The 72,089-nt window shown below is 32.2% G+C and overlaps 1 protein-coding gene across 10 annotated transcripts; it reads left to right on the top strand.

The window, feature by feature from the left end:
- Positions 1–28,202: 28,202 nt before the first annotated feature.
- On the top strand, positions 28,203–58,464 carry EMF2 (polycomb group protein EMBRYONIC FLOWER 2). Of its 10 annotated transcripts, none has more exons than XM_010319842.4 (22): positions 28,203–28,475; positions 30,627–30,709; positions 30,836–31,004; positions 31,433–31,488; positions 33,696–33,813; positions 33,899–34,058; positions 34,137–34,178; positions 35,308–35,447; positions 36,529–36,591; positions 36,706–36,827; positions 37,588–37,652; positions 38,403–38,455; positions 38,601–38,654; positions 38,736–38,795; positions 39,258–39,304; positions 39,407–39,525; positions 43,829–44,012; positions 45,104–45,152; positions 52,870–52,953; positions 56,062–56,141; positions 57,471–57,560; positions 58,076–58,464. In XM_010319842.4, exons 2-22 carry the CDS (start codon positions 30,675–30,677, stop codon positions 58,197–58,199), a joined length of 1,914 nt encoding a protein of 637 aa, XP_010318144.1. In that variant the 5' UTR covers positions 28,203–28,475; positions 30,627–30,674; the 3' UTR covers positions 58,200–58,464.
- The last annotated feature ends 13,625 nt before the right edge of the window (positions 58,465–72,089 follow it).

Genomic DNA, 72,089 nt, shown 5'->3' with positions numbered 1-72,089 from the left:
TTCACTGGAGTTATTTATTCCTCCTCTTTTTTTAAAAAAAAAAATTCTTGTTCTTTTTTTTGAACTTTTTATCTAAATAATTATATTCCTCAAATCAATTTTTTTCATGTCACTATTTTTATTCAAAAACAAGATGAAAAGAGGAACAAAAAGACTGCAAATTTGTATAAAATTACGTTTTTAAGCAGAAATTTAAAATATTTAAAATTACAGAAGTAAGAGTTCACTATTGATAGTCATTATAATGCTTCAAATTTTGAATTCATTATTTGAATTTTATAAATTTGTGATAAGTTTGAATATGTAGTTCCTACAAATGATTAAAAATGTCGTTTGGAGTTTATATCTCAATTTTAAGAGGGTTTGGTTAAGTTTAAAATTGATTTTAGGAGAAATATTAGATTGAAATGAATTATATATAACATTGAAATGGTCTTGCAACTGTAATAAAGTTGAATTACATAATACAATTTTAATGCAAATTTAATTGATTTTGAAGTTTTTTGATTGATTTGTCACTATTGGATACTTGTTTAATCCATTATTAATATAACTTATCAATTTATTGATCATGGTCATATCTTTCGTTAGTTACGTTTTCCATTCATTCTTAATTCTCTTTTCTAATTCAACTTTAAATACTGTGTAATACTATTTTAATGCAAACTTAATTCATTTCACGGCCTTTTGATTTATTTGTTACTAGTGGATACTTGTTTAATTCATTATTGATACAAGTTTAATTCATTCTACAAATCATTGTCTTGTCCGTCATAGTTACATTTTTCATTCATTCTTAATTCTCTCTTCTTATTCAAATTTAATACCGTTTAATACAATTTTAATACAAATTTAATTCATTTTACAGTTTTTTATTCATTTATTTGTTCCTATTGGATACTTGTTTAATTCATTATAAATATAAGTTTAATTCACTCTATAAACATTGTCTAATATTTTATTTATTATATTTTTTTATTCATGCTTAATTCTCTCTTCTACCTTAACTTTAATACTTGTGTAATACACTTTTGTATTTTTAATTCACTTTGCGATTAATCAATTGATTTGTTACGATTATTGATACAAGTTTTATTCAGTTTACATGCAGATCAAAGAATGCTCTTTTGTTTTCTACATTTTGCATTCAAATTTAATAATTCTCTTCTAATAATTCAACTTTAATTTGTCTGTAATACATTTTTAATTCAAGTTTAATTCATTTTGCAGTTTCTTATGTCTCTTCATTTGTTACGATTATATTACTTCTCTTCTAATAATTCAACTTTAATATGTTTGTAATACATTTTAATTAAAGTTTAATTCATTTTGCAGTTTTTATTCATCTTCATTTGTTACGATTATATTACTTATTTAATTATCTATTGAATCAAGTTTTACTCAATTTAGAATTATTGACTATTCTAAAAAAAAAAGGGAAAAAGCAATAGCAGGAGAGGAAGAAAGAGAAAAAAAAAAGCAAGAAAGAAAGGACCAGAGAAAGAAAAAAAGAAAGAAAAAAAGAAAGAAACAATAAAGAAAAAAGAAAGAAAGCGAGACACAGTAAAGGAGAAAGAAAGAAAAAGCGAGACATAGAAAGAAAGAAAGAGCGAGACAGAGAAAAGGAAAAAATTAAAAAAATTGGTATAAATAGTAATGATTAAAAAGTATATTTAAAATAAGTAATTATTTTTTAAAAGGAATTCATCCACGTAATTAATCCTAACTATAATGACAAAAGTACCTTTTTTTGCAATAAAATATAAATATTCAAACTACAAAATTGGACCTACCTCGCTCGTCAATGTACCTCCAAATTTAAACCTTAAATTCATAAAATTAGTAGTCGTATGTCAATCTTTAATCACAATAGTAATTAGTCAAAATTATAGAATAATCATGCATGACAGACAAACTTAGTAGCTAATGACTGTTAAATCTCACAAGCACACAAAAACATTATTGTAAAAGACGATTAGACAAGAGCAAAGAATTCTATCGACAGGCAAAAACATTATTGTATAATTACAACCACAAAATAAAGATTTTACCTTTAAAAAAAGAAGAAAAAAAAACTTATTCTTCAAAGAAATTACGATAAACCATAATATTTATGCATGCATAAGATGAATAATTTTAAAAGAGTACATTCAATAGTGAAACATAGTCATTAGCATAATAACTATATGTACCTCAAATCAAAACTCTAATAAGAACCGTAAAAGAAATACTATATAAACAAGAAAAACAGGCAAAAAGCTCATTATAAAGTATATAATCACTTACTTGGAAAGAATATCAGTCTTAGTGGAAGAAAACTCACTGACTGTTATTGATCAGAGCTTCGATGAAAAGAGAAAAGTAAAAAATATTCACACAAAGCTTCGAGAAGAGAAGTTCAAAATATTCACCCAAAGTTGATTGACCACTCATTAAAATTTATTATAACATGTAATGTAACGACTCACAAGGTCATTTTGTTTTTTTAGATTCATTTATCCAGTTTGAACCTCTATGTAACTTCTTTGTTAATGACCAGCAATAACAAGAGACGTGATTTTCGAGGTGATCGAATAAAGTTTGGTTGAGATTTTCAATTTTGAAGATTTGAAATTTAAAAAATTTGATTAAAATCAATATTTTGTGTTAACGAAATCTGTTATGAGTAGGGATGTTCATAGGTTGGTTTGGGTCGGTTATTGATCAATATCAAAATCAAACCAATTTAATCGGTTTTAGAATTATCAAAACCAAACCAAACCAAATATAATGCACATTAATCGATTCTTAACAATCTAAAATAAAACATGTAAAATGTAATAACAGATAGTATTAAATAAATAGTATTAAATAATACTAGTATTTACTGTGTACTAATCCTAGTCCTATTAGGATTAGTACTCCTTCCATATCTCCTATATATATCTCCCATGTATTCCCTTATTAGGTTAACACTTCAATACAATCAATATTCCTTTATGGTATCAGAGCAGGGCCCGTCTCACCCGATGTTGGGGTCCCCAAAATTAAAAATTGCCCACGCACCAGATGCTAAGCACTGGGCGTGAGGTGGGGTGTTAAATAATGACAAAAGTCCCACATCGGTGATTAATGAGATGGTGGACTCCTTATAAGGCTTGGGCAATCCTCCTCCCTTTGAGCTAACTTTTGGGGTGTGAGTTAGGCCTAAGACCTAATTTCACAGTGCGGCGGTCGGCAGGGCAGTCGTCCGCCATACGACGGTCAGCAGCACGGCAGCAACAACAACCTGCACTTCTTCGGCAGCGGCGGGCAGTGATCTTCCAGCGGCGGGCAGGGCACTTACGAGCGGGATCGTCCAACTTGTCAAATCTGTCAGAAAATAGGACACACCGCTGTTCGTTGCTGGTTTCGGTATGAGGAGAGCCGAAATAGTGATAACCGTGCCATTTATGCATCTCAAGCCGGCCCTTCCTCTGAATGACTGTTGGATACTGGGGCCAACATGCATGTTACTTCTGATCTATCCAAGCTTAACGCTCCAAATCCATATCATGGCTCCAATGGTATTACTGTTGGCAACGGTGAGTCCCTTAATATTTCTCACACTGGCACGGGTACCATTAAAACCCCCACCGCTATCTTTCACCTAGGTAACCTTACCCACGTCCTTCTATTAAAACCAATCTCCTTTCAGTTCACCAATTCACAAAAGACAATAATTGCTCACTCTTGTTCACCTCTAATGATTTTCAGATCCTAGACAATACTACCAAGAAGGTGATTTTTCAGGGCCCCTGTGAGCATGGTCTGTACGTTCTTCCTAGCACAAGTTCGTCTGCCTACCCAGTTTCAGAAAGCATTCCGGTGGCTCTTTCGGCTGATGGTCACAGTCTATTGTGGCACAGTCATCTGGGTCACCCGTCTACTCAAATAATAAATTCTTTAATGTCTCAATTAGGTTTTTCTTCCATTCATGTAAACAATTGTTACTCCTGTTCAATTGCTAAATCTCATAAATTACCTTTTACTTTATCTGAGAAGCGTACAACTGCACCTTTTCAACTTATTCATTCTGACCTATGGGGTCCTACTGCTGTTCCTTCATTTACTGGTTTTCGCTATTATATTTGTTTTGTGGATGATTTTACAAAATACACTTGGTTGTACCCACTAAAACACAAATCACCGGCATACACCACCTTTGTCACTTTTGAAAAAATGGTCAAAACACAATTCAATTCTCATGTTAAACTTTTTCGAAGTGACAATGGAAAGGAATATGTAAATAACAACTTTGGCCAGTTTTTGCAATCTCTAAGAATTATACATCAAACCTCCTGTCCATACACTTCCGAATAGAATGGGGTGGCTGAGCGTAAGCATCGCCATCTCATTGAAACGGTGGTTACTCTTCTACATCAATCTCATCTCCCTATCTCCTTTTTGGTAGAAGCTCTAGCCACCGCAAAGTACCTCATTAACAGAATGCCCAGTCACACCCACTCCAACAAATCACCCTATCAACTCCTTTACCAAGAACTTCCCAATTATACCAACCTCCGCGTCTTTGGGTGTCTTGCCTAACCTTGGCTACGCCCTCATATTACTCACAAATTACAACCCCGATCCCGTCCTTGTATTTTTTTGGCCTATCATCCTACCACCAAGGGTTGTCGCTGTCTTGACCCACAAACTCATAAAGTCTACATTTCTCGTCATGTCAAATTTGTCGAAAATGAGTTTCCCTACGAGTTTATTTCCTCCTACACAAATACATCATTCATTGGCGTCCTTCCCCTTTTTCCAACATACTCACTGGGTCCCTCACCACCTCTACCCACTACCCAACCACCCCTCATCACCCCTTCGACCGTCACCCACAATACACCCGCAACCACCACCCATACTCACAACCAACCCGAACCACCCCATACCCACAACATCTCCAGCCCGATCCGTTTTGGGTCCTTCCCGGCCACCCCCGAATCACCACCGCCCGTGCCACCCCCCAATACTCATCCCATGTTAACCCGTGGAAAAGCCGGTATCTTTAAACCCAAAACCTTTCAGGCTACCATACTACCAAGTACACCCTTTCCCGATAGTGAACCAACAACCTACTCTGTTGCCTCAAAAAATGCTTATTGGTGTCATGCTATGGATGACGAGTTTAAGGCTTTGACTGATCACAAAACTTGGGTTCTTGTACCTAAGCCCCATGGGCGGCACCCAGTGGGCTGTAAATGGGTGTACAAAATTAAACACAATGCAGATGGCAGTATTTCCAGGTACAAGGCTCGTTTGGTTGCTAAAGGCTACAATCAGGAGTATGGGCTTGATTACTCCGAGACATTCTGTCCTGTTATTTGGCAGGAAACCATTCGTCTGGTACTATCACTCGCCGTGCGCAACAATTGGTTCATCAATCAGTTGGATGTTTCCAATGCTTTTCTTCATGGCATGCTTGATGAAACTATCTACATGACGCAACCACCGGGCTATGTTGATCCCCGCTTCCCTTAACATGTTTGCAAACTCCAAAAGTCTCTGTATGGGCTCAAGCAAGCCCCCTGTTCTTGGTACACACGTCTGAAAACGTTCCTCCAGGGACTCGGCTTCACGTGTTGCGTACACAACACGAGTCTGTTTACTCGACATTCAGCACACGATACAGTCATTCTTCTTATCTATGTAGATGATATCATTATTACAGGCTCTACTGCAGCTCTCATTCAGGATGTCACTCGATTTATGCATACTACCTTCAAAATGAAGGACCTTGGCCCATTACATTATTTTCTGGGAATGGAGGTTTCTCGGACAGGCAGCGGCTTGTTTCTTCATCAGTCAAAATATGCTCAAGATCTGTTGCAGAAAGCTGGACTGGAAAAATGCACCAGTCAACCAACACCGATGGCAGTCTCTTCGTCTACGAATGGAGCCGACACCCCATTTGTTGATATCACCCACTTCCGCAGCCTCATTGGGGCTCTACAGTATCTGGCCATTACCCGTCTTGACATGCAGTTTGCTGTCAACCGAGTTGCTCAGCGCATGCATTAACCAAGTGAACATGATTACCATTGTCTAAAATGCATTCTCAGGTACATTTTTGGCACTCTTGGTCGTGGTTTACTCATTCGACCCGGGGACTTGGAGCTTCGGGGTTTCTCAGATTCAGATTGGGCGAATGACAAAAATGACAGAAAATCTACATCGGGGTTTCTCATTTTTTTGGGGCCGAACCTGATCTCCTGGTGTACAAAAAAACAACCCAAGGTCTCTCGGTCCTCGACTGAAGCTGAATATCGCGCCCTTGCTCTTCTTGCTACTGAGACCATGTGGGTCACATATATTCTTCGCGAACTCCGCGCCACTCACACTGTTCCTTCTCTCTATTGTCACAACAAATCAATCATCTGTGTGGCCAAGTATTCCGTCCTACACACCAGAATGAAGCATGTTGATACCGATTGTCCCTTTGTTCGCGATGAAGTTCAGGCCGGCACCATGACTGTGCAGTATGTACCCACTGAAGAACAACCGGCTGATATTCTCACCAAGCCTCTCCCGAGCCGACAACACGATTACCTCAGTTCCAAGCTTCCGTTCGTTTCCGCTCAGCTCAGCTTGAGGGGGGATAATAACAGATAGTATTAAATAAATAGTATTAAATAATATTAGTATTTACTGTGTACTAATCCTAGTCCTATTAGGATTAGTACTCCTTAATCCTAGTCCTATTAGGATTAGTACTCCTTCATATATCTCCTATATATATCTCCCATATATTCCCTTATTAGGTTAACACTTCGATACAATCAATATTCCTTCAAAATGTTTAGTTAGTTGGCAGTCAATGATTGACTCACTAATACACGTGGAAGCGTTTGCATTTCACGCACTTTGGCTCAAAAAACGCGTGTTTATTTATTGAAAGATAGGATAGTTAAAGTGCTTATTTGTGCACTATGAAAGTTTGAGGTCAAAGTTAAAATCTGAATAAGTTTAGGGTCCAATATATGTATTATGCCTAAATATTATGTATGTATAGTAATAAAATTTATGTATATAACTTGTTGGTTCGGTTCGGTTATTTCTTTATTTTTTTCGAACAAAACCATAACCAAACCAAATATTATCAGTTCTTAACATCTAAAACAAAATCAAATCAAAATTCAAATGAAACCGATTTATTTAATCAATTTGATTTGATTTTTCTATTTGGATTGTTTTTTATCCAAACCATGAACACACCTAATTATGAGCCGCTTTCCCTCATTCCACTCGTCCAGCCCTCTTCACGAACTTGTACAATCGATGCCACAAAGATAGCCAATTCTATTATCAAAGAAATAAGGAAAGGGGCGACAATTTGTCTCACAGTACTATTAAAATGGAGAGCTGATCTTAGACTTGATAGAATTGTTTGTATGGGTGTTCAAGAGGGATGTGTCAATCCACATAGAAATGGATGTGTATGTCAATTCCCCCTAAAAAGAAATGAATTTGTTTTGAGTTTATAATTAAGTCTTCTCTGAGGAGAGGAGTTGAATTAGTTTATCCTTTGAAGTCAAACTAAATAAATTAATCCACTAGAAATTAAACTTTACGGCAATATGTTTAATTAAATTTAAACAATTAATCTAATCATATTAACACATATAGTTGATGTGATAACATGTTTGAGTTTAGGGCATTATAAAAAAAATTATGAACATAAATCCAACAAAAAAAATTTACATTATGAAAAATTATCTTCGACCAGTCTTTTTTTAGTTTTTTATTGAATTTCAAGATACCATTCGATTCTTGAAATTGGACCGCAAAATTTGAACCTACCATAAGTTTCAACAATAACATTTTTTCCATATATGACTTAATATTGGTCAAAATAAGAAATATATTTAATTTTAATTACAAATATAAATTATTTTCCTAACATAACTTCTAATTAAATTAAAGAATTGCATATTTTAAAATTCTTATTTTGAATCAATCATAAATTTTAATAGTATTATTTCCATATATAGCTTAATTTGGTCAAAATAATACACGTATCCAATTTAATATAAACTTCTATTATTTTCCTAAGATAAGTACTAAAAACCTTTTGAATTCTCCTATAAAACCTCAGGAGAAATCACTACTTTATTCATTGCTTTGCACCTTACATCTTCAATATAATGGAAAACTTGAAAGCTTCATTTAGCAATACGTTCTCCCTCATAGCTTACATTTGTGGTATGTATACACTACTTTTCTATTATTATTATTTTTGTGCTATTACCACACCAAACACAATTTTTAGCTGCTGTAAATATTCACATTAATAAAAAGTGTTAAAATCTTCATCAACATTAGTCAATTGTCATTGAACTCAATGTTTGCAATTAAACTTTTACAATTAATTAATTATCGCTAAAGATTATTTTTTATATAGTGTAAAGGAGATGATAAGAAACATGACTGTAAACCCTACTATAAATTTGCCTATGGAAAAACATTGTTGGTTCTGTGTGTGTAGTGAAAAACACAGGTCAAAATCCCATTTGTATGTGTTTATAAATTATACTACATGATTGTAAACCCTACTATAAATTTGCCTATGGAAAAACATTTGTTGGTTCTGAGTGTAGTGAAAAAAACAGATCAAAATCCCATTTGTATGTGCTTATAAATTATACTACATTAACAAATATCCTTGTTATAATCACACATTTATTATAACATGTATTAGTACTCTTCTTATTTAAATTTTTGTTGATGTTTATTTATATAAAAAGTTACAATATCTTTTCTATTCTCACTATCGAAGAATATGATATAGTAAATGAGGTTGATTCTTCCTTAATCAAAGGTTTTAAGTTAGAATGCCCTATGCGGCACATATCTGAATTAGTTAAGCTTTAATAATGTGGATATCAGTAAATAAAATAACAATAGCATCTCCAAGTTATACTCATGTGATAGAATATATGTCTTCACTTAACAAAGTAATGGACCAGGTCCCTTACTACACTAATGAATAAAATCAGAAAGTTAAATGCAGTAAAATCAACACAATGATTTACGTGGAAACCTCCTTGCTTAAGGGAGTAAAACCACGACCTGTCTCACAGGATTTTCAATCGCTTTCACTAATCTTCAAAAGCAAAAGTAAAACACGATTACAACAAATGTGAGAAGAAGTTTTTAATCTCACGTTTAAGCAATAGTCTTTATTGCTTAACAAGCCTAAGTAGAAATGAATCTACCCACTAAGCTATCCCACTTAGATAACTTAAAATTTCAACACTACCCACTGATTCCTTTATAGTTTCAGGAATAGTTTACAATATAAGAACAAGAGAATATATTCCTAAACAGCTACACTAAAAGCTCCAGAGATTTCTATTGTTCTTGGAATGATTCTGCGTTTGCTTGGTAGTAGCCTTTGCAAGAGTTCTTGAAAAGTTTCTTCTCAAGTTGGAAAAAACTGCCAAAGATGTTTAGGAAAGTCCCTTTTATATGGACCAGTCACTTTCCCTAAACTCTTTGCCATTGGTTGGAGAAGTCTCACTTTCTGACGCCATCGGGAAGTGTGCACCTACTTTCTATACCGTCCCCAGCTGGCAGTCAACAGGCTCATCACCATGACAGTATGGTACCTCTACAAGGTCCCTGGTTTTATTTCATCTTCAACACTCAAGTAAGAAACCTGATACCTTTACAAGGTCCCTAAATTTGTCAAATCATCAAAACTACAAATAACATCATGATTTCATCAAATTTTATTTAATGAACAGAACTAGTTAACCCCTCATTAAATTTATCCTAACATGTAATGTAATGTAATGAACCACAAGGTCACTTTGTTTTTTAGGATTCATTCACTTAGTTTGAACTTTTTGTAGCTCCATTATGTTGTTTATAACTTGTAAGAATGAGCGACATGATTTACAAGGTGATCGAATAAAATTTGATTGAGATTTTCAATTTTGAAGGTTTGAAATTTAAGAAATTTAACCCAAATTAATATTTTGGATTAACTAGATCGGTTATGAGTTATGATAGTCCTATTAGAATCCAGAGGGTATTCAGACTTGATATGATTGTTTGTATGGAACCCGAGGTGTTCAAGAGTGATTTGAGCCTTTAGTTGAATGTAGAATTTTAATTAAGGAAGTTAAGTTTGACCATAGCCAACTTTTGAATAAAACAATTTTGTATGGTTTACAATTTTATAGTAGGGTTTACAATCATGTTTCTTATCATCTCTATTACTCTGCATAAAAAATAATCTTTAGCGATAATTAATTAATTGTAATAATTTAATTGTTAACATTGAGTTCAATAACAATTAACTAATGTTGATGAATATTTTAGCAACACAAACATCATCATCTTTTTCCATAGTTTTCTTGCAAAAAAAGTTCTTACATTTTGCATTTTGCTCATGCTAGTTGTTTGCAGAGGTATGCTCTTCGGACCCTCCAAAAATACTGTCACGCTCACAGTGTTAGTAGGATTCAAAACACATCCAACAATACTTTTGAAGAGTTTGAGTTATATAGTTGCAAATAATGTAACCAAGGGATGACAAGTTTTTTAGGCCCACATCCAATAACTTCTTTTGCTCCTCGTTGTAGCGTTCTAGGGATTTCACAACCAACCAAGAGCACTTGAAATCTTTAATATCCGTCCCATTCTGATAGTAAGACAGATTGTTAAAAAATCTCTACATTTTCAAGTTAAAAGAGCTATGTTTTATAAGAAAGCCGGTAGTAGACAAAATCCTTAAAATTGATCACCTAGCTCTTTTAACTTGAAAATGTAAAGATTTTATAAAGATATGTCTTACTATCAGAATGATATGGATATTAAAGTTTTTTAGTGGTTTGGTTGGTTTTGAAAGCCCTAGAACACTACAACGAAGAGAAAAAAAAAGTTATCGGATGTGAACATAAAAAATTTGTCATCCCTTGGTTACATTATTTGCAACTATATAGCTCAAACTTTTCAAAAGTATTGTTGAACGTGTTTTGAATCCTACTAAAGATATGAGCGCATCAATATTTTTAGCTCTGCAAACAACTAGCATGAGCAAAATGCTAAACGTAAGAACTTTTTTTGCAGGATGGAAAAGATAATGATACTTGTGTTGCTAAAATTAAGACGCTTTATAAGGATCTCAAACTTGAGGTTTTCTTTTTTTCTTTCTTTACTATTGTTGCTTCTCTCATTTCTCTTTGATAAGTAGTCATAAAGGTTTATTCTTTTCTTAGAAAAATGTCATCTCAAATATGGTATTTGATAAGAGTTGGATTCAAGATTTAAGCTTGATAGCGTCAACCTTTAAGGTAACTCTAACCTACTTTTCAAACTATGAGTTTAGAATATAGTATTTGTTAAATAGGGGCTTCTCACATATATATTCATGCTCCGCTCTGAAAATATTGTGTTCGATTGAACCCCTATACCTAATAAGCTATATACGTACACCATGACTTTGGTGTTTTTCTTTTGGTAATTTTGTAGGATGTATACCGAAAATATGAGAATAATACATATGAATTGCATGATAAACTCCATTGAAGATCAAGAAACCAAACTAAGCAAAGCAGTGCAAGCAGTTATATTTTTGGTGATAACAACTCAAATGATCAAAGCAAATGGATACGTATGTCAATCAGAAATGGATGGTGTACCATGTTATGGAAGTGACAAGAAACATGATTGTGAACCATACTGTAAATTTGTGTATGGAAAAACATTTATTGATGCTGAGTGCGTAGTGAAAGAACTAGGTGAAGATCCTATTTGTGTGTGTCCATACTCGATTAACAAACCTTGTTAATCACACATTTATTATAATGCATCACTCTTCTTATTCAAATTGTTTTTTGATGTTTATTTTTATATATATAAAAAAAGTTACAAATAAAAGTGTTTGTTTTGTGACATATCAAATATCAAGAGTATAATTAATTAATTCTTGTTTAATAATGTTGTTGTGCCCTTATACTCATATTGATTTCATATTTATATTCTAATGCCTCGGTAGCGATTTGATATAAAAAAAAATAAATTTATTTTTTTTATTTAAACTTTTTTTTTAAAAAAAAAGCAAAAAATAATAGTAAAAAAAATTTAAACTTAAGTCGCTGCCGAGGCAGCGACATATTAAAAAAATTATTTAACATATCATTGCCATAGCAGCAATTTTGCTTTTTTTGGCGAACAAAATTGCTACTTCGTGAGTGATCTTGCCGTTTTAGTTAAAAAGAAATTTCATATACCGTTTTCAAATTTTTATTAACATTTTTCACCTTTAGGCTCCGAACTCCTGTTATTGATCAGAGCTTGCTGAAAAGAGAAAAGTAAAAAATATTCACACAGCTTCGAGAAGAGAAGTTCAAAATATTCACCCAAAGTTGATTGATCACTCATTAAATTTATTATAACATGTAATGTAACGACTCACAAGGTCGTTTTGTTCTTTTAAATTTATTTATCCAGTTTGAACCTTTATCTAACTTCTTTGTTTATGACCAGCAAGAACAAGTGACGTAATTTTCGAGGTGATCGAATAAAATTTGGTTGAGATTTTCAATTTTGAAGATTTGAAATTTAAAAAATTTGATTAAAATCAATATTTTGTGGTAACGAAATTTGTTATGAGTAGGGGTGTTCATAGATTGATTTGAGTCGGTTATTAGTTAAAATCAAAATCAAATCAATTTAATCAGTTTTAAAATTATCAAAACTAAACAAAACCAAATATAATGCACATTAATATGTTTTGTTATTTACGGTTTTGGTTTGGTTTGATTATTTAGTTATTAACCATACATAAAAATAAAAGAAACAATTTATTCAAAACATGAAAAAAGTGACAACAATCCATTCAAACGAAAAAATACTTAGAAGAATGTCATTACAAAACTTTCGAATCATAGAATTTACTGAATAAAACTTCAAAATTCACTAATTTGGCGTTAGAAGGAAGAGACAATGACATTTTCAGTTCCACAAAGAATTTCGATAGACACTTATATACATGAAACCAACAAGAAAATGTTCTCACCTTGTACTTTTTTTTTCAAAGTAAATTATAATTAAATTGTGATGAAATATATATAAAATCTTTCAAATTGTTTATGAATATAAATATTATATATGTATGATAATAAAATTATGTATATAACTTGTTGGTTCGATTCGATTATCTATTTGTTTTTATTTCGAACAAAATCATAATCAAACCAAATACTATCGGTTCTTAACAATCTTAAACAAAATCAAATCACAATTCAAATTAAATCGATTTATTTAATCAATTTTTTTTTATTTTTTTATTTGGATTGATTTTTATCCAAACCATGCACACATCGAATTATGACTTCTCACAGTACTATTAAAATGGAGAGGTGATTTTAGACTTGATAGAATTGTTTGTATGGGTGTTCAAGAGGGATGTGTCAATCCACATAGAAATGGATGTGTATGTCAATTCCCCCTAAAAAGAAATGAATTTATTTTGAGTTTATAATTAAGTCTTCTCTGAGGAGAGCAGTTGAATTAGTTTATCCTTTGAAGTCAAACTAAATAAATTAATCCACTAGAAATTAAACTTTACTGCAATATGTATAATTAAATTTAAATAATTAATCTAATCATATTAACACATATAGTTGATATGATAACATGTTTGAGTTTAGGGCATTATAAAAAAAAATTATGAACATAAATCCAACAAAAAAAAAATTACATTATGAAAAATTATCTTCAACCAGTCCTTTTTTAGTTTTTTATTGAATTTCAAGATACCATTCGATTCTTGAAATTGGACCGCAAAATTTGAACCTACCATAAGTTTCAACAATAACATTTTTTCCATATATGACTTAATATTGGTCAAAATAAGAAATATATTTGATTTTAATGACAAACATAAATTATTTTCCTAACATAACTTCTAATTAAATTAAAGAATTGCATATTTTAAAATTCTTATTTTGAATCAATCATAAATTTTAATAGTATTATTTCCATATATAGCTTAATTTGGTCAAAATAATACACGTATCCAATTTAATATAAACTTACCTGTCTTTGCTGGTAGATAGATGCGCTTAATTAGTTACCTCAATTAAAGAGGACTCTTGAATAAGTTGACTTCGCCTGGGCGTCATCTTTCCTTTCATTCACTAGTTGAGTCTATTATTTTTCCTAAGATAAGTACTAAAAACCTTTTGATTCTCCTATAAAACCTCAGGAGAAGTCACTACTTTATTCATTGCTTTGCACCTTACATCTTCAATATAATGGAAAACTTGAAAGCTTCATTTAGCAATACGTTCTCCCTCATAGCTTACGTTTGTGGTATGTATACACTACTTTTCTATTATTATTTTTTTTGTGCTATTACCACACCAAACACAATTTTTAGCTGCTGTAAATATTCACATTAATAAAGAGTGTTAAAATCATTATCAACATTAGTTAATTGTCATTGAACTCAATGTTTGCAATTAAACTATTACAATTAATTAATTATCGCTAAAGATTATTTTTTATATAGCGTAAAGGAGATGATAAGAAACATGACTGTAAACCCTACTATAAATTTGCCTATGGAAAAACATTGTTGGTTCTGAGTGTGTAGTGAAAAACACAGGTCAAAATCCCATTTGTATGTGTTTATAAATTATATTACATGATTGTAAACCCTACTATAAATTTGCCTATGGAAAAACATTTGTTGGTTCTGAGTGTAGTGAAAAAAACAGGTCAAAATCCCATTTGTATGTGCTTATAAATTATACTACATTAACAAATATCCTTGTTATAATCACACATTTATTATAACATGTATTAGTACTCTTCTTATTTAAATTTTTGTTGATGTTTATTTATATAAAAAAGTTGCAATATCTTTTCTATTCTCACTATCGAAGAATATGATGTAGTAAATGAGGTTGATTCTTCCTTAATCAAAGGTTTTCAATTTGAATGTCCTATGCGGCACATATCTGAATTAGTTAAGCTTTAATAATGTGGATATCAGTAAATAAAATAACAATATCATCTCCAAGTTATACTCGTGTTTCATCAAATTTTATTTAATGAACAGAACTAGTTAACCCCTCATTAAATTTATCCTAACCTGTAATGTAATGTAATGAACCACAAGGTCGCTTTGTTTTTTTGGATTCATTCACTTAGTTTGAACTTTTTGTAGCTCCATTATGTTGTTTATAACTTGTAAGAATGAGCGACATGATTTACAAGGTGATCGAATAAAATTTGATTGAGATTTTCAATTTTGAAGGTTTGAAATTTGAGAAATTTAACCCACATAATTATTTTGGATTAACTAGATCGGTTATGAGTTATGATAGTCCTATTAGAATCCAGAGGGTATTCAGACTTGATATGATTGTTTGTATGGAACCCGAGGTGTTCAAGAGTGATTTGAGCCTTTAGTTGAATGTTAGAATTTTAATTAAGGAAGTTAAGTTTGACCATAGCCAACTTTTGATTAAAACAATTTTGTATGGTTTACAATTTTATAGTAGGTTTTCAATCATGTTTCTTATCATCTCTATTACGCTACATAAGAAATAATTTTTAGCGATAATTAATTAATTGTAATAATTTAATTGTTAACATTGAATTTAATAACAATTGACTAATGTTGATGAAGATTTTAGCGACACAAACATCATCATCTTTTTCCATAGTTTTCTTGCAAAAAAAGTTCTTACATTTTGCATTTTGCTCATGCTAGTTGTTTGCAGAGCTATACTACTTGGACTCTCTAAAAATATTGATGCGCTCATACCTTTAGTAGGATTCAAAACATACTCAACAATACTTTTGAAGAGTTTGAGCTATATAGTTGCAAATAATGTAACCAAGGGATGACAAGTTTTTTAGGCTCACATCCAATAACTTCTTTTGCTCCTCGTTGTAGCGTTCTAGGGATTTCACAACCAACCAAGAGCACTTGAAATCTTTAATATCCGTCCCATTCTGATAGTAAGACGGATCGTTAAAAAATCTCTACATTTTCAAGTTAAAAGAGCTATGTTTTATAAGAAAGTTGGTAGTAGACAAAATCCTTAAAATTGATCACCTAGCTCTTTTAACTTGAAAATGTAAAGATTTTATAAAGATATGTCTAACTATCAGAATGATATGGATATTACAGATTTTAAGTGGTTTTGGTTGGTTTTGAAAGCCCTAGAACACTACAACGAAGAGAGAAAAAAAGTTATCGGATGTGAACATAAAAAACTTGTCATCCCTTGGTTACATTATTTGCAACTATATAGCTCAAACTCTTCAAAAGTATTGTTGAGTGTGTTTTGAATCCTACTAAAGGTATGAGCGCATCAATATTTTTAGAGAGTCCAAGCAGTATAGCTCTGCAAACAACTAGCATGAGCAAAATGCTAAACGTAAGAACTTTTTTTTGCAGGAGAACTATGGAAAAGATAATGATACTTGTGTTGCTAAAATTAAGGCGCTTTATAAGGATCTCAAACTTGAGGCTTTCTTTTTTTCTTTCTTTACTATTGTTGCTTCTCTCATTTCTCTTTGATAAGTAGTCATAAAGGTTTATTTTTTTCTTAGAAAAATGTCATCTTTGGATTCAAGATGTAAGCTTGATAGCGTCAACCTTTAAGGTAACTCTAACCTACTTTTCAAACTATGAGTTTAGAATATAGTATTTATCAAAAACTAGGGGCTTCTCACATATATATTCATGCTCCACACTGTTCGGTTGAACCCCTATACCTAATAAGCTATATACGTACACCACTGACTTTGGTGTTTTTCTTTTGAAAATTCTGTAGAATGTGTACCGGAAATATGAGAATAATACATATGAATTAGCATGATAAACTCCATTGAAGATCAAGAAACCAAACTAAGCAAAGCAGTGCAAGCAGTTATATTTTTGGTGATAACAATTCAAATGATCAAAGCAAATGGTTACGTATGTCAATCAGAAATGGATGGTGTACCATGTTATGGAAGTGACAAGAAACATGATTGTGAACCATACTGTAAATTTGTGTATGGAAAAACATTTACTGATGCTGAGTGCGTAGTGAAAGAACTAGGTGAAGATCCTATTTGTGTGTGTCCATACTCGATTAACAAACCTTGTTAATCACACATTTATTATAATGCATTACTCTTCTTATTCAGATTGTTTTTTGATGTTTATTTTTATATATATAAAAAAAGTTACAAATTAAAGTGTTTGTTTTGTGAGATATCAAATATATGCCCAAGAGTATAATTAATTAATTCTTGTTTAATAATGTTGTTGTGCCCTTATACTCATATTGATTTCATATTTATATTCTAATGCCTCGGTAGCGATTTGACATAAAAAAATAATATTTTTTTTATTTAAACTTTTTCTTTTTTTAAAAAAAAAAGCAAAAGTAATAATAAAAAAAATTTAAACTTAAGTCGCTGTCAAGGCAGCGACATATTAAAAAAATTATTTGAAAAAAATTATTTAATAAATCATTGCCATAGCAGCAATTTTGCTTTTTTTGGCGGACAAAATTGCTACTTCGTGAGTGATGTTGCCGTTTTAGTTAAGAAAAAATTTCATATACCATTTTAAAAATTTTATTAACATTTTTCACATTTAGGCTCCGAACTCCTGTTATTGATCAGAGCTTGCTGAAAAGAGAAAAGTAAAAAATATTCACACAGCTTCAAGAAGAGAAGTTCAAAATATTCACCCAAAGTTGATTGACCACTCATTAAATTTATTATAACATGTAATGTAACGACTCACAAGGTCGTTTTGTTCTTTCAGATTTATTTATCCAGTTTGAACCTTTATCTAACTTCTTTGTTTATGACCAGCAAGAACAAGAGACATGATTTTCAAGGTGATCGAATAAAGTTTGATTGAGATTTTCAATTTTGAAGATTTGAAATATAAAAAAAATGTTTAAAATCAATATTTTGTGTTAACGAAATTTGTTATGAGTAGGGGTGTTGATAGATTGATTTGAGTCGGTTATTAGTCAAAATCAAAATCAAATCAATTTAATCAGTTTTAAAATTATCAAAACTACACAAAACCAAATATAATGCACATTAATATGTTTTGTTATTTTCGGTTTTGATTTGGTTTGATTATTTAGTTATTAACCATACATAAAAATAAAAGAAACAATTCATTCAAAACGTGAAAAAAGTGACATCAATCCATTCGAACGAAAAAATAGTTAGAAGAATGTCATAACAAAACTTTCAATTATAGAATTTACTGAATAAAACTTCAAAATTCACTAATTTGGCATTAGAAGTAAGAGACAATGACATTTTCAGTCCCACAAAGAATTTCGATAGACACTTATATACATGAAACCAATAAGAAAATGTTCAAAAAAAAAAGAAAAGAAAATGTTCTCACCTTGTACTTTTTTTTTCAAAGTAAATTATAAATAAATTGTGATGAAATATATATAAAATCTTTCAAATTGTTTATGAATATAAATATTATATATGTATAATAATAAAATTATGTATATAACTTGTTAGTTTGATTCGATTATCTGTTTATTTTTTTCGAACAAAATCATAACCAAACCAAATATTATCGATTCTTAACAATCTTAAACAAAACCAAATTAAAATTCAAATTAAACCGATTTATTTAATCAATTTTATTTGATTTTTCTATTTGAATTGATTTTTATCCAAATCATGAACACTCCTAATTATGAGTTCTCACAGTACTATTAAAATGGAGAGGTGATTTTAGACTTGATAGAATTGTTTGTATGGGTGTTCAAGAGGGATGTGTCAATCCACATAGAAATGGATGTGTATGTCAATTCCCCCTAAAAAGAAATGAATTTATTTTGAGTTTATAATTAAGTCTTCTCTGAGGAGAGGAGTTGAATTAGTTTGTCCTTTGAAGTCAAACTAAATAAATTAATCCACTAGAAATTAAACTTTACTGCAATATGTTTAATTAAATTTAAATAATTAATCTAATTATATTAACACATATAGTTGATATGATAACATGTTTGAGTTTAGGGCATTATAAAAAAAATTATGAACATAAATCCAACAAAAAAAAATTTTACATTATGAAAAATTATCTTCAACCAGTCTTTTTTTAGTTTTTAATTGAATTTCAAAATACCATTCGATTCTTGAAATTGGACCTCAAAATTTGAACCTACCATAAGTTTCAACAATAACATTTTTTCCATATATGACTTAATATTGGTCAAAATAAGAAATATATTTAATTTTAATTACAAACTTAAATTATTTTCCTAACATAACTTCTAATTAAATTAAAGAATTGCATATTTTAAAATTCTTATTTTGAATCAATCAGAAATTTTAATAATATTATTTCCATATATAGCTTAGTTTGGTCAAAATAATACACATATCCAATTTAATACAAACTTCTATTATTTTTCCTAAGATAAGTACTACAAACCTTTTGAATTCTCCTATAAAACCTCAGGAGAAGTCACTACTTTATTCATTGCTTTGCACCTTACATCTTCAATATAATGGAAAACTTGAAAGCTTCATTTAGCAATACGTTCTCCCTCATAGCTTACGTTTGTGGTATGTATACACTACTTTTCTATTATTTTTTTTGTGCTATTACCACAATTTGTTTTTTCAAAAGAAGGATTTCAAGAAGAATGACTTGAGAACTGCTTGCATTGCTTTGCTTAATTTGATTTCTTGAACTTCAATGGAGTTTATCAGTTGTTCATATGTATTATTCTCATATTCTCGGTACACATCCTACAAAATTTTCAAAAGAAATACACAAAGTCAGTGGTGTATATATATTACTAGGTAGGGGGGTTCAACCGAACACAGTATAATATATATGTGAGAAGCCCCTAGCTTTTAACAAATACTATATTCTGAACTCATAATTTGAAAAGTAGGATAGGGTTACTTTAAAGGTTGACGCTATCAAGTTAAAATTTCGAATCCAACTCTTATCAAATACCATATTTGAGATGACATTTTTCTAAGAAAAGAATAAACCTTCATGACTACTCATCAACGAAAAATGAGAGAAGCAGCAATAGCAAAGAAAGGAAAAAGGAAAACCTCAAGTTTGAGATTCTTATAGAGCGCCTTAATTTTAGCAACACAAGCATCATCATCTTTTTCCATAGTTCTCCTGCAAAAAAAGTTCTTACATTTAGCATTTGCTCATGCTAGTTGTTTGCAGAGCTATGTTCTTCGGACCCTCCAAAATTACTGTCACGCTCATAGTGTTAGTAGGATTCAAAACACATCCAACAATACTTTTGAAGAGTTTGAGTTATATAGTTGCAAATAATGTAACCAAGGGGTGACAAGTTTTTTAGGCTCACATACAATAACTTCTTTTGCTCCTCGTTGTAGCGTTCTAGGGATTTCACAACCAACCAAGAGCACTTGAAATCTTTAATATCCGTCTCATTCTGATAGTAAGACAGATCGTTAAAAAATCTCTACATTTTCAAGTTAAAAGAGCTATGTTTTATAAGAAAGCTGGTAGTAGACTAAATCCTTAAAATTGATCACCTAGCTCTTTTAACTTGAAAATGTAAAGATTTTATAAAGATATATCTTACTATCAGAATGATATGGATATTAAAGATTTTAAGTGGTTTTGAAAGCCCTAGAACACTACAACGAAGAGAAAAAAAAGTTATTGGATGTGAACATAAAAAACTTGTCATTCCTTGGTTACATTATTTGCAACTATATAGCTCAAACTCTTCAAAAGTATTGTTGAGTGTGTTTGAATCCTACTAAAGATATGAGTGCATCAGTATTTTTAGAAAGTCCGAGCAGTGTAGCTCTGCAAACAACTAGCATGAGCAAAATGCTAAATGTAAGAACTTTTTTTTGCAGGAGAACTATGGAAAAGATAATGATACTTGTGTTGCTAAAATTAAGGCGCTTTATAAGGATCTCAAACTTGAGGTTTTCTTTTTTTCTTTCTTCATTATTGTTGCTTCTCTCATTTCTCTTTGATAAGTAGTCATAAAGGTTTATTATTTTCTTAGAAAAATGTCATCTCAAATATGGTATTTGATAAGAGTTGGATTCAAGATTTAAACTTGATAGCGTCAACTTTTAAGGTAACTCTATCCTACTTTTCAAACTATGAGTTCAGAATATAGTATTTGTTAAAAGCTAGGAACTTCTCTCATATATATTCATGCTCCGTACTTAAAATATTGTGTTCGGTTGAACCCCTATACCTAATAAGCTATATACGTACACCACTGACTTCGGTGTTTTCCTTTTGGAAATTTTGTAGGATGTGTATCGGAAATATGAGAATAATACGTATGAATAGCATGATAAACTCCATTGAAGATCAAGAAACCAAACTAAGCAAAGCGGTGCAAGCAGTTCTCAAGGGTTTTTTTTCAAAAAAAGGATTTCAAGAAGAATGTTTTAGTGTCAAAAATTTATTTCAGAAAAGATTGAGGTTCAAGATGGAATACATATCTATAAAGTTCATTTGTTTCAAAAACAAACTCCTGCACACACGGTTAGATTGAACCTTATACTGAAAGATGCTACTTGTTCTTGTCGTAAGTTTGAGTTCATGAGAATCTTATGTAGGCATATGCTTATGGTATTTATAAAGAAACAAATTTACTCACTTCCACCCTGTTATCTATTGAATCGATGGACAATGTATGCAACGAAAAAAAAAGTTCATGGCATTTCAAATGACAGATCACAAGTGAATAATTTGAAGTCTTTCTCTATATGGTTCAACAATATTATGATGCATTCTTTTTGGTCTCTCTGAATGAGCAATACGGTCTGGAAAATATTTTAAATTTGTGTATCAAAGATTATTACAACTATATGAAGAACTTGATGAACTTCCTTACGAGGTCGAGAATGATAATATATGTGATGGTTTAATTAACTAATTAAATGTGGAACTAAACACAAGTGAGCAGAAACAAAACACTATCTTGATTGACCCTTTATGTGTGGTAACTGAAGGACGTCCAAATTTATTATAAATGAAAGATGGTCTAGAGATCTTTGAAGGTCAAAAAAATGTTCTTTTAAGAAACAAACAAGTCAAATCAAAAGCTCAAAAAATGGCAAGCCAAAGGACAAAGGTAAAGGCAAAGACAATGGAATGAGATAATCTCACTTTATATAATGCAACACTTTACATAATGCGATAATTATTGGTTATTATTTTTGTAACTTTGATACTTGATGTATAGTTCAAGCTCTAATGTTGAATTGGGATCTCAAAGCACATCACCACTACTTAGTACAATTCCTATAATGGTAAATTATTCTTTTGATACTTTATGTTATGTGTTTATTAAAAATTATTTTCATTTACTTTCATATATTTATCTAATAAATTGTACTTTTTTCTTTTAAAAAAAACAATCCCAAACATATTTGGAAGCATTTCAAGGAGAAATAAACCATGGATATCATACCTTTGCTCTTATCGTGTTCTTATATATTTATAACGTATTTGCACATCTATATACATGTTATAATAATCTTTAGTACTTTTTCAGGATCTGATGAAAACAACTTTATATCTGTATATGCATGATTATGATTTATGAATGTTAAACTTGTCTTTAGAACTTTGAGACTCGATCTTCAGAACTCATGAAGAGACAAACATCTATAATCTATTTTCTTTTTTTTTTCTTTTGGTAGAAAATAGTTCTAGGTTGTAAAGTACAATCTTTTTCCTTTCAAGATTTGATCTTTATGTGTTTTTGAACACGTCACATTTGCATATTGCAATATCTATTAAGAACAAAGAAAAAGATCGAAGGTATTTGAAAATGACAATGCACTTCCAATAACTTAAACTCTACAGGCAAAGTTAGCTTTCAAGATTTGATCTTTTTGTATTTTTTGTCAAGTTGTCACACTTGTATCTAGCAAAATCTATCAAGAACAAAGAAAAAGGCCAAAAGGGTGTTTGAAAATGACTAGAAAAGCAAAATTAACTTGCAAGATTTGATCTTTTTTGTGTTTTATTAAGTTTTCACATTTGTATGTAATAAAAATCTATCAGGAACAAATAAAAGGGCCAAAGGGAGTGTTAGGTTTACCTGATAGTAGTGTAAAGGTGCACAGAACTTATAAGTGATGTTTAGAGATAACTCAAATATTATCTTATATGTTCTAACTTGTGAGATTATACTGAGTATAATGTTTTTATAACATTTGACATATAATGAAGCGTAATGCAATCAAGTGAAAATTTTACTACAACTTCTGTTTTTCTAAAAATTAAAAAGTGCAAACCATCTTAGACAATTCAATTAAGCTCAATGCTTTCGAAAGTTCAGATGGAAGAATCCCAATTCCCATGAATATGGAGTCTGAGACAGAGAAATAAAATTTCGATAGTTATGGAGTTTGAGAGAGAGAGAAAAATTAATAAATTTTAAAAATAAATAAATAAGATGCTTAACTGGGTTTGGTTATTACCGTTTAACTTACCTAATAGTATAAAAAACTTTACGGTACTGTCCGTGCACACAAGTTAATCTCTTAATCTTATTGATCAACATTATGAGGGGTCAGGTAAAATTACTTTTAACGCAATTCCATCACATTTTGTTCTGCAATATACTATTCTCTAATGCTACTTCACCAACAAATTAAGCAAGTCATTAGACCTCAAATAAAAGCCAACGTAACCTTGAAAATCGTAAAAATCTTTGGATGGTGAATATACTCTCAATAGTGTAAATGATTCTTTTTGGAAAATTATGTTATAAGTCATCTTGAGGCTTTTCTTCTTCATGATGGATTTTTTTTTAATTTATGAAGAGATGCTTTTGTGAATAGAAATTTTGTCACAAGTTGGAATGACATGAAAAGTTGTATGAGAAAAATGATTGTAGATACACTTGATAAGTATTACAATTTTCAGCAAAAAAGCACGTGTGTGAAATAATAATATGAGGAGCTAGAGCATACTAATTCGACCTAATGTCAGTGATCGAGAGAAAAGTCTTATGGTAAAATTTATAAAGAAAGTACAAAAATTATCATGTTTGTATTGTTTTTGTACTTTATATGAAGCTTATCAAATGACATGTACTCAAGGTGGAGGGACAGTAAAAGGAGAACAAAATCAAGACTGTAATCTTATTTTTCTTCATGGGCTAAAAATAATTGAGCAACTTACAAAAATGACTATAGTTTTAGAGTTATTGGATTAGAATAGCAATGGAGTATTATATTTACCCAAAATAACTACAGTTTATATCTAAATCAGGCTTCGTTTGTGTTTATTAAGATTAAGATCTCTAAATCTAAATATAAAGATTTGTATTAAGAGCTAAGTGTCTAGATTTGAATACACATATGATTATTAAGTTGTAGTCTCCAAATCTAAACACTGAATGGTTATCGTTTGTTTTTAATATCTGAATGTGCATATAAATCAAATTTTATATTAATAAAATGTTATAAATAATCCATGAATAGTATTTTTTCACTCAAAAACCTTGATGAACATCAATATGCTAATAATATTATTACAACAGTTTTCTTGACAAACATTAATACACCCTAAGAAAATTATTAATATAAAAAAAAACTTGTAAAAATTATGAAAACTTATTGAAGAGAAATTTTTTTTATTTGATTGATAAAACAAAGGAAGAAAGTTTGTGGGTGTGAAAACAAAAATCACACAAAGAATGAGAGGTAATATATATTATTACTTTATAACTTATTAAATAATGATGAATGTTGTTAAAGACTCTCATGCAGATCTGATCCGTTCAGACCTTTTTAGGTCCATTAAGAGGCTTTTTTGAAAAAAGCAACAAACGGACTTAATTGGCTGAATCTGAATCATTCTGATTCAGACCTAAAAATCAAATACATTTAATGAGTTAATCTAATTGATTAAGATTCAGACCTCCATTAAATACAAACAAATTAGACCTAAATCTTGTTGTATTCAAAGTATTTATAGGGTTTTTTTAATTACAATATATGATACACTTTTAAATATATGCACTAAATAAGGAGTTTTTTTGCTATTATAATTGTCTGCCCTTTAATTACACTCTTTAAACTCTCAACTTCACATTATCAAATCAACAAGAAATAATGATCTATTCAGAGCATGTAGATTCCTATCGGTTCAATAATATAATTGGGATAGAACATACTCAAAATCTGATTTAAAACTTTAAAATCTGATTTCTTGTGTACATTAAGTGCATTGTGTGTACATTTATTTAACATGTTAATACAACTAACGAATACACACGCGAATAGTATAGGTATACAAATGATATGTATACATAAGAATACAACAATTCACTAACATACATTGGATAAAACAGGCTCAATATATCCATATTTTAAACTTATATTAATAATTCAATACATGTGAACAAAATGCAATAGAAGTATCCAAGTGTATAAGTATTCTAATGTATAATGGTGAAACAAAAACCTTCAACCAAAACCCCATAAAAATAGATGAAACGTATATACAACTATAACCTTCGATGAAAAAGAAAAAAAAATCAAAACTAGAAGAGATTCGAAGAATCTGAATCATAAAATAGCTCATGAAATCATGCAAAGGACCGTTGATTGTAAGAAATATTGGGGGATAGAAATGGTGATTTTGGGATACACTGAAAGAGAAACTTTGAAGGTGGAAACTAGGGAAGTGGAACACTAAAAGGAGGTTGGAAAAACTTAATTATATGTGTATAATTGTATTTACTATTTAATAATTAAACATATTCTTCATTAAAATATAAAGTATAATATAGCTATATGCCTTTAATATGTAATAATTGTATTTTACTATGTTATGTAGTTTTTCCATGTTTAGAAACTTGGGACAAACCTAAAGGTGTAAAGCAAGACTTACATAGGCAAATTAAAGTTAGATTACAAGGATTTAGGTAAAAGAGATAAACTTGAAACTCCATCTAAAATAAAGTGTTTTAAATGTGAAAAATATGAGCATAAAGAAAATGAATGTTCTAATAAATTAAAGACCTATCATTAAAAGATTAAGATATAGATATTTTGTATTATTCGAATTAGGCAAATGTGATAATTGATGCCCTAAATCGCAGATCGATGGACAACTTCTCATACTTATGAGCCAAAAAGAGATATTATAATTGACTTCATATTTCAGATGTTACAGGACTCAAATAGTTAATAATTATGGTGGAAGCATATCATTTTCATTATTTTATTCAATCATGATCAATGAAGACATATCATGATTTTAAGAGGATCCAAATTGAATTTGTGACTGAGTGTACCAATTGTCAGTATGTAAAAGTTAGACATAAGTGTGATGGGATAATACATGATATGACTATTCCTGATGTGGGAAGTATTCAATTATGAATTATGTTACACAATTAACCTATTTGCGAAATACTTTTGATTCTATTTAAGTGATTGTTGACAAACTAACAAAATAACCCATTTCTTGTCACTATACTTATATGAACGATGATTGTGTATAGTTGTATTTTTGATATATATAGTCAGTCTCCACGTTGTCCTAGTATTAATCATTTATGATTGAGGAGCACAATTTATATCTACTTTTTAGTAGTCATTCCAGAAGGACTCAGATGGTCAGATCGAGCACACAATAGTTAAAACATTTCAGAATATCTTATGAGTATGTGATATAAAATTCAAGAAAAATTGAGAATGATCACTTACCTCTTATTGAGTTGCATATAATAATAACTATCATTTTAATATTAGGATGAGTCATGACGCCTTATGAAGTTTTGTAGGGACGAAAATGCACATCCCCTATTAGTTGGTTATAGGCGGGTAATTCATGATTGGTTGGACTTGATTTAGTACACCTGACAATGGAGCAAGTTAAACTTATTTTGATTAGTTATTGACGAACATGATCACTAGAAATCATAATGAGGACCAAATACATAGCTTCGGTAAAGGTCTTTGGAGAAATAAGAACATCGAAGAAATGGCAAGAAAAATTGAGAAGGATATGAGATCTAGACACCCAAACCTCTTCCAAGCACTATAGTGAGAATATGCCAACCTGAATATCGTAGTCCGAGGTGAGTTACCCCTTTCAATTAAATTTTTATTATAATTATAATTTGCTTAAGACATTTGTTTATTAAGTTGCATCTTGTTGGTATGTTGTATCACTTTGTGAGACATTTAGACGGACTCCTCTACTTTTCTCATTTTATTGATATACCGTCATGAAAAGGATCATAGAAATTATTGCTAAAATTCGGATCAAATGAGATTGTCTAATTCATCCATACGATTCAACATATTCGAATCGATCAAAAATTTTAATTCTATCCCAATTATTCATTTTCAAATAATATTTACATTATTTACAAATATTTGTTATAATAAAAAATAGGTTTACCCCTCATTAATAAACTTAACAGATACAACTCTCTTTTAACAATTTTTCCAAACAAGTCATAATTATCCAATTTCAATTGAATTAATAGGCCAAATTTTACTACTTTGTGTGAACTTAAGTACCCATTTTGACCCTTGTTGTGAGTGTTTTATACATGTAATGAATGCACTTTGGAAGTATCAATATTCTTTTGCTATTTTGAGGTATGAAAAATTTTAAAAGGCATTTTTGTCATTTTAATTATTTTATCTCGAAATAAATTATTTTAATATTTATTTTTTCAAAAACAAAAATAACAAGTAAGATGCAAACAACTAATGGTAATAAGTTCTAAAAACATAGCTACCCCACCCTAAAATGGTAATAAATACCAAAATAGTTACTTCAGCATTATTGTTCCACCATAATAATAATAATTTATCTTAATTTTATTTTATTTGTCTCTAATTACTTGTCTATTTTTTTTAATCTATTTTTAGTTACTTGTTTATTTTGACAAATCAAGAAATGATAATTTTTAAATTAATCATGCCCTCATAATTATTTTAAAAAATAGAACTTTTTAAAAACCTTAAAATATTCATTAATTCACTTTATAATTAATAAGGGTAAAATGATAAATTCACTAGGTTAATAATTATTTTCTTCCTAAGTATACCATTAATTCAAAAATAAATAGATAATTAAGGACAGATAAATAAATTATTAAATTCGAGATAAATTATGTTGAACTGATCAACCAAAACAACGAAATAAGTGCACTTTAATTAATTCCAAAGACTATTTGGTCTTCACACCAAACAACCCCTTAAAAGTGGCTCCGTTCAGATTGTTCCTGTTCCCAGTTAAAACTTGACCCTGCCCCAAAACGCCTCTGGTTGAGCGGTCAAAGTTCGAACCGAAACCAAGAACGGATCCTAAAATCCGACTGATTCAGGCCCGCCAATCTCAAACGGCACCGGTCTTCTTCTTCTTCCGGCGAATCGACAGAGAGAGCACCTTCCTCCATCATCTTCGGCGAAATCCAGTTGTAGGTTACGTTCTTTCCTGTCTATAACGTGGGGCAAAATCCCTAATCCATTTTTCTAATTATTGTGAGCATTGCGACGATTTAACTTTGCATATATCCATGTTTTGCCTTTGAATTATCAGCGATTTGGGAATTCCAGTGTTAGCTGTTTTTTTTTTTTTTTTTTGAGCTTACCTGTGAAGTCTTAAGTATTGGATTTTATGGTTGTTTGGAGTTACCTAATAACGTGATGGATAAAAGGAAAGAAAGAAAGAAACACAAACAAGAAATGAACTGCTAGAATGACCCTTGTGTTCAGTTGCAATCGAGCAAAGGCGGCATTAGGTGAGTTCTTTGCATCTGCTAAGCTTTGGTGAGCTGAGTTAGTGGGTAAGTGTGCTTGTAAGAGGTACCATGTACCCAAGGTGTGTGTAAGCTGGTGCAGGAACCACAAGTATAACAAAGAAAATAATAAAGACAGAGCTAGGTTATGTGCGAAAACAATTTTTTTTTTTTTGATAATTGATGTTCTTTATTCCAACCTGAAAAACACAGGACTGGCTGTTTCGGCTGCAAATTGATTATAGTTTTCTGATTGTATAGCCCTTTTGCTTTGCAAATTTGGGAGAAATAGTCTTTTGTTGATAAATAATGGACTAGAGTATCTCTATGTCATTCATCTTAGTGAGATTTGAAAACTACATCTTTATTATGTGAATTCAGAAACTTTTCTTTATACTTAGGAACTTATTGAGAAACAGGGAGTTCTATTAGATCATAGAGGGGTTCTCAGACCTACCAAAGGTATTCCAGATTACCCTCTAGTAGGATCAGATTTACAGAGGCCAAAATATTCTTCCTTTATGCGTGTTTTGAAGGCTGAACTAAAGGAAGTTGTAGTTCAATTTGCTTAAAGTTTTTAAAGACCAAATTCAGCAATTATTTGTCCTGGAATGAATATAGTAGATGAGCTATAGATCGAGTTTGGATGGATCAATAATCCCAGTGGGTTATGTTTGTGTGGAGATAGTTTTCTCGGCTTCAAGTAAATGGAATTGCTCACTGTTGAGAAACTGGTCTGGTAAGGTGAAGGTTCATGTTGTTGCCAGACTCTTTCTTTCGTGAAGGGTTAATGGGGATTAACTATTAAGAAAGGGATAGGGAGAAGCACATATTTGCATTAGTGTAGGAGGAATATTTGGAGTGGTGCCGGGGGATGCTGATATTGGGAAGGTAAGAACTAAGAAAAAATTTGACTGGTTTTCAGATACTATCACGTGAAGATCTTTGTGATCTCCATGATTTTTTTCTCTTCTTGGTAATTCTCAGATCACTATATGAGAGAATCACCTTTTCTTGGTCAAGTCACTGCATGAGAGACTCAATTATTCATATTTTACACTAGAGACAAAAATGTTATGGATCTCTCTCTTTTGTGAATCAATCTTGATTGTTAGGGAGACAATGTTCCTGTTCTTTTTGAGTAATTAATACCGTTGAATGTATATTATGGGCAACCTATTCTTCCTTCAGTTGAACTCTAGCTTTTCGACGACTGTTGTATTTTTACCAAGCCATTTATACATGAGTTGCAACATATATTGCTGTGGTTCCCCTTGCTTTATAAAATCAAAGAACACAGATTTTATCATGCTATAGCCACTGGTTCCTTTTCCTTTATAAAATCGAAGAACAAAGATTTTATCATGCTATAGCCGCATGTGTATCCCTTTCGCTTGATGAAGAAGCTGCACACGAGTTGCCATGTTAAGCTCCATTCACATTTTGCACCTGGTAGTTCCAGTAGCTTTCTATTGGTTATTTGCTTATCAAAAAGGGTTGTAACATGGGTTGTAACATGTAATCTCAATCTCTTTATTATATCTTCTTCTTAAAATGGTTGTTTGGCTGCATTTTTTAGCAAGGCTATTTATATTCATACGTTGATATAGTGAGACTTCATGGCTATGTTTTTTCAAGTGAGATGAGAATGATTTTTCTGAATATCTCCCTCCTCCGCAACTAAAGAAAAGAGAGGAGTAGGAAAACTCATGTATTATCTGAAGGAGAAAGCTGAATCAGAATTTATCAATTATATTTCTGTCCCTTGTTGCCTATTATATCAAGTACTTAATGATTCTTTTCTCACACAATTTTAATTTCTGAATTTAGTGAAGTTGAAAGAACTATGAATATACATTTGAATACTTTGTGACAAGGATGCCAGGCATACCTTTAGTGGCTCGTGAAACCACGTAAGATATTTCCTGTGCCCTGCATTTGAGGTGTTATATTTGTATTGTCAATAATTACATTTTAAGGTACTCAAATGCACCTAAGAAGCATGGATGATGATTGTTATATTATAATTTTTGGAACAGGAATTACACTTGCTACTGCAGTTACTCTACAGCCACGGATTCAATGTGCAGGCAAGATTCTGCTACACATTTGTCTGCAGAGGAGGAGATTGCTGCTGAAGAAAGCCTTTCAAGTTATTGCAAACCTGTTGAACTCTACAATATTCTCCAACGCCGTGCTGTTAGAAATGTAATGTACTTACATGAGGAGATAAATTTTGCCTATTTATCATCAATGCTAATGATTTTGGTGTCAATTTCCAAGTTGATGTTAATGTTCTTACAAATATTGTTGCTTTTATTGGTTTTGAATGTCACTTAAAGTCTTTATGGTAACAAAATAACAATATTATCATTCTTCTCAGCCATGATGTTCTAAGTAAACACATCTTATGTCAGTTCCAAGTGTTTTATGGAAAAGTATATGAAAGATTATTATCTTTCTCTCAGCCATGCTTTTGAACTGATGTTTTAGATCCGGGCTTCTTTTTTTTGCTTGTTTCCAATTGTTATGAGATTTAATTTGTTTGTTCTCATCACGTTTATGACATGCTAATTATACATTCATAATCGGCATTTTGTGTAAGATGTTTCTAAAGACTGTAAAATATCTTGCAGCCTTCATTCCTTCAAAGATGCTTACAGTACAAAATTCAAGCAAAGCACAAAAGAAGGTATATATGATTGTGATTGCTTTCACTCCCAATTTTTCCTTCATGCAAGGTTACGTCTCATGTACTCTATACTAGATGCTCTGAGGTACTTTTAGTTGTCATGTGATATTGTCCATGTTGCTTTGGAGTGAAATCTAAATTTTTGTGGAGACATGACTTTCATTACTTTATTCCATTGGGAATGTTTGTTTGAATTGTCTTAATTATGTAGTCCTTTTTTTTGTGACAATGGCTGTTCAGTCAATATTTATTGTATTAAATTTAATGAATTGTCGAGAATCCAGTGATCTAAATCAAACAAGTTCCTAGTGACAAGATGTCTTCACAGTTTGATTCAATGATTAAACTTTGTAGTACTACTAAAGTCTAAACATTTTTCCTTATAAAATTTGTTAGTAAGTGCTTACACATTTAAGACTTGTATAGTAGCTTGTATGATATGGTGGTTTCACCAGTGTTATCGAAGGCGAAAAGTGCAAAAAAGCTCTAAGGCCCGTTGAGGCTTTAAGAGCAAACACACACAAAGCATGAGCTTTAATGATAAAGGCGCAAAGGGAGAAAAAATTAAAATATATATGTGTAGTCAAAGAATTATAAACATGAATGATGAATGACAAATATATGACCAAAGAAATTGGAAAAAAATTATGATAAGTGAAATATCAATTGTTTAGTATCATTTCTCCAGAATAGGCTCATAGGCAAGGAAAAGTTTGCCTTAGAACCTCGAGGATGACACTGAAACACATATAAAGCGAGGCGAAGTGCTCAACACGTTTTGAGCCTCGCTTCATGGCCTAATCACACTTAAAGCACGCCTTTTGACTACACTGGCTTCGCCTTATGGCTGCAAAGTAACTTCTTAAAAGACAGATCTAGTTATTGCTGGCAAGTTTTCTAAATTGCATGCAAACTACTGTTTGAAATAGCTGATGAAACTACATCTCCTATGTGGTTTGCGAGCTATTGCATAGAAGAGGGGTTTTTACCCTGTGCACATTTGGATGTAGCGGCTGCGGATTTCCCTTGTCATAAAAAAAATAGCTGATGAAACGTAATATCGTTCACTATGTAGTTGGTGATCAATATCGTACGTGTTACTCTTATACCACCCCATAATTCATCAAATGTCAAAAAAATTAAAATCATATAGGTGCACAAGTTTGAAACAAAAAAGCAAAGAGAAGCCCACAACTTTTTAAGTGAATGCACAATTTACATATTATTAAAAAATAGCAAAACTTATATGAAATTTGTACACTAACAAGCAAATTTCAAGTAAAATAACTAATTTTCGCATCCAATATAAAGTACCTTTTACTTAACAAAAATATTCAGCTCCTCAAATGTGATATTCAATTACCTCGCTGCGAAGCTTGATATTTAAGTGGAGAAGGGTAGAGGGCCTAGACCTATTATCCATTAAGTTTTGAACCTTGTGCCGTTAGACCTTCGGAATTCCCAGTTTAAAAAATGTCATTTTGAATAAAATACCTTATCCCAAAAATTCCTACTTCTGAAAGGTGAAATTCAAGAAGCAACCTACAAGCCTGTTTGGATTGGCTTTCAAAAGTTAGTTAGACCTACTATTAAGTCATTTTTAGCTTTTGGGAGTGTTTGACAAAGTTAAAAGTAACTAAAATAAGTTAAAAATGACTTGAGAAGATCCTTCGGGGTGGCCCGGTGGTTTGAGCTTGGAACTTCCATGTTGGAGGTCTCAAGTTCGAAACCCCTTGCCAGCGAAAGTAAGGGATTTGCATTCTGGGTCAAGCTGTCGCACCAGGCTTGCCTAGTGCGGGTTACCTCTCCTATATGGTTTGCAAGCTATTGCATAGGAGCGGAGTTTTACCCTGTGCGCACCCAAAACTGTAGCGGCTGCGGGTTTCCCTTGTCGTCAAAAAAAAAAAGACTTGAGAGGAGTTAAAAGTAGGTATTCCCCTACTTTTCATTTTTAACTTAGAAGTTACTAAAGTTTTGACTTTTTTAAAACTATTTTTTTTTAAAGTTAAGCCAAACGGGCTCTACTTCTTGCCGGGATCAATTTGTGTGTAATTGTTTTGAAGCCCGAACTTCGCTGAAATGCATGGGTTTGCCATGAAGAGATGATCTCTCACTTCAACACTTGAAGCAAAAAGTGATGGCAGTGTCTGTATACTTACAATTAGATTGTTTCAGAGGTGATTTATTACCGTGGATAATTTTTTTAGGATTCAAATGACAATATCTGTGCCAGCAACTGTCAGCGATGAATCACAGGTCCAGAATTTGTTTCCTTTGGGTGTAATTTTGGCAAAGCCACTATCAAGTGCTGCAGCTGCTGAGGGAGTAAGTTCTAATCTTGTGCAAGTACATCCAGTGACTTTTAATCTTTTATGCTGTTGGGTACCTTGCTAATGCCATTTGGTTACAGCATTCTGCTGTCTATCAGTTTAAGCGGGCATGCATGTCTACCTCATTCAGTGGAGTTGATGGGATAAATCGCGCTCAAGCAAAATTCATTCTCCCTGAAATGAATAAACTCTCTGCTGAAATAAGGGCCGGCTCTCTTGTCATCCTGTTTGTCAGCTTTGGTAGGTAAAGTGTTTCTGGAATTTTATTTGTTGAGTTCAATATGAAGGCCAACTATGTATGGTTTTCTGCCTTTGCAGCCGAACTTGCCAGAGATCGTGGGGATATATCTTCATTTCCATGTAAGTAATGAGTTTGTGTAGTTACAGGTGTCAAATAAATTTTATCTGGCATTTATGATTGCTAGCCTTTTGAACCTCAGCAACTTTTCATTTTGTTTTCTTTTTGGCTATTTGTATTGATAATTTAGAAAAAAGTTAAGCATATGTATATTGTTTAAATATTGCAAGTCTAACCATCTACAATAAATTTTTTCCATATTAAAGTAGAAAAGTTTAACCATCTATAATGTGCCACATCTGTAAACATGTTTATTCAGTTGTGAGTGACCTATTTCACAAGCTTGAAGTAAAAGAGAAAATAATATAATGGCAATGACATAGTATTTGCAGTTTGGTAACTAAGACATAAGTTCTCTATATGTTAATTCTTTCCTATTCTTACCTTCAATAATTTAGAAAGCATTTTCTCCTGGTTCGACATGTTAAGCTGATTGAGGAAAGAGAATTTCGGAATTCCCTTCTACATGTCCCTTTATGCCCTTATAAAAGTGATTCTTCTTCACACTCTCTTCCTTGAACTCTATCTATTTACTTTTCCTTTCCTCTCAGTCTATCTCTAGGACCTGACATAATTTTAATGCTGTCAGGAAGTATCTTCTAACAAGCAAGGATTGTGTGAAACCATTCCTAAACTTACCAGCAGCACTAAATCCTTTGTGTATCTCAATCTAATGGGTTCACAGCAAACTAAAAAATATTGAATTCATAATTCTAACCGTCATTATAAATTCATGTTTGTGGTTTGTTGTTTATAATATAAGTTACACAGTTCTTTTCAAAAAAAGAAGAAAAGGAAGTACATCACAAAGTTTAATGTTGTATCTGGAATTTTGTCAATAAATGGATCTGAAATAAGTCCACATTCTTTCGTCAATGCTTGGGAAGTTTGAATAGGCACTCATTTGCTCATGAAAAGAAAAACCACATAGAGGTTGTTACTACATCAAATTGTGTAGTGTTACGTTGTCTGCATGTCTTATTGTCTTTTGCTTTGTACTTTTTCATTTTTCAGTATGTTTGGTGACCTCGCTTTTCCATATTTAGTTGATTTAAGTTTTTGATGTTTTCTTCAGGTTTCTCATGATCCATCATCTTTATTGTTCTAATCTTATTTTCGAAACTGTGGTAGTGAATCTTGAAGGGCACTGCTTGTTGGGCAGAATGCCGATGGAATTACTTCATTTGTTGTGGGACAAGTCTCCCAATTTGAGTTTAGGGGAGAGAGCTGAGATGTGGTCGACTGTTGACTTGAACCCTTGTTTCATGAAGGTACGCCTTAGCTGAAGTCGCTGAATAGAAGTCTATATGACTTGAACCCTTGTTTCATGATTGATACTTGGTGGATAATGGGCCTACCCCTCTACCTTTCTCCACTAAAAAATAGTAGTAGTATGTATTGCTAGTTTGATATTGCGTAGAGCTTGTGGTTTCAGAGCTTTCTTCAATCAAACACCAATAGAAAAAGTTCTGCAGTTTGTGCAAAAAAAAAATGAGAATACTACTCCAGAGGTGCTTCTCAGATTTTGCAAAAACTAAAAAGCTTTTCTGTGTCGGTGTTTGGTTAGTAATTACTTGAAAATAATTGAAATAAGTTTTTCCGTAAAAAGTTTGCTTCACTTTCTGGAAACAAATGCCAGCTCAGTAAATTGAAGTCCTGCGTCTGGTGTGGGTGTTGCAACTGCCCTTGGTCAATTTATTATGCTTCCCTTTTCTTAACCAAAATCAGAGCAAATAGATTTAAGAACCAGCTTTGGTTTACTTAAAAATCGGACTACTCTTCTATGGTAATATTGATACTGGATAGGATCTATCTCATCTGCTAGAATCGATATGGCTTCTCCAAAGTATTACTAAATTTTGGATTTGTCTTTTGTTGATTAAGGAAGATATGTCTCATCTTTCCGATGTTACTCATATACGTTATATTTAGTAGTCCATAGGTGAAAACAAGGAATTTCTGTCCTCTCTTTTGTTGATCATAAGTAAAGGGTTTGATAACCTAGCAGCCGGACCTTCACACATTTGGTAGAGGCTGGTTCTTCTGGATAGTCACTTTTCATATAGTGTTTAATAATTTAGAATCCATCTATAGTGGCCATTGCCAGATGTTTTGTGGAGGCTGATTTGTGGATAAATGATGCTGGATGGGCATTGCTGAAGTACCTTTAATAATTCACGCATGTTGTTCTGGTGTTGATACATGCTCACACTCACACATAATGAAACAAGTAATATTGATACATAGTCAGACATAACGATTAGGGAATATATAACTTGTTGAAGAAAGGAAGAAATAAAGAAAAACAAGAGGAACCATCTTCTCTGATAGCTATTGTGTCTTCATCTGCAGACAAGCTCTTTGGACAAAGACAGACACATTTCCTTTGAGTATCCCCGCAGTTCTGCGGCTCTGGTATGTCATTTTGTACTCGGTGCTTATGTCCCCGAGGATTTTGATAAAAGATTTTCAATCTTTTTGCTTATATAATTCAATTTCTTGGATGCTGTAATGGTTGGATTATGAAAGGCGACAATACAACAATTACAAGTTAAAATTGCTTCGGAAGAAGCTTTTGCAAGAGAAAGAACACGATATGATTCATTCTCCTATGATGACATTCCTTCAACTTCATTGGCTCGAATAATACGGTGAAGCACTATTTCTGCACACATATTTCTCTATTTTGTCCTGTGTATTGCCTTTCTTGTGTTTGTCGTTTTGTGATGCCTTCTTTCCTTGCTGTACAAGAAATTATCTGTACTCTCATTGTTGACAGTAATACTTCCATCATTGTGTTAATTCTTCATCCCAACACATACTTGCATTCAATTTATTGCTCGTTTGAGCCTGTGCTACTAGATAGATTTGCGCTTTAACTCAGATCAGCATTCAGGGGCATACTGCTCTAGCAAAACTTAGCTGAGGTCAGTTCCTTAAAGTTATACTGGTATATATCTATCTAGCTTGTTAGATTTGCTTCCTCCTTATGTTCCCAGCAAGTTTTTGTGCATGTTTGGTAAACCTTGTCATTCCCATCCTTGCTAGCTTCACTTGTTGTAAATGATTCAACCTATTCAACCCAATTGATCGACCCTGTGAGTCCATCTCGTTTTCCAATGTGAATGTAGTGATGCAACTTCAAGTCATAAACATGCTAAATATCGAATGGTCTATTGCACTCTGCGGTTTTGAAGATAGGTCAAAATGCTGTTTATGTTTTTCTGCCACATGTACCCTTTCAAGTTTCATTTTCTCTTTTAGCAAACAACATTTCCTTATTTCTTTTCACTCCTTTAGTTCTTGAAAGTGTGCGTTTAGCTTGATACTGAAATTGAAGAGGTTCATAATTCATTATGTCCATTGTAAAGTAGATATGTAGCTAATACTTTTGCTTTTCGCGCTTTCTAGGTTAAGGACAGGAAATGTTGTTTTCAACTATATGTACTATAACAATAAGTTGCAGAGGACAGAAGGTAAACTTAATCTTTCTTACTGTAGTAAAGCTGTGGCTTGTTTGATGTCATATTTGGCTCCTTTATTTATTTTTACGATATTGCTACCAATATCTGTGTTTCTCTGGGTGGTTGTTCCTTGTGCTTTTGACCTCAGGTCAGACTCAATGTTGTCTAGTTTTGTTTTGTAAAGCATTTTCTTTTATTTGGATGAATTTAAAATGATTAAAGCAGGTTTCTTTTCCAGTTTAAGAATCTGCTCCATTTTGTTCTTTTCTTGAAAATAACTCTTCTTGCCTAAACTATGTCCTGAACTCATCTGATATTTTGTTACTTGGATATCTCGCTTACTTTGGTGAACCCTCCCTTTGTTGTACATGGATGCTTCATGTTGTTGGTCATGTAAATGCAGTCAAGTTGAAATTTTAGTACTATCTTCTTAGGCACAGCTTTAGATTCAGGGCATTTAGCAAAATAGTGACCCGTATATCCATTTGAAATAAATTGTAAGAGCGATCAACTAAAGGTCTCCAACTTGCTACTTTGATTTTAGTCTGTGTCATGCATGTCAGCCAATCTGTTTGAATTGCCACCATCCTACATATATCAAGATGTATTTTGCTCTTGGTGTGAGAGCAGCTAATTGCTTTTAGAATGGTGACATTGATGACATTTCCATATGTGCGGTATTCTTTGATCAAATTCCTTCCGTACAAATATTGTTTGTGCAGTTCAAGCTACTTAGTTTTTTTTCCCTTCCTGAACTTGCAGTGACAGAGGACTTCACCTGTCCTTTTTGCTTGGTAAAATGTGTCAGTTTTAAGGTAAAGACTGGGATAATCTTAGTTTGTTTCTTTGATAAAACTGAGCTATATGGATCCAGTTTGAAGTAGTTTTGGCGAGAAATTTGTTTTGAAGTAATTAAATAATTAGTTTAATAATTTTGTATCTTTGCTTTTTTGCTTTTAGGGTTTGAGATATCACTTATGCTCATCCCATGATCTGTTCAAATTTGAATTTTGGGTTGGTAAACTTCAACACGCTTCAAATAAAATTTTAACTGCGTATTTCTAAGTTGTCAAATTAACCTCGTGCCATTTTTAGGTAAATGAAGAATATCAAGCTGTAAATGTGTCTGTGAGAAGTGAGATGTGGAGATCTGAGGTCAGCATATTTTCTTTTTACTTAGGGGTGAATCATATATGGTCTGTACTCTGTAGTATTTGCTCCTCGCACAAATCTGCTGCAATACAGAGTAGTATTCTCTATATTCCTGTAGGAGATGGATGGATGCTTAACTCTTGTAGGTATTTTGATTTCTGTGATCATGTCTGCAATTGACCTTCTAGGAAGCTTTACTTGGTTCTTGATGAAAGACAAATATGTAGTTTAATGGTGAATATCTTTAATATGGTCATGTATTTTATTTGCATGTTACTTGGTTAAATTCTAACGTCCTCTATAATTTTGATTAGGCAAAGGTCTGATTTTTTTAGTTGATTATTGGTTTGAAAAGTCAGTTCTGTATAATTTAATTAATTTCTGATACTTGAAATGCTTGACTACTCTTACTAGTCATGCCTTTTCTTCTGTGCAAATTAACTTGCTCTACGGAGTGATCTTCAGATTGTTGCTGATGGTGTGGATCCTAAGCAACAAACATTCTTCTTTTGGTATGTAACTATCATGCTCCTCCAATTTGTATTGTGGCTATTTGATGCTACTTCAGAAGTGTGTTGTGATATTCCACTGCTTTATTTGTAATTTTTGCTCAGTTCAAAGCCACTAAGACGGAGGGAACAGCCAGATTTAGTTCAAAATTCAAAGCATGTGCACCCACTTGTTTTAGATTCAGATTTCCCTTCAATGAATGATCTCAATGGAAGGACTAATGGTAATGATAACTCTTCTCTTTCTTTTTCCCATTGCATTCCTTGGATTATTTGATGTGTTGATAATTTTCCAGATGTTGGAACTCTTTATTCAAAGTAGTTATGTGTCCCTTGGTAGGAGTGGTAGAGCATGGTTTCTTAATGGATGCACATAAGTGAATATTACTTGTTGTCAAAGTTCATCAACATCCTCCTTTCTTAAGTTGAAAGGTACCCAGTTGCTGTCTGAAAGTGCAGCAATGTTTGATTGTTGTAGATGAGGAAATATCTAGATGATTTTTTCCTTGCACACTGTGCCATAAAATTATAATTGTCTTGCCTATGGCAAAAGCAGCAGATGTTCCTTGTCCACACCCCTCACTCGATGAAGATTTGGCAAATTATAATGGTGGAATTTGTGTGCTACTGGTCCTTGGGGATTCTTGGTTATCAAAAACAAATCCTAGCAGAATAATGATTTTATGTGTATATATTATTAATTTAGAACCCAATAGCTAAAAAGGGCTTGCGTTTTTCTTTGCTGAACCCATATATTTTAAATCCTTGATCTAACTCTACTTCTCCTTATAGTATTTCCTAGGAGAGTTGTGATCTTTTATGTACCTATTGACACTCTTTCAAGTTAGAAAAGGGTTTTAGTTTTTGCTTATTTATGAAAAGAAATGCAAGCTGCTTGTTCCAGCGTTTTAACAAGCAGAACTGCAGCATGCCACAGTTCAAGGTGAATGCAAATCATCTTGAGGCATAACTGGGGCATATCATGACACACATGGCTCAATTGCTTGGGCACGTCTTGATGCATTACCTGAGTTCTGTTCTACCCTTCAAAGTCCTAAGTAATCCTGGACTCAAACCCACAATAACAATCCAAAATGCAAGAGTTTTAGTATCTGCAAAATCAATTTTCGTTGTAATGCCCACCAATTTACTTACTCAGATTCTCTGTTTGCAAAGTTAATTAGCAAATTGCTTTATGGAATAGAGGAACTCAACAAGTTACTGAGTGCCATAATCTAACGGTATAATCTGTAAAACTGGTTTCATTCTGCTAGCCCAACTGTTGAATGCCATCGTTTTCTGTTTGCCTATAGCTCCACGGATAGTGATTGAGTTTCTTTTTAGGAAGGGAGGGGGAATTGACTTCCTCTGATCATGAAGAGAAAATAGGCCTTTTTTTCAAAGCAGCAGTTTGTTGTCATTTGAGACTTCAAGTAGACAGAATGTGGGTTTTATTTCTTTAAGGTGGCGAACTAGGGATTTGGCTATATATTACTCTATATAATAAGAGGAGCTTAGGATCAGCCGGTCATTTGACCGTTTGCCCTTCTCCTTCAGCTTCCTTTGTACACCTTTAGTATTTTATCCATTTAATTTATTTGTCCTATTTTTTTCTTTTTATATGTTATATGTTTATTTAAATAGTACTAAAAATCAGCTTAAACTATTAAAAATTTGGTTAGCTCTCATAATTTCACTGCATAATTGGAACTGAGAGAGTAACATATATATTATTTAGAAATTACAGTAAGAGTACAATTACAATAATTAACAACTTAGAATATTTGAAAAACGTATTAAGATGTGATTAACTTCTGAAATTTCACATGTGCTACATAAATTTGTACAAAGGGAGTAGCATATATTTTTTGAAAATTACATCAAGAGTACTATAATCACAACTTAAAGTATTTAAAAATATTAAAAATTGGATCAACTCTCCACATAAAAAGGGACAGGGAAAGTAACATATATTATTGAAAGATCAGAAAAGGGTCAAAACTACCCTTAAAGTATATTTTGGCTAAAAAATATCCTTTCTGTCTTACTATTGGATCGGATCCGCCCTTCTGTTTAACAAATGAAATGTGGTATCTGATGTGTGTACTATATCGACACAGAGACCTCCACATGTGGACACCCACCCCACATATTAAAAGACCCAACGTTTCTAATAGCCCTAATTTCACCTCTTCCCCTCATTTCATCCCTTCTCCTTAAAAGACCCAAGAAGTCATACATGTGGAGGTCTAACTAACTATTATATAACGATTCAGTGGCTAGCTACTTATACATGTGGAAATCATATAACAAATATCTATAGATGCTAGCTACTTTGAAACCCTAACGGTTACTTTGAAACGCTAACAGGGAAGAATGTTTTTGAAGATTTTGCCAGGAAGCTTTTTGGAGAAAGGGATGAAATGAGGGGAAGGGGTGAAATTAGGGTTATTAGAAACATTGGGTCTTTTAGTGGGTGGGGTGGGTGTGCATATGTGGAGTTATACCGTATATGTGGCAATATAATACACATCAGATGCCACATTTCATTCCATTAGACAGAAGGGCAGATCTGATAGTAACATTAGAAGGGTATTTTTGAGTCAAAGTATAGTTTTTAAGGGTATAATTAGTCTATCTCGAATAGTTGATGGGTAGATTTGGCCCTATTCCGTCTAAAGATTACGTTAATTAAGAGTACTACTACAAGTCACAATATTAACAATATAAAATTATTTTTAAAAAAACATACTAAAATTTGGTTAAGTTCAAAATTGATGTGCCACGTAAGTTGGGACAAAGTGAGTAACATAAATTAAAATACTTTTTAAAAATTGATCAACTCTCAAAATTTCACATGTACTATATATATCACAATAATTAACAATCATAAACTGGATCGGGCAAATAACATATATTATTTAAAAATGATGTTAATTAAGAGTACTATAAGTCTCAATAATTTACAATTTAAAAAGCATACTAAAAATTTGGTTGAGTTCAAAATTTCACGTGTGCCACATCAGTTGGGATAGAGTAACATTTTTAATTTTTTGTAACTCCCAAAATTTCAGATGTGGCACATATACTACAATAATTAACAACTTAAAATATTTTTAAGAACATATTAAAAATTTGATTAACTCCCAAAATATCACATGTACCACATATTATTTGAGAAGTACTTAAAAATCACATAAAAATAAATAACTATGTCGGGCCCAGGGTTGCCTGGGCTTTTATATGTAGTATGTATATCTGTATATATAGAATGTTATGTGATGGAATTCATTTGCTTAATCAATTCTGGTAGAATTGATTTGCTTTAATACCAATAGTATATCACACTGATAATAGGTATACTGGTGGGGGTTTGAGAGGGAACTAGCTTTTCTACTAGAAATATCATTTTATGACTGTGTAACAATACAGTGTAGTAGAATTTATTTGCTTGATTGTTTTCTGGTAGAATTGATTTGCTTATATAACAATAAATATATCTTATCGGTATATGTATACTGGTGAGGCTTTGAGAAGGAATGATCTTTCTACTAGGGAAGTCATTATATGATGGTGTAAGAATATAATATAATGGAATATTCTTTAAAAAAATAAATATGATATAATGGGATTCATTTGCCTAATTGTTTTCTGGCGGAATTGATTCTGCTTATATAATAATTGTATATCATATTGATATAGGTATACTTGTGGTGCTTTGAATTAGCTTCCTACTGGAAAATTCGTTTATGATGGTGTAATACAAAATTATATTGGGAATATATACAAAGGTTCCTCTAAACTAGCCTGCTTAAATTTTGTGGGGGTGGGGGGTCCTACGGCTCTGTAGTCGTTTATAGTGGTACAAAAATCACCTTTTGTGACTGGCACTGGTTTGAAGAAAACCAGTGCATGACACACACCAATCGCGCTTTGCCATGCCATCCACCAGAAATCATTATGAAAGCCACCAAAACTCAAATCAAAGCACCACCAAACAACAGCCTCCTGTAATCCATGTTCTCTTCACAAAATTCCCTTCAATCCCCCATTTAGTTTTCCAATTGATAAATTTATTGGAATCAGCATCCAGAATTCACCACCAAATCAAAATCTGAAAATTAAGATCGCCACAAAACCACAATCTGAAAATCTAAAACATCAATAAATCACCACCCAACCAAAATCAGAAAATCACCAGATTTACCAAAATGGAATAGTAGAGAAAATTGTTGGGGTGAGTAAAAATAACAGAAAAAAGATAATTAAAACCACCGGCAAATCAAAACTATAGGAAATCAGTTTCTTGACTTAGCTTTCTTGAGAGCGCTGCCTTTTGGTTTAAGGGTTGGGTGAGCGGGAGGTTAATCATGTCCAAGTCTGACTACCATTTCTTATTGTTTTAGCCTTTTGAGGGCGGGATTTTATTTCCTTTTTGTCTGAAACCTTGGCATACAAGTCTGTTGGGTTGATATTGAAGCACCATTGTTACTGATACTGATTTTTCTGCTGTTATATATTTATCAGGTGTTGCGGACGCTGTGGAGTGTGATCCTTCAAGTTCCAATGGTGCTAGTGTTCCCTCATCCGGTAACTTGTATACAGATCCTGATTCTGTTCAGTCAGCATCAGGAAGCACTCTTGCACCCCCAGCACTGCTTCAGTTTGCTAAGTCAAGAAAGTTATCAGTTGAGCGCTCTGATCCCAGAAAGTATGTTCAATGGCACAATGTTAAGTAGCATTTTTACATAACCAAATGATTTTGGGTGGAAAAGATTTCACTGCTGAAGACTTCAGTATTGTGTCCAATAATTCATCAAAATTATCTGATTTTGTTGGCTGCATTAGGAATTAAGCCCTTGAACTTCACTGTGGATTATTGGCTGTCTAATCTGGAGCTATTATTTCCCTTTGTTGACTACCTCATTGGGCCTATTGCAGTTATGGTGTTATTTATGGAAGGCGGGTGTAAACGTGCTCCCATGTTTTGTAAATTTGAGGTTTTTATGCCTGTAGTTCTGAGAATTTTTGGAAATACCTGTGGGAGATGTACATACTCCCCCTTTAGTTTTTCTCAATAATTCAATGGTGCCTTCCAAATCTGTCTTGCCATCTTGTTTTGTGACCAGTAGTGTCACTGTATCCAACCCGGGCCTACTGCAGTTACTTTTTGGCCTTTGTAACTCTTGGAATTATAGGAAATACCTCGAAAGATCACTACCCCTCTAGTTTTCCAAAGTATTCAACAGTGTCCCCCATATTCAAATGTGATCTTTCCCATTGATTTAGTGCCAAATAAGGCCTGGTTATGGTGGCTTTCTGTTCTGCCTTCTATATAGCCTTAATTTGAACTTTATCAAAACCTCAGCCATGATGACCATTTTACTATGTGCATCAGATGGAGTTGTTCTTGACTATCCTTTCTGCAAATGTGATGGTACACTTGTATTGGTACACTTGTATTTTGAATTTCTTGTTGGTTGGGCTTTACTTCCCTTTTTGATGATGCAATAAGCCCTTTCCTTCTCTTTCTCCGACAGCTAAACAAATCTGAGCTTATATGCTACAAAATTAGGATTGGTCCCATGTATCTAGGTTAAGTAGGGTATCATTGATTATATTGGAACTGTCCAGTGATGTATTTCTGTATTATCTATTTTCGATGTCTTGTTGTTTTGCATAATGTCTTAGATGTGAAACTAATTGTGAGAAAATTGACTACACAGTTGTATTATGGTTTAGCTTTTGTAGTTCTTAGATAAGATTTCTGGCTTTTAATACAATTTTCTTTCTCTGTTACAGTCGTGCACTCCTGCAAAAAAGGCAATTCTTTCATTCTCATAGGGCCCAGGTAATTAATCTCTTACGTTATGCTCGAGTATCTTGGAATTTCCATTTGGTTCCTCATAAGCCAATATAATGTGAAATATTAAACAAGCAGGATTATTTTGCATTTACTCTATGTATACAAATGTCTTAAAATCTTACAGAGTTGGATGTTGCACTTTAAAATCACAGTTAGTGGTCTTTATCAAAAAAAAAAAAAAAAAGAATAAAAAAAATCACAGTAAGTGGTCCAAAATGTGTAGCTCTTGGCCAAGTCAAGTTGCTTAATAGATTCTATATTGGTACGGAACCTGAGTATCCTATCAGGGATGATGGATATCCTCCTTGCAAGTATATCTAAGGGCCTTTTTAACATAATATATACAATCAACAATATATACTTGGTATTAGAAAGGATCAATTGGTATCTCAAAGTCATTATCCAAGAAGGTGTGTGCTGGATATGACAACGTATGATGATGTTCATTTATCTAGAAAAAACATGGGATGCCAGTCGAGATTTTAGTGATTATTTGATTTTAGTGTTAGAATTATTGATCATGTGTGTCATCCATGATGTTTGAAAGATGAATTAGCATAATTCCCCTTTATTTCTCAAAAGAATTAGTCATTGTCATTCTAATTGTAGAACAATTTCTGTAGCTTAAGTAGTGAAGCTTAACCTGTGGTACACATGGTAAATTTGGAAGAAGGAAAAAGAAGTTCCTGTAAGTGTCCTAGTTTGTCAAACGAATTGTGGATAGATATGCATCCATAAGATACTGAAATGACTACCATTATTGGTATTAAATCAGTAATGATTCGTACAAGCTAAATCTTCGAATCTTAAACTAGGCAAAATAAAGATTTTGAATTTAGTTTATTCAATTTTTTCCTTCTAAAGAGATCTCTTTTCATCCAAAAATTGGCTCCAGTTTGTTACATTGTTTTCTTCACATTATTGAGGTGAACCATTTTTGTTAAAAAATACGGGGGAAATTGCACTGAATGTTTCAAATAGTATCAGTAGATATATCCACTTAAAAGACATAATATTGGTATAAACTGTCTCCGTTCACTTTTACTTGACATGTTTTGCTTCTCAAGAGTCGAGTAAACTGAATTAGATTAATTTAATATTTGAAAGTTAAAATTTAGGTGTTCGAAAACTATAAGAAAAATACTATAGTTTGAATTCTTCTTATATTAATATGATGAATAAACATCTTAAATGAAAAAAATGAAAAAAATAAAATTAAAAAAGACGTCTTTAAATGTTGGTCAAAGCCCATATACAATCAAACCTAGTTATATCAACAATGATATGTGTGAGAAATATAGGAGAAAAATATTATTGAATAGTTATATCTACAATATTACATAGACCTTATTTATAGATACTACAATACGATCCTTTACCAAGCAAGATACTATTTACTATTCCTATTTCTATTACTTTTTCTATTCTAAATAAGGTTGTATAAACCTATTCTTATTCTAACACTCTCCCTCAAGTAAGTGCATGCAAGTCATATACCTAGCATGTTACAAATGTATTTAATATGAGGACCTATGAGGGGCTTGATGAAACATCTTCAAGCTGATCACTCGACTTCACAAAATTGTCCGTCAATATCAATGTGCTTGTCTTAAGAAAAACTAGGTTTGATGCATAGTGCCAATTAATATCAATGTGCTTGGTGTTTTCGTGAAATACTTAATTTGATGCATAATGTCGATAAAAAACAGAGTGATAAAATTACAGTGTTTAACTTCCCAAACCAAGCTTAAGAAGTCTGTATCAGACGATAGAATGATTTGAGTAATCAACGTATAAGGCTACTTAATTCTCCATATAGACTTCTTCACAATGTAGCGGTTGTCGGAAAGTGCTCAAAATCTAGTATAAAATATATGTACCGTCTTGCATCCAATAGATGAGTCTATCAAACAAGAAAGTCACTGAAAAATTGCCCAGAACATGCTGATGCGTCGCAAAATTAGATTTGATGGCTGAAAGTGGTCATAACTTGAGAAACAAAATTATATGGGTAGAGTCGAAATGATGGCATAACCCTACTGTGAAAGAGAATCATATAGGTAGGATCCAAATGATGACACAACCCTACTGAAAAAATAGAAATTATATGGATAGAGTCGCATTGACGTCACAACTCTATGAAAAAGAGAAATTATATGGGTAGGGTTGGAATGATAGCACAACCCTACACAAGTCAGTTTTGAGGAGTCACTGAAAAGATGAATGGAACTATGCAAATCAAATCTGAGGAGTCAATGAAAAGACACTTGCTATGCAACTCAACTATGAGAAAGTAGTTCTGAAAAATCCACGATACTATGCAAATTAAATATGAAAAGTAGTTTGGAAAGATGCATGGTGCTATGCGAATCGGATATGAAAAAAGTAGTCGCCAGAAAGATGGCATGTTGATACACAATAAATATGAAAAAGTAGTCACTGAAAGGATGGCACGGTGCTACACATATATGATATGAGAAAGTTGTCATCGGAATGACGAAACGGTGCTACACAAATAATATATGAAGTAGTCACCAAAAAGATGACACGGTGCTACAAAAATTAAATGTAAGAAAGTAGTCGTCGGAATGATGCCACGGTGCTGATACAAATTAGGTACGAAAAAATAGTTACAGGAAAGATATATACGCTATACACGTCCACCGGTAACGGAAGCTCTTTGATTGCTTACCAAGATCGTAGATGCTTTGATATCATGTGAGAAATATAAGATAAAAATATGATTGAATTCTTGTTTCTTTATTATTACGTAGAGACCCTATTTAAAGACATTACAATACAATCCTTTAACAAGTAGGATACTATTTAATATTCCTATTCTTATTCTAACAACATGGATTGTCGATACAGTTTCTTTTACAAAATTACCCTCTATAATAGCCATTTTTTTAGTATTGTATCATAATATTTTATAAGAAATATATTATGTTCAAAATAAAATATTAAAATATTTGTGGTTATCATCATTAAAGTCACGACATAGTAAATTTCAAGTACAACTTGTATTTAAATGGTGTCTATCAGTTGTGGTATTATCTCTTCATGAAGAATGACAACTAATGTTTGCGTTTTTCATATTCATAATCTTGATTGTTTTGCATACTTTTGCTTATAATAGCTAGATGAGCTAAACGTCTAATGTTAGTCTACATATATAACAACACCTAACAACACCTCACTACAACAAACCATGCAACTTTCTGTCAAATGCTGCCACTATAGAGAGGTTTGACTATAGTTGACTCTAAGAAGTGACAAGTAGAAGTGAAGGGATGGAGTATAATTTTTGGATTATACCTGGTGCCATCTTGACTGTTGGTGACATGTATGGTGAAAGTTGCTTGTGTGTGATTAAGTGGCTTCTCTGTTGCTTATTGTGTTTTGGAAGGAGCTGAAGGATTTGTATGGTTGACTAAAGTTTCCAAGTTAGCAGTTGGCTCCTTATTCTGTAGAAAACTATTACTTTTGTCTTTAATCTAAATATATTTGGTGTGGGCTGTCATGCCCCAAACCTACACCTTGGGCATGGCTTACACTTAGAACCATCGATGGTTCCATGCGAATTCGTAGCCCGACTTACTATTATGTTGAAGGCTATAACAACAGTGTGGAAGCTTTGAAAATTTGGGCATGCAACAACTTTGGGAAAACAAATTCAAACAATGTTGTAGATAGAAATTTTAAATAGTAAAGATGTTAGTAAAAAAACTGAAGCTATGACTCAAATCAACTGACTTGTCTATAAAGCCTCTAATGAACTGAAGATGGGTTTCGAGACACGATCCCAGCTACCTGAATACTCTACTGAAATGTTTGATAATTACTAAAACTTTAGATGTACTAGAGTCGCCATCAAAAGCTGGATGAAAGTGGGGTCCTAGTGATGTGTTTGCTGCCGATCCTAAATACATGAATCTGTATGGCGTTAGTACATGAAATGTAAAATATGTTAAATAACTAAATAAAACAATCAGCTTAAGACTGAAAATATTGAACTGGATAGTAAATTTGAAGATGGACTGTAAATTTAGTGTTATCAAAGGTGAAAAGCGCAAAAAAGCTCTAACGTCCGTGGGGGCTTTAAGCGCAAATTAAGTGCGTGTTTAATGAAAAAAGGCACAAAGGGAGAAAAGATTACAAATATATATGTTTAGTCCAAGACTAGTATTTAGAAATATGAATGACAATTATATGCCAAAGAATTTGAAAAAAAATCATGAAAAAGTGAAATAACAATTATTTAGTGTTACTTTTTCATAAGAGGCTCATTGGCAACGAAATGTTTGCCTTAGAACCTTGATGACAACATTCAAGCGCACATAATGCGAGTCGAAGCGCATAACACGTTTTGAGCCTCGCTTCAGGCTTTAATCTTTGATAACACCTGTAATATAATCAACAAAATAGTAAAACATGCAGGTGTACTTGAACAACAAAACTTTGTAGCTCTCTCTCTCTCTATATAATAGCAATATTAAAATAATATAACTTTACTTTTCTTGAGGAGTCTCTCTAACGCATAATTATCATGTGAGCATCGTGATAATACAATGTCTTGCCCACATTATCAGATCCTATCATATGATGGTGACAAAGTTCTGGCATATAGATTATTTGAATCCTTACACGATTCAATGCTCCATACTAGGGGTGTCAAATGGGCGAGTTGGGTTGAAATTGAAAATATTACAATGGTTGAATAGAAATCGGGTTGGGTCTTGACCCACCCAAGTTGACCTGATTAATCTCAATAATTTAACATATTGATATTTAACTTTTATAATCACAATTTGAATTTCTGCTCAAGATTTTTTTGTTAAAAAAGTAACAAATGGATAGATAAATCCTAAAAGATATTAAATAGATAATAATTCATACCTTCAATATAGGAACATATCTTAATAAAAAGTTTTAAAACGGGTTGAAATTGGAGATTGAGTTGGGCTAAATTGAGAATTCTCTTCAAATGGGTTATGTTTGAATGAGTTGAGATTGAGCCTAATTCAAAGTATCTTGAGCCCAACCCATAAAATTGTGGCGGGTTGGGCGGGTTAGCTTTGTTTGGGTTCATTTTTGACACCACTATTCCATACTACTCCCGAAATATGTACGAGTTCTCATTAACTTTGAAGTTGTCTCACTTTAGGGGAAACACTAAAAATTTCTTTCTTTGAGATCTTGTTCAAATGGTTCTTTAAAATTATACTTGCTTTAAGTTGATTATGCTTTTTTTGAAAACACGTCTTTTCTTTCTTTGAGATAATGCTTGTGAAGCTACATATACATTCTTGAATCACTTTTTTGAAATAATGCACTTGAAGCTAAATATACTTATATTAAACTCTTTCTTGAGTTAAAAATACTTTCAGGAAATACTTCTTAAAAATCGTGAAACTTGCTTTAATCATGAAAATAATGCATGTTAATACTAAAACAAGGTTTTCAGATAACTTTAACTAAAAGGGGTTTAGGTTGCAGAGTAACCATGAACCATCAATCAAGAATCACTAATGAACATGAAATACATTACCTAGTTTCAATAGTAAAGTTCAACAATAAGATTTTTGTATTAGAAAGAACTTGTATTCATGGATTTTGGGTAAAAATCCTAACTTTGATATTACTAATCGAAACTAGAGATGTAGCGCATGAGAAAGAACTAACCCACTACCTTAAATGCTCCACAAATCTTAATGAAGAACCCTAACGTGATAAATTATGACCAATTAACCTTTTCCTGAGATTCTCTTCTTGAAAACCCCATCCAAGGGTTGAGATTTCTATTAATAATTCATGATTAGAAGATGAAATTTTATTGGAAAGCTTGAAATCCTTAGAGAAGGAATGAAGAGGATGAGATGAGGAGAGAAAACCACTTCTAGGTCTTGAAAGAATGGCCAAAGAAAAAAAAGGGAGTAAATCCGACTTAAAAGAAGGTTCCCGTCGACACCTTGTGTGGAACGAAGTCCCTTTTGCACTTGGCATTGTGCGAAGTACACAATACTAAGTGTGAAACACACATGATTCTAGTGAGCGTCTGGTGTTGTGTGATCCATGTGCCTTTCACACATGGCATCATGTGAAATGCGCAATACGAAGTGTGAGCCACACCTACTTCAGTTAGTCAGTCAGATTGCTACCTTTTGGTAAAATCATCCTAACTTTCTACTTTGAGATAGGATTAGCGAGCGGTTAGTGGTGCTGGAAAGAAGACTCGAAGACCTTTAATTTGATAGGTTATGATCCATGTAACTCCCCATATTCTAAGAGATAAGATTCTTTGAAGTTGACTTAGTAACAACTTATACCGAAACTCGATTGGTAAAAGAAGCTTTCAACTCACCTTTGTGCTAGAGGATTCTTATGACCTTAATTCTTCTCCATATCACTTCACACACTAAAGAATTGACCTAACACTTATGTACAATTAGAAATTCTAGGGGTTTTGGTCTATATGCATAAAAAAATGGTTCAGATCTTAGCTTGGAATTTGCAGAGTGTTTCATGGGCTTCAGCACGTAGTGTCTTGTGTAATGGGATACTTCAAATTTCTTAATATGGAACCAGCAATGGCTTTGTGGTATCAATGTAAATACTTTACAGAATGTAGCTGAAAGCAACTCTACTTGTCACTATATTTTAAGTATATCAAATCATTAGTTGCTGCTTAACATGCCTCAAATCAATTTTAAGTTCAGAACTAACATCATGAGATATTTAATTCATTGTAATTTCTTGACAGTTATGTCCACAAATTCTAAATTCAAGCCTATTATAAATCGATAAAGTAATTTAAAATTTATAAAAACAATTAATTAGAAGAATCGTAGACATTAACAAGTTGTCAACCTTTTGTTTATGTACTTCTATTGGTATAAGAGTAAGTTATAACCCTCATATCCGGAATCCATTGGCGTTACTAATCCAGATTTGTGGCAAGCGCTCCCCACCAGGAGCTTATTCATTCCTAGGGCTTGAATCTGAGACCTTTATTTAAGGGTGGAGTGATGTTAATCCGTCCAACTCCTTGGTGTTAACTGTTAGATTGCTTGCATATCTACCAAAGGAGTGTTATAATTCAGCAACTTAAATTATTCAATGATCAGGTCTTTAGTCTCTTTAAGTTTCAATTTTATCAAAAGCCCTACTACTGAAGGCTTTGCCATTGCAAAGTACTTCTGACATTTGTAGTCTTACACTGGCACATAGGGTTCATTGTTGGGGGCTTCTTGCAATTTTAAGTTTATAAATTCTTTCCCTGTTTACTTTTCATCGTTTCTGTTTAATCAGAAAATTTTCATTTGAGAAAGGTAACTGAACTGTTTAAAAAGTGATGTGATAAGATTTCTTCACTTGCTTGGATTATCATTAATGGGATGTGTATACTCTATGATGTTACTTGAATTAATCAAAGATCTATTGTAATGGCAGTTCAATAATGGTTTCCATTGTAGTGTGTCTGGGGTGGTTTCCATTTGAAATAGCCCCAGGATTTGGAGTTTAGAGGTGAATTATCTTGCTGAATGTGACAGAGTTAAATAGATTTTGAAATGTTTGTCTACTTGCATGAATCTTAGTCTTTGGAAGAGATGAGGTAGCCAATATATGGTGTTAGAAATCTTTGAAGCAATTGAGAGTCCTTTAACTTATGTTTCTAATGAAAATTTTTATTTGGGTGAAGCCCATGGCACTGGAGCAAGTTTTATCGGACCGAGACAGTGAGGATGAAGTTGATGATGATGTTGCAGATCTTGAAGATCGAAGGGTATGCAGCATAATTATATAAATTCGTCTTTATTGTACTATTTGTTCAAGTTAATTGGCCGACTTTTTGGGTTAGTTTGTCCTGATTGTCTTGACCCTTCAAATAAATGTCAAAAACTTGTTCTTTCAACATATGTGAAGTAATCATATGTTTGCCTTAGTGTTATATCATATTGAACTTGCCAACTTTCATCCATGATAACATCTATTTTAAGAATATTGTATTAAATGAGTTTATTATGCCATTCAACATTGTACTCTTCGTTTTCAAATTTTGTTCAATTGGGTCATGCAAAATTAGAGTCGAGTGTAGTGGGTATCTTAAAAGGGTCTTTTGGTACACCAAACAGGACATAGAAAGAATAATATTGTTACAGTGACGGGGTGATTGGCTGAACTACTATCTAATTTTTGTATACCAGCTAATGACCAGATTGCTTCTGGAGTTGTGCAGTAACATCTTCTTGACAAGCGGATCAGATTTTTTCTATGAACTCCCTGTTCAACAAGTTGATATTTTGATTGCATAAGTGCTGCACCTGTTTATTCTAATAATTCCGTGGGCATCTTAACTTGATTTTCACAAACCTAAACACTAACAATTCAATTGTCCAACAATTTTTTTTGGCAAGAAAACAAGTATTGGAGAAGAAGAAATTATGGCAACAGCATTGGTATGATAATTCTGATAAATGAAGGACGACATGTTGAAAATGTACAATTTGCAGAAAGAGATTTTAGTAAAATGGTGTAAATAGAGCGAAGTGCGGCCAAAGAAAAAGAAAGAGCTACAGAAGTAGTGTTAGAATTTTTTTATTGCATCTGCGACTGCAATCCCATCTAGTCTCACTTCAATTTCTCTCCAATCATGCAACCTAAACCTGCAATGCATGTATTTAGTCTTAGTTCTACTTATTTGAAAACCCTTACTCTCTAAAATGTTTCTCTATAGTTCAAGCTTTTGGTTGACACCCTCGCGAGTTTCACCATCAACATATAACATACACCATGAGACCTCCATTTGTATGTTGGTAGCTCATCCAATATTGGGGTAAACAAGTAGGGACTCAATCCGTATCCCCTGGTGTAAACTCAACTCACTATTAAGGGAATTCCTTTGTATCACCTATCATTGTTTTCATGCTAGTGAAGGCTCCTTCGTGCATGTCCTTTATATGTCCTTTATGTCATTTATACGTAATATGGATTCCTTTCTTCTCCATCACCCACCAAAGGACTTTGCATGGTCCTTTATTGAGTTCTTTCTCTAGATTAATAACCATCATGTGTAGGTATTTCTTCTTATCGCGATAGATTAACATCAATCTTCTTAGTAAGATTATAACCTCCATAGTAGATCTACCAGGCTTAAATCCAAGTTGGTTCTCTTTCACTCTTGTTGTGTTTCTAAGTCTACACTCTGTCACTGTTTCCCGTACGTTCATCGTATGACTCTTGAATTTAATGCATTAGCTTGCACAACTTTGAATATCTCCTTGGTTCTTATAAATCAAAACCAGGGTACTCTTCCTCCATTCGCTGGGCGTCCTACCACTTCTTAGTATATAATTGAATAGTTTTGTGAGCCATTCCACTCCTACATCTCCAAGGTGCTTCCAAACCTCTATAGGGATACTATCGTGGGCATGAGCTTTTCTAATTTTATCTTTTCTTGGCATCCTATACCTCTGATGTTCTAATTCTATGAGTATACCTAAAGTTTCTATCTTTCACTAACGTGTGTAGATCTTGAATTCTCCTGGTTCGTGTTGAAATATTAATCAAAGTAATATCTCTTTGATTTCGTTATCTCCCGTCAAAAGTTGTTGAGAATCTTCATTAATACACTTCACCTGGGTTTAAGTCCTTGCCGTTCATCTCTCTTAGTCCTGCTACTTTAAACAATTCTCTCTTCTTTTCGTGTCCCTATCTTTTGATACAAGCCATTTAGAATCTCGTGCTTTACTATAGCTTTCTTAGCTTCCATTGCTCTCTTGTATTCTACAAAAGCTTCTCTGTCCACTTTTGGTAAGAGAAGTTACAGAACAACTGGAAGAAATCAAATGCAGAATATTAAGCAAGATCTTCGAATAAAAGTGGAGATTGGTACTGTGTGGCGGGGTAGGAAGATCAATTTCATAGAGGGTGAATGGAGGCAGACCCTCATCAGTAAGTTTGGGAAGGAAGATCAATGCAGGGTCTTTTTTTGGTGGGGGTGGGGGGCTTGAGACGGTTCATTGTGATTGAGGGGCTAGAGCATGAGGAAGGACACTTGGGAACCCCCTCCAAAAGGAAAATCCAAAATATGCTAATAAAAACTAATTTGACAGGCAGTCCAGGCTACTAAAACTGGAAAAAGAACCATGTATTCTATGGGGATTATCATAGGACCAAATGTCTCTTTGAATATGTTGGTATTCATTTTTCTTTTCTTCGCTTGCTCATTCTGGACGGCCATACGTATTAGATTTCTCTATAATTTTATCAGGGAGTCATATTGTCCCATGTATACTAGAGTTTTCAAAATTATCATCAAGCCGTTGCGTCCATATGTCTTGCTGCCGATGCTGTTGTAATTTTCTTAACAGTTGTGAGCTTGGATTCAGAATCTCCCCTAAATCGTAATGGCATAAACATTTTGATATGTGGTAAATTTCATTGCTCAACTAAAACCAAAGTCTAAAACATTATTCTTAAAAAAAGAAGAAAAAAAAGAAAGAAAAGATCTAAGCAGTTTATAAAGATCGCTTTGCTATCTATTCATATAAAAATGGTACTTTGAAGGGTTTGGATGAATATTGACCTCTGTAAACTAACTCGGGGAAGTGTTCTGATCTATGGTTCAGACTTGATGATAAATGTTTTCTACCAAATACTTGCTTGACACTTAAAGGAACTGCGTAGTCTCAACATGAAATTACGCAGAACCATGAAACTCCTTAAGCTGCTTTAAAATAATACATTTGAGAACTACGTAAGGTTGTGAAACTGTTCCCTCCAACTAATTCCCCTTCAGAACTGCTGCAAAATTTAGTCAACTGAAGGGGCTAGATTTTGATTGTTGTAGATATCTAAATAAGTCATTCAACTAACTTCAGACATGTTACAGATGCTTGATGATTTTGTGGATGTGACCAAAGATGAAAAGCAAGTGATGCATCTGTGGAACTCATTTGTTAGAAAGCAAAGGTACTGTCTTATTTCGTGTCTGGTTTTATTTCTAATATGGTTTTCCTTAAAATTATTAAGATTTAAGGGTACTGGGGTATGGAGATATGTGCATCTTCTGCTCTTATTTTCGGTAGGGTGAAGCGGGAGGTCTGATGAAGTAATAGATGGTGGGTTACTTAGGAATGTAGTAAAAGTGCAATTCTCTGCAATTAGCTTCTCCAACTGTTCCCGAAATATATGGAGTGATACAAATGTAAATCTCATTTTCTTCTTTAACAACCTGCTCCAGGTGAAGTAGATGGAGTGATGGACCAGTCCACTTCTCCCTCCATCCCAATTTCTGTGACGCTCTTTCCTTTTTTTAGTTAGTCTAAAAAAGAATGCCACCTTTTTATGTTTAGTAACAGTTTAACTTTATAGTTCTTATTTTACCTCTAATGGGATGAGTTATAGCCACACAAATATTTATGGCTTCTTTAGACTACAAGTTCCAAAAATCTTCCTTTCATTCTCAACTCAGTCAAACACCTTCACATAAATTGAAACAAAACGAGTATTTTTTAGTGAGTGGATGCCATTTGTTAGGATTGAGCTAGCTTTGCTAGTTTCAATACAAGAGTGACATCACCTTGTACCTTTATAGGAAAAACAAAAACAATAGAAGAGTTCGTTGCAAAAAGAAAAAGCCGTCCTGGAAGGAAAATGGTTCCAGGCTGCATATGGTGGTGGACTATTTGGAAGTAAAGGAACTCAAGATGTTTTGACAACAAAAGCAACCCCATCCAGAAGATGAAGCATAATTGTAGCATTTTTGGTGTTACGAAAAGTATATAGTAGATACAGGGATCTACAACAGTTTCTAGAGTCTCTTAAGATATTTTTGCTAACTAAATCCGGATTTGGCGTGTGATTATGACCTCTCTGGCTTTGGAATCAATGCAAATGTTGCCTTATCAAAAGAAGAAGAAAAGTCTGTCCTTGATCTGATGCCTTTTGAAATAGACATTTCATGACAACTGGAAAATTATGCAATAGTGTTTTGGGAAGCACATAACTTGCTTTCTCTGTTCTTATTAAGTTACATGAATTTCTCACTAATATAGATTGTGATGTAGTTGGGTGTCTTCCTGCTTCATGCTCAAGCAGATGGGTAAGATTATCTGATGTATGTTATATAGAGCAAAACACATAATTATATAATGCAATAAAGGGCGACGTGTGGATTTTCTCTTGTTGATTTACTTACATGCAGGTGATAAATAATAGTAAAATGATGCGTGTTGGAAAAGTTTTGTTGCTGAATCCCTTCTTGGTATAACGTGTAACATGTTTTTGTCTCTGTGTCAGGGTGTTGGCAGATGGTCATATCCCTTGGGCATGTGAGGCCTTTTCAAAGCTGCATGGTCAGAGGTTTGCCCAAGCACCAGCCACACTATGGTAACTAATCTATTTATTTACCTATGTCAAGATCTGTCATTTATATGTGATGCTATCCAGTCCATACACTTGTATTGTGCCTTTGCTTTAGTGCATCCAGGATCCTGTATATTTTCCAGAAAGAACGACCTTTGTTTTCTGTTGAACACTAATAATATGTATTGGAGAGTTGGTCAATCACAGTGCTTATTTGGAATTTCTGAGTTTCTTATTTACTTTTTTGGGGTGGCTCATTTATCTTTACTTAATGTAATGACAATATAGCGAAGTGGTTAGCAAATTTATTGTTGGCATCACATAAATGCATGTTTTCTCAGATTTGATGAAGCAGGAATAGTAATTTCAGCAAACATCTAGACATTTAATGATGAACTGGCTTTACTTCAGATTGCTGATCTGGGTTTATCTCATTACGTGATAATTGTTCACCATATACAGTATCATGTTGTCATGTACTCTAATATTGCTCATCATTAGTGTAGCTTTTATGTTTCGTCTAATGTCTACTACAGCAGGTGTTGGAGATTATTCATGATGAAGCTGTGGAACCATGGCCTTGTTGATGCGCGTACAATTAACAATTGTAACCTAATATTAGAGCAGTTCCAAAACCAAGACAGTGATTCTACTAGAAGCTGAATACCCGTTTGACAATTTGTTACCATCTAGCAATGGATTTGGTAGAGATGCAGCTTTTGTGGCTGGAGCTGCATCTCGGAATTTTCAACATCAGTTTGTCTAATGTTATTGTGGCTAGATGACTCTTCTGTCTTTTAAGAGTAAGATATGCTAAAATTAATGTTTTATAGGGCACATATAGAGGCATCTGTTGTTCTAAATTGGAAATCAATGATTCACATTGTTCAGAGGCTATGTTATATCTTGAATCTGGTTCTTTTTACAATCTCTGGCTCTCTCTTTACCCTACAAGGAGATCATGCTTTATTTATAGAAAGTGATTAAATCTTTTCTATATAAAAAATAAAATGTATACTATGGTCACATCTATTATTTATCCTCTCACTTAAACCAGTAGTGTTGTTTTCATTATCTTTATCCTTACTGATCTAAAACCCTTGTGTAGTCTGCCAATTAGATTCACAATGTTCCTAATTCTTGTTGCTAGTGTTGCTGGTGGAACGAGATTCACAAGGTGATGAAAAGTTTTGAGACCTCATAAAGAAATTTTTCATCCGGTCAAGAATAGAAGTGATCAGATTATTCGAATTGTACAGTATTTATAAATCTCGTTGACCTATTATTGATCGCAGTTTGATCACTTTACTAGTTCATATGACACCTTAAGATTCATGCGTTTTACTTTTGGATGTAGAAGTCTTGTATGACTTACATGTGAGTGATTTTGTACTTGAAAATGAACCAATGAGGACTAAAGGGGATTGACAATCTATTTGCCAAAAATTATTAGGTTTTGTTATATTAGTTTGCATGCTAGGACGTAGGCGGGCAAAAAACTATACAAACTAAGTATCTTACTAAACTATATAGCAATAGTTTATATTTTCATCAAAATAGCAATAGTAAATCCAATTCTCTCTCGATACGTTCCTAAAAATATAATTTGATTCGGGCGGATTCTTCTCCCAACTAACAAGAAATTTTGACGGTATTTGTATGTGTCTAAAATTTCGTTCCTGAAAAACAGCAAACAAGAAAGGAATAATAGCAAGCAAACAATAATATTTGAATTTGAAATTATGCGAAGTTACAATTTTTATGAAATCTTTAATAAAAAAGATGTAGAAAGAAGTTGTATCGGAAAGGTAGGTTAGTCGCCTAGTGACATCCTAAATCCAATTACTTCACTCCCCTTGAAAGCTGGGCCCTCCTCAGGGCGGGCAAAAAATAGAGTATAGAATAAAAGGGGATAGCGTAATCCTTTGATTTTTCTGTTCACGAATCATCTTGATTTAATGGAATACTTAGAGCCTGTTTGGCTCAGCTTAAAAGCTGGTCAAACTGACTTAAAAACTGATTTTTGACTTATTTAGCTGTTTGGCAATACTCAAAACAGCTTATTTTAAGTTAAAAAAAACTTATTTTAAGCCAAAAGTTAAAAGCTGGGGTAGGGGTGCTTTTTTTTAGCTTATAAGCTGTTTTAAGTTGACCACATTTTTATCTTTTTGTGCTTAATATTTTTATACAATCTCCAAATTACCCATATAACCCTAACATTTCTTTCTTCCATTTTTCCCTTTTCACGTTTGACATAACAACTTCAGCACTTTTATCCAAACGCATAACTGCTTATTTTAAAAATAAGTTTCAACACTTCTAAAAGTACTTTTTTAAAGCTACTTTTATTAAGCCCATCCAAACGGGCCCTTAATGTTCACGAATGAACTTATTTGATGGAATATTTGCGGTTCACGAATGAACACTCAACAATTGGAGCAACGACTTCTTTGTATGCACATCACCATTGAAGAGTAACTATGTATATTTTTGTATGTATGTATTTGTGTGTCTTTTTGATAGAAGACCTCTTTATATAGGCGGGCTTAATTTAGGGTTTTAGCGATAGACTTAATTTAGGGTTGTAGGATATTTTGGTCTGAGCAATTTTTTATCCCTGGACCTGAAGAACATTAGTTTGGCTCATCTTGTCAACTTAATGGACTGGACCAAGTGATTTGGACTTGGTTTAAGCCATACAATTTTGACATAGATATTAATCCGACTTTATCAACCAGTAATTTGACTTGTTCAGCGTATGATGATTTAAGATTTAATCGAAATTTAATACGAATTTATCAATAAAACTTCACTGCCTACATAATTATAACATATGAAATTGAGCACAGTTTTGTAAAGAAATAGCTCACTTGTTTCTGGAGAAGAGATGGGAAACATGCTCAATATCATTTGATTGAATAGTTGACGCAGACCCTTGTTTGAAGAAACTCTTTTTTTTAAAAAAAAAAACACAACAATTAGGAATTAATATTTAAAAAAATAGTGCAATGTTTAGATAAGCATCAAAGATTTTCCCCCTGTTTCCTGATTTTCTTTAGTTCTTTTACATTTTGCTTCTTACTCAGATTGATTACATATTCTTTCTCATCAAAAAATGTTATTCTAATCAAACTAAAACTCTCTCTCCCCATTTTTTTCGATTGTTCGATTATGGATACAAATAGTTTTTCAATTCTAATTCAACACAAAAGACGATGGGACGCAACAGGTATGTTTTCTATGATCGTTATCTTGTAATCTATATTAGGTTGGTATATGTTTTTGTTTTGAAGACAAAATTAGGTGTTTAGTAGTTGAATTTTACTTCAAAATCTTGTTATATTGGGATGAATATGATTGGTGCATTTAAGGTCCTTCCTTTAAAAAATTACTTTTATGGATTGAGTTGTATAATTAAATACAAAATATGCTATTATATTTTTGGTATTTGATGTTGTTTAATATATAGGTTTTTTTAGTTGCTTATAAAAAGCAATGTTCGAGATTCTATTTTAGTAAGTGAGTTTGTAAAAGTTATGGTCTATGTTGACTCGCGTATAAAGATAAAAATCCTTGAATAGTTTTTAGTACATTATTAGGTATAATTGATAGTTTAGTTGGTGTTTTATCATTTGGTGTAGTTGATATTGTATATTGTTTTATAATAAGCACCAAAATTCGTTGATTTTTTTGGTATAATGTTATAATTTAGTTAGTGTATAAATCAAAACTTTCGTCATAATTTTTAGGTACATCGACTCGTATGGTTGATAGTGTGTTTTGGTTTGTCTATAGACAACAAACTTGCTATATTTTTTTAATGAATTATTTGGTGGAAATGATGGTCTATTTTAAATTGTTCGTAAACTTTAAATTTCATTAATAATTTTTTCGTAGAATAATAGGTGTAATTGATATTATATTTGGTCTTAGATGATTTGGTGTAATTGATAGTGTATATTATTTTTTTAATAAACATCATAATTCGTGAATATTAGGTCTTAAACACCAAATTACGTGATAAATTTTGGGTTCATATATTAGTGTGGTTGATGGTGCTTTGGGCAGTTTACAGACAACAATTTGAATAATTATTAAAAGACACTTATTGTTTTGTGTTGGTATACTCTATACCCAAACAATAAAAGAACTAGAAAACTAACTTTTGTTCATAAACCATTTAAAATACCCACAAGAAAAACAATATATATGTTAATCTGTGTAATTTGTTTACAATGAAAATATCATTCTGATATATGTAATTCTTATTTATTAATTTGACTAATTATCTTTTAATCTAATAGATAAGAAAGTGAATTGTATATTGAAGGAGTGACATATGATGCGAAAATCAAATATAAAGGATTAATTATTATTATAGCATCACAATTGGGTGTGGACACGATCATATTTCATGTAGAACTCAAGTATGTTCTATATCCTGTGAATTAAATGGAAAAGATGATCAGTTAATTAGTAAAGAAAAGGATTAAAAAGGAACATGTTCCTTTAAGTCAATTTTCTATGAAATGTGTTGGATTTTGTTCTGGACAAGAATGTTTTTGTTATATTTTTGGATTCAGTTTAATTGGTATTCTCGATCAGTTTTATTGTTTATATTATGTTTGATATAACTAACAGATTTATCATCAAAATAGTGTTTTATTGTGGTGGTAAACTATTTTTTTGGTTATGTTACTTAGTTGTTTTTTTAGATGGATTCAACGTGAGTTTGATATATATCCTCAAAATATTGTGTTATATTTTGTGCTTTTGTTATTAGATGATTATAAATATAGCCATAATATTGTGTTTTATTGTGATGGTAAACTACCTTTTTGTTAAGTTAGTTAGTTGCTTTATAGATAAATAGAATGTATGAAGTTTGTATATGTTACGACACTTTCAACTATTATACACCAACAATCCATTATGAATATTACGAAACAAGCACATTTATTGTGTAACACAAATGTTACGAAATTTAATAATTTTTATGCTTATATATGGTGTGTTTCATCGTGGGTTCATACTACACTTTTTATGTTTAATAGTTATATTACAAATTCACTTACTGAGGTTGGTATTTAACGCCAACAATTCACTCATTATATCACTACCTAAAATTACGGTGTTAGCGAATCACTCGTCGGTAGTAAAGTACAAGGACCTGTTGGCATAATGCACGCTGGAACGTGGGAATTCGAGGTCTCATGAACTACTACTAAAAACCAACCTTGTTTTTGTTTTGTTTGTGGACAAACGATATCCGGTCAGGCCTATGGCTGGATCCTTTTAGGGAAAGAGCCCATAAAAGAGAGATCGGATGCCCTTTCCGATGCAGTTCACGATGCGGAGCTGCCAACTAGCTAAGCTAGGTAATTTAGTAGTAGTAAAAGAAGCCTCCAAAAATTGATTTAATCTTAAAATGAGTAAGGCACAATAAGAATTATTTCACACTACCCTTTCTTTTCAATAAATTGAGGGATTTCCTCTCATTTTAAGATTAAATCAATTTTTTTTGGACTTTTTTTACTACTGCTAAATCTAGTTTTTCAAGTGTACTTTAATACTGTTCAGTGGTTCGCTGACACCGTGATTTTAGGTAGTAAAATTGTTCTATCCAGAGATGATATATTCCATTAACCTCGGATACTTGAGGGGAATGATTTCCTAAAGGAGACACCGTACTTTCAATGAGCTCGATTTTCTTCTTTAAGAAAAATATTTTGTATATTGTTTTTAATATCTTTCTAATTTATCTTTTCTACTAGTTTTAATTTTCTTATTTTGAAAATACTTTTTAAACTTTGTTGTATCTTACCAAGTTATTCAAAGTTTTGTTCTAAGTATCTTAGTAATACAAGATGAATAACAATCTGAAAAAAAATATTATATCGTTAGAATTTCTTGTATTCTACTGTTTGAGAGAAACACATCACGAAAGTAGAAGATTAATGCATTACTTCTCCAGAAATTGGTGTTTTGTTTAGCAAGGTTGAAGAGAGAATGTACTAGAAGAATTGGTGGTATTTCGCTTAAAGATTACACCAGGTAAACTTCTTATTAATTTTTCTAAGGAGGAAAATAGTTTCTAAAAGTTAACAGTTTTGATATTTATCATGTATGTTTTTGAAAAAAGATCTGCAAGTCATATGATTTTTGAATGAATTTTCCTTGACAAAAAGTGTTGCTTTTAAAATTCTTTAGTTTGCAGAATGAGAGATGCACATTTTTGTTTAATAAAATAATATGTCAAAATGTTATAGTTGGAAGACTATTTGAAAAGAAAAACATATCTATGTTATAATCTAAGAAAATGTTTAATTCTGTAGGGAGTCTAAAAAACTTTTGTAGTTTTGTACTCTGTGAAATTTGATTGTGTCTGATTCTTTTAGACTAATAATTTTTATAGTTATCTACTCGGGATAAATTAGACTATGCAATTGGTTTGAAGAATATGAAAACTTCACCTAATAAGTCAGTGTTGTACTTTTGGTTTCTACAAACTTCAATGTCAAATAAAAATAAATTATACAATTTCTTTTGTCTTTATTATTTTTTAATATTAAGTGGTATTTTTCTAACTGTGATAGAAAAAAAATGATCAGTGACTTAAAAGTGCATGATTTTGTGCCTGCAATAGGTGCCTCTATGGAAAGAATTTTGACACTATATAAAGATTGTCAAAGAGAATTGAAACATTATAATTCTTTCATAGAAATGTTGCCAATGACATTTTGATAGTTTGGTAAAATATGTGGAAAAATTATTTTCAACTACTTGAATTTTTTTTTGAGATCATATTTAAAATGTGGGGATTCTTTTCTTATGACAAAGATAAAATTTGATTTAGTGTCTAAATTAAATTTGGAGCACAAGATATGAATTTCAATGATATTTTATATTATGTTATACCCGCAAAATTCTTGGAGTATATTTGATATTGTGATTGTTGAGTTTCACTTTTACTAATATATGATAGGACTAGTATGAAACTACCAAATTATGTGTATACTTGTTCAAATGATTGAGTTCTTTATGAAAAAGTGTCACTTAAAATATTGTGATTTTTCATGAAAAGATATGTCTAATAAATATAACTATTTGTATAGATATGAATATTGATGAATAGTCATTTATCATGTTATGTAAAAGAAGCATTTGGATTATATTGCCTTTACTAGACCAGTGAAACTTTGTTCATGGGTAGTTGTATAACAATCAAATTGAAAGTTATGAAAAGGTCCTTCCAAAAAAAAAACAATTGACAAGGTGATGACTCTAAACAATGTTTGTATCACACAAATTGTAAGAAATGGGAACAAATATTTTTTAGAAAAAGCTAACTCGCGGAGAGCTTTTCAAACTCAATATTTTATTTGTTCTTACTTGCTTGAGTCAAACTGTTTGTGAAATGAACATTTGAGACGTGTCAATTACAAAACCTTGTAAGAAAAATGTTAACTTAGAAGTTTTTTTCTAAATTTAGGTGCAATAAATAAAAATGTCAAGTTTGTGCTTGAGTCAAACTGTTTGTGAAATGAACATTTGAGACATGTCAATTACAACACCTTGTAAGAAAAAATATTAACTTAGAAGTTTTTCTCTAAATTTAGGTGCAATAAATAAAAATGTCAAGTTTGTGTGGAATTTAAATATGCTGATCATTCTCATAAATTTGTTGAAAGGAATTCAAATCCCTTAGAGTAGAGTTACACTGACATTTGTGATATGAAGTCAACATCATCTCGTGGTGGGAAAAAGTATCTCATACCTTTTATTGACAATTACATTTGATACTGTTATGTCTATTAGCTGAATGGTAAGGATGAAACAATTGAAATACCGAGACAATATAAAGTTGAAGTTGAAATCAGTAGGGAAAAAGATAAGAAGTGATAGGAATGGAGAGTACAAATATCTTTTTTTTTAAAAAAAAAAATATGTTTGACAAATGAAATTATCCAGCAAACTGTTTCCCTATTCACCTCAATCTAATGGAAAATTGATTGTTGAAAGAAATGATGGCTACCTTACTTATATGTTAAGCTTTATTATGAAACACGTGGAGAAGCTATCCTTACTGCAAAATGGGAACAATAAAAAGTTATCTTTTCAGAAAGAAAATAATTTTGTTTGTTCAGGACACAGTCTATTCCATATGATAAATGAAAAGAGAGAAAATCTAACTTGAAATACTTCAAAGTATAGATATATCTAGTCAAAGTCCAAGTTCCTATTCCTAAAAGAATTAAAATAGGACCTAGAACTGTGGGCTGTAAAATTAGACTTGAGTAGTCTAGTGAAAGGTCTAAAAGACCTCAGAAAGAAAAAAAAGAAGAATGTACTTAATAAAGAGATTTAGACTCGTAAGGACATCTACTACCTTTGGATCTGATTTTATAACTTTCCTATGTCTTATATGGACTCATTCTTTTGAAAAGGTGGTATTAATAGTGAGATTGGTTTAATTTTGAGCAATCCTATTGAAAGTTGGTGGATCTTCTTCCAAGAAATATACCTTTGGATTCAAAGTGAATCTTCAAAAGGAAAATGAAAGTTGATTGAACTTTTGACAAATATAAAGCAAGATTTTTTTGTCAAAGGTTTTAGAGGAAAACAAGATCTTGATCTTGTCGTCACATATTCATCATTAACTAAAATTACATTCATTCAGATGCTACGTTAATATTATTAGGTACTGTATATGACCTTCGAATTCATCAAACAAATGTGAAATGAAGAATCGAAGAAGATATTTACATGGAACAACCCAAAGGTTTGTGGTTCCTGGTAAAGAAAAAAGAAAGTATGAGAACTTGTTAAATCGCTTGATGGACTAAAACAAGCACCCAAACAATGACATAATAAATTTTACCAAACCATGTTGACAAATAAATTTAAGAATGATGGAAGTGATAAATGTGTTTACATTAAAATCATAAGGTCAATGTTTGTTTGTATATTGATGACATGTTGACCATTAGTTGAGACACTGATAACGTAAATACTACTAAATGTATGTTAAAAAGAAAGTTTGATATAAAATATCATAGACTTGTTGATGCAATCATAGGTATAAGAATCCTTAGAAATCCATAATGTTTAGCGTTGTCACAACCTCATTTCATTGAAAAGACACTTGATTAGTTCAAATATTTGGATTTCAATATTGTCAAGACTCCAATAAATGTGAACTTTGCATTTCAAAAGATTGAAGGCGAAAGTGACTCAAAATTGGATTGTGCTAGTGTGTGTGTGTGTGTGTGTGTGTCTATATATATATATATATATATATATATATATATATATATATATATATATATATATATATATCACGAAATGTGCACAACCAAATATAATATGTGTTATTAATGAACTGAGTCAGTTCACAAGTGACCCCAATCGAGCTTATTATATGACAATGAAAAGAGTTTTGGGGTATTTAAAATATACTCAAAATTATGTCGTGCATTATAACAATATCCAACAATATTGAAAGGATATCATGATGCGAATTGGATAACCATGATCAAATGAAGTAAAATCCACGAATGGATATGTATTTACTCTTTGATGGAGGAACAATCTCTTAAAGATCTTCTAAAAAGATATGTATCGCTAGCTCTACAATGATCTGTGAACTAGGTGCTCTAGATAAGAATGGTGAATAAGTTGAAAGACTCCGGAATTTCTCGATAGGTGTTCTTTTTTGCCCCAAACCTTTATCATCAATATACATACACTTTTATAGTCAAGATATAATAGGTAGGGCATGGAGCATGATGTATAATGGAAAGTCTCGTCCTATAAGACATAGACATAATACCGTTAGAAAACTACTCTCTAGTGAAATTATCACAATTGACTATGTAAAGTCGAAACATAATGAGTTGGATCTACCTTATAAAGGTCTAACTAGAGAGAAAGTTAAAAGATAATCTAAGGGAGTGAGTTTACGACTTATAACAAGTCATCATGGCGGTAACTCTACCAGCATACTAGGGATCCAAGAGCTAGGTTCAAGGATAAAAACAAAGTTGTGATTGATGGCTTAACGTTCTCAACCAAATCAATTCATTCTCATGATGAAGACAATGATTAGGAACAAATATACAACATTAAAGCTTGTGAATGAGTTAATAAAACTTAAAGTTTTTAATAATTTTCCAAGTTTGGCAGATTTGATCAAATAGTGTATCTACGTGATAACACGACTAGAAATCACATACGTGAGTGTGAAGTGTAAGCCAGTTCAAAGAAGATAATTGTCAAAGTTCATCTCTCTATACACTTGTGAAACTAGGATGTGTTCATAGCTGAAACGAACACAACCATAAGAATCATAAATGGTAAAGAGTTGATTGTGTAACATATAGTTGTCTAGCTATACACATAATCTTGACGGTTCAAAAATATCAAATCTACCAACTGACTGAGTATATCCGATATATGTTCACTATAGAAAGTTCAAAGGGAAACCTACCTATTCAAATGTAATTAATTTTAGCTTGTAAAATACACACACTTGTCCGTTTCTTTGTCTTGGAGTCATTTCCCATTTATATGGGGGATCGTTGGGTTTTAAAATGTGTGAATGAAAAATGGAGAGTTGCAATTTTTATGAAGAGTTGCGACTTGTATGAAAAATTGTGATTTTTGTGAAAATTTTTTATTTTTATGAAAAGTTGTGACTTTTATGAAAAGTTGTAAATTTTATGAAATGTTGTGACATTTCCAGTAAAGCACAATAAGAACCTTTTTTGAAACTATCCTTTGTTTTTATGTAAATTGAGGTATTTTATCTTATTTAAGAGAATTAATTTTATGGACTTCTTCTTCTGCTAATACTAAATCTAGAATTCTAAGTGTACTTTACTGTCATTGAATAGTTCGCTAACACGGTAATTTTAGGTATCGATACACCGATAAGTAAGATCGTTCTTATATATGTAATTCTTATTTAATAATTTGGCTAATTATTTTTCAATCTAACAGGCAAGAACGTGGATTGCAATATTAAAGGAGTGGTATATGATTTGAACACCAAATACAAAGACTTAATTACTACTATAGCATCATAAATGAGTGTGGACACGACCATTTTCCATTTAGAACTCAAGTATGTTGTGAGTGTACCATCTCCAGCAATGAAAGTGAATCAAATGGGAAAGGTGATCAATTAAATTGTATGGGGCAGGATTAAAAAGGAGTATGTTCCTTTAAGACAATTTTTTTTATGAAATATGTTGTTGGATTTTGTTCTGGAAAAAATGTTTTTGTTATACTTTTGGATATAAGTTTTATTGGTATCCTCAATCTGTTTTATTCTTATATTTTATTTGTTATACCTGACAGTTTTTATCGTCAATATGTTGTGTTGTATTGTGTCGGTAAACTATCTTTTTTGTTATGTTACATAGTTATTATTTAGATGGATTCAATATATAAATTTGGTATATATTCTCAAATATTGTGTTATATTTTGTGCTTTTGTTATCAGATGCTCATAAATATATTGTCATAATGTTGTTTTTATTATGATAGTAAACTAGCTTTTTGTTAAGTTTATTATTGTGTAGAAGAAATATTACGAAATTTAATCAGTTTTGGTGCTTATATCATGTTCAGTTTACTCACTTACTTTTAATTGTTTATGTATATGTTGTCAAAGTGTTGTGTTTCATTGTGGTGTCATACTACACTTTTTAAGGTTAGTAGTGATTTTACAGATTCACTTACTGAGGTTGGTATATAACACCAACAATTCACTCATTATATACCACCAATTATTACAAACATTTGTGAATATTACACCAAAAAGTTGAAATATTGTGTTTCATTGTGGTGTTTATACTATCTTTTTAAGGTTATTTAGTTACTTTTAAGTTTTACTGTGCGATACTGTTTATAATACACAATAATCCTGCCATTACATACGCCAATTAATATAAATTCATGGTATGAAGGGGCCGCTCAATGTGATTGGGGGCATAAAATAAAATTTTAATTCGAGGCCTAAAATATAAATGAATATCATATACGTATTTATTCTAAATTTATTTTTCTTACATTATTTAGATGTAAGTTATTAGCATTTTAATATTATTTTTTTCAGATATTAATTTTAGGTAAGATTTTATCAATTCAACAATGAAAAATATATTTTCAGTGATGCAATTCATCTATGAACTGTTAACGTAATTATATAAGTAATAAGTTGACAAATATTGAATAAGGATAAGTGCTAGAACCATAGAATTTGACGTAAGAAGTTGATGACTCGGTATACCACATTTTAATATGCTTGTAGTAATATTTGAAACTAAAATTTACAAAGAAATAGAAAAGAATTTGTAATTCACTTTCTTCAACTCTTCACTATTAATTCTTATTTTTAACAAAGTACAAAAGATATTACAGTGGGTAAAATAATATATTTTTTAAAAAATTATATTTTTTTTATCATAAATAATCAATTTTTTCTATAAAAATTGTAGCTATTCTTGATAAAAATTTTGGGGCCTAAAATTTGGAAGCCTAAGGCAAAAACCTTATTTTTCAAAGCAGAAAGTCGGCCCTGATGATATTATCACAAAGATATCAACAATGTATTATCAAATTAATTGATATTATCACAAAGATATCAACAATGTATTATCAAATTAATATGAATTCATGGTATAATACCAATGTATTAAATAACACCAATTAATATGGATTCGTAGTATTTTCACCAATATATTTATCAAACTAAAATGCAATTACCAACCTTACAAATATTTCTCTTTATTTAGATACATAGATTAACTCAGAAAGGAAGAGGGAATAAAAAAAAAGAATGAATAAGAAGAAAACGTGTTACTAGTAAACTTTAATTGAAAAGCTAGAAGGTAAGGAAAAAGTAAAACCATATTTATTCATTTAATACAATGATTATCATCCCCCATAAAATAGGTACAAAATCCCAAAAGATGATATACTAAAATCGAAAATAAATAAATAATTAAAATTGAAAATAATTTAATTTGCTATATTTGTAATTTAGAAACTTTGTTTATAATTAAAAGAAGTAACTGTATATATTGTTAATTAAAGTATTAAATAGTATACTTTTGTAATTTTTATGCGAAAAAGGTAGAAGTATCCCTCTGTTAGATTCGTAGACTATGTGAACTAACCACGTGCATGCATGTCAAGGATTTGAGATTGGTCTTGGCATGTATGTGGGCTAAACAATGCAGAAAAGGTTCAAGGTTATTGGGGGTTGGCAAGACAGCTTGGACGCGCAAGAATTACGTGTGGGCAGATATCATCAGCAAGACAAGGCAGTGTGTTGGCTTGACAAGGCAAGACTGTGGGACTTGAAGATGTCAAGGCGAAGGAATTCACATGGATTGCTGAAATAAAACTAAGTGTTGGAAGATAGCTGAAATATTCAAAGTGTTGGAAGTAGGCTGAAATATTTTAACGGTTAGAATGTAGGCTGAAATATTCTAAGTGTTGGAATATTGATTTTTTCGGTTAGGATATAATTGAATTTGAATTATATTCGATGTGTTAAAAATATAGCTGTTGCAAACTTAGTTTAAATCCTACAGTGACTAGTGTTGGACAAATGTCATTTGTAATTGCCGAGTGTAACTGTCTTGTGCAGAAATTTTATATAGGTGAAAATTGTGTCTAAGGCATGGAAGATTGTTTCTGTCCTTAGACAAATTCTTGAAGCCTTTTCCTTTGTTGATTGATATTAATAAAAGGTTTGGAAGAGTTTCGTACATTGATTGTATTGTTGCTTTGTTTATTGCCTAAGAAAAAGTAAGTTAAGTATTTCTATGCTTAGATTCATGAGAGTGTAAGACTGAAGTTTGTAAAAGTTTTAGATTTCTTGGGAGTGGTGTTAGATAAAAAAAATTGATCCTCTTTCAATTGGTATCAGAGAGAGGTAGAACAATGGTGATAACACAGAACTTTGAGAAATAGTGCGCAAGTTTGAAGCCTTCGTTGGGAACACTGATGAAATAATGGATGACCCAACATTGGTGGATCTTCTGACGCAGATTATAAAGTTGAGATTGGACGCTGACAAAGTTCGAGGGGAAGTTGGTGTGTTTCACAAAGATGTTGACGAACACATGGCTGAAATCTTGAATTTTCGTGGGGCTATGAAGGTAATATTAAAGGGACCGTAGAAGGATAATGAAAATCTTTGCGCAGAGATCGTTGTATTGTGTTGGGTCGTGGCAACATAATGTTTAACTCGTGGAAAATCGTCTAAGGCTAAAATTCCAGAATCTAAAGCCTTTGGTGGCGCAAGAAGTGCTAAAGAACTGAAAAATTTCATCTGGAATATGGAATAGTATTTTAGTACTGCAAGGGTGCATGAAACGGACAAGTTGAACATTACTACAATGTATTTGACGGGTGATACTAAACATTGGTGGAGGACTCGAAATGCAGATGATGTAAGTGCTGGACGATCTGAAATTAATAAATGGGATAAGTTAGTGAAAGAATCTTCCTAGCAACGCCTCTTGGCTTGCAAGAGAC

Source organism: Solanum lycopersicum, chromosome 3 (assembly GCF_036512215.1).
Source record: "Solanum lycopersicum chromosome 3, SLM_r2.1".
NCBI lineage: Eukaryota > Viridiplantae > Streptophyta > Magnoliopsida > Solanales > Solanaceae > Solanum > Solanum lycopersicum.
This window is presented reverse-complemented; position numbering and strand designations above follow the sequence as displayed.

Bases quoted from the DNA above. Each gene is read 5' to 3' on its own strand.
- EMF2 (XM_010319841.4), top strand. From the start codon at position 30,675: ATGCCAGGCATACCTTTAGTGGCTCGTGAAACCAC. The intron at 31,489-33,695 runs GTATATATGATT...TAATTTTTTTAG, and splicing joins CAAGCAAAGCACAAAAGAAG to GATTCAAATGACAATATCTG. The intron at 57,561-58,072 runs GTAACTAATCTA...TGTCTACTACAG, and splicing joins CAAGCACCAGCCACACTATG to CAGGTGTTGGAGATTATTCA.